A 72,089-nucleotide genomic window follows, 5' to 3' on the forward strand; every position below is an offset into this window, starting at 1 on the left:
AATGCTTTAGCATAATTGAGAAGACAGGACATTCAAATGTGACAGAAGGGCAGAATCATAACATAAAACTGCTCTGATAAAACTGAATGTTTAGTGGAGAGCATGCTCTGCATGCATGAGGCCCTGGGTTCATTCCCCAGGGCGTGCGCACGTACACACACACACGCACACACACACACACACGCATGCACACACACACACACACACACACACACACAATTCTATTTATCAAGGGAAACAAAGAATTGGAAAATTCAATAACTATCTTGAAAATGGGCATTGAATTTGTCATCTTAAGATGCAGCCTACAGAAGGAAAACAGTAGAGGTATTATGGAAGGAGTGAGGAAATTAAGAAAAAAATAGGAAATAGAAATGAATCATTTTCTTTTGTTGTCATAAGACCTCTTCCTACGGGTTTTTCCAGGCCCCTCAGGGTGGAGATTGGAACAAAATGAACACCAGAAATGCAACTTTTTATTCAGCAGTTGCCTGAAAGTCAGAGACCCTAAATAAAATCTTTTGTCAAAGCCTTCCTTTTTGCTGATTATTAATGTTACCTGTGAAATTATTCTTTTTATTCTGGGCTCAATCTTTTACAAATTCCTCTTCCAATAGTTATGTGAAATAGAAAAAGTCTGGTACCTGGAGCATTGTACCTACTTCTTTTTTGTCCTAGTCTGTCAGCATTTTTCCATATTATTTAATAATTTAAACTCTTTTATTTGCCTTCATAGGATAAATATATTTTCAAGGGTCAAAAGAGTATCTTACCCAACCTGCCTCTCTTGTGTGTTAAAGAATCACTAAAGGTTTTGGTGGAGGAATTGCAAAATCATGTTGTAGAAAGATCAACAGCAGCTTTTTTGTCCTTGAGTTTCAGTCTTTTATTAACATTTTGTTTTTACTCATTGTAACTCTCAATGATTTGCATTATTATTTCACTGTGCCAAAATAATTGCTACACTTTAAAGGTAGAGTTGGATTTTCAAGTCAAAGTTATTTTTCTTAGTGCTGTATTTTTACAAAAGAAACATTACCACCTATTCTTGCCATACTTTGGGATTTTTGAAAAGTCTTATGAAGTCAAAAGACATTTTTATAATACTAGATTCATTCCATCCTTCTTATTTCTATTCAGAACATGAATGTCTATATAAGGAACTCACCTTTTCTATCCTAAGAAAATCATGGAAAGTGTAATTAGGGATAAAAGCAGCTAATGCCAGTTTACACCCAGAAAGCCTTTTGGAAAGTGTTTAATAGACTGGCAAGTGGTGTGACCAGTCACCAAATCCTTAGTTTCTCTATGTGACCCTGAGGGGCACTGCCTGAAGTGCCTTTGAAGTAGAAGCAAACTTGACACTCACACTTCTGGGGGAGAAAGCATGATAAACAACAATTCCAGAAACCATTTGTGAAACAAAGTTGCCAGTATATTGAAAAGAAAACTCTGGGTGGGTGCTTACCCTGGAATCTTTAGATGAATTGTTCAGTCATTTAATGTGTTACTTTTCACACCTTGAAACATTTGTTGAAAACACATCTCTACCTTTCTTCCTGAAATCTTATTAAAAAAGAATTAGGTAGTGATTTACAGAGATTCAGAAATAAAGGAACTGAAATGTTGCTCTGCCTGAATGTCAGGTCATATTATCCTTAAAGGAAGGGAGGACAGCAAGACAACGGAAAACCCCCTTTCTGTTCCCAAAAGCCTAGCCAAGTCGAGGGAACGATGAGAGCAAGCTTGGGCCAGCATGTTCAGACACCTGTTACCTTGGAGGACATTGGCTTTCTCTTAGGCACACTGGGAACCAGGGCAAGATGGCATCATCTGCAGGGAGCTGCTTTCTTGCATGTACACCAGGACAGTTGCTCTGTGGGATGCTGGTCATGCAAGCTAACCAAGATAATGCCGATGATGTCACCGCATCCACAGCTGACATTTAAAACCCCTCTCTCAGGGTGACTGGTTCAGAACTGAGGGCACTGTGGAAAGGGTACCTGTCACTTGTCCAACTGATCACCACTGACAAGATGCCAAGGGGAAAGGAGGCACTCTTACTGAAGCATAGTCAGGGAGCGAGGTGCTATGTGTTCAGCCTATCGCCAGCAGATCATCCTCATAAACATTCCTCAGGAAGGCCTTATGTCTCATACACCATCTCCACGTATTTTCTTCTCTCTCTCAGCAACCTATCCCACTGCACTGGCACGACTGGACTGTGGACCTTATCTGGGCACAATCCAGTCTCCACGTGGTCAAAACTGCACGTGTCTCCCCTGGCAAGTCTGTGCCCTCATCGTGATCTTCTTGGTTGATTGAAAAAGTCATACTGCCAGTTGCTCAGGTCAAAATATTTGACATTTTTTTCTCAAACATTATATACAATTCATCACTAAATATTGTTAATTCTACCATCAAAATATTCCAACTGTGTTCATTTCTCACTACCAGCCAGGTCCAAGACATTGCATCCTCTCCTAATTTATCTCCTGCTTCTAACCTTTCATTGACTCCCAGTCCATTCTCAGCACAGCAGACAGAATAACAAGTCAGATGGTGTCACTCCTTTGCTTACAGACCTCCAGAAGCTTACGGTTTCTTTCAGAGTACCAACTTACAAAGCCAAGCAAGATGGAATGTGGGCAGGTCCGACTCCCTCAGGTCACCCCCTTTCCCCAGGGTGCCAGCCATGTAGTATTTGCATATTGTAATACAAAGCCCATCTCCCACCCCTCCCGTTGCACTGCAACCTAACTTGCCAGTCTGAAAGTTGCTCTGCCCACCCCTTACACTGCAGGAATTTCCGGCCTATGCTACAGCCATTTCCTGCTTCCCACGTTACATCCTAGCTTGTCAGTCTGAACATGCTAGCTAGCTATTGGTTCATCAGTCAGCTTGCAAGTATTCTCCTCCGCTATTCCTTCCAGCCCAGGAGATTCCAATATCTGGGAGAAGCGTCCACGCCGTCTTTCTCTTTTCCTTCTTTTCCAACCCCAGAGCAGACGCACTAGTCATCCTCATAATAAAGTCTCTTGCATGAGGTCCTGTGTCCATCGTGGATTTCTGGGAGCTATTGTTGAGCCGCAACTGAGACCGGGCATCCAGAGAACCCGTTGGAAGGGCTGGAGCCACCGCGGGTCCCGAGCTGAGCTGCATTATTCCTTACACATATAACCTACACACATCTTCTCATATACTTAAAATCATCTCTAGATTATTTATAATACCTAATGCAATGTAAATACTGTGTAAAAAGTTGCTATACAGTATTGTTTCGGAGATAAGGAAAACAAAATGTACATGCTCAGTACAGACACAATTTTTCTTTTAAATATTTTCTATCTATGATTGATTTGAATCTACAGACACAGAACCCACTGATATAGAGGACCAAACACAATTGGAATGCTATGGTGCCTAGAGACTACAATAGTGAGTCCAATGTATTAAATACATCTTAGGTTTTAACCTCCAAAAAGGAGGAAATGGTGAATGTAGTAATGAGGTTCTCTAAATGAACAATGATTTCTTATGATGACTGTGGTGACCCCTACTCTCATCCCCACTGAGACAGAAGGGCAGGAAATGGGTTTAAACTATTGCAAAAAGGATGCATTTTAATGTAGGAAAGATTTGCCAGACTATCTCAAGAGATAATCTCTTGAGTTTTCTTTTTAATCTCACTCTGCCTGGAGTATTTAATTACCAGCATTTCTCAAAATACATTCTAGTATTCATTGTATAGCACACTAAGAGAGTTTACTCAAAATAGGGGTTCTGTCATGAAATGCATCTCAGAATCATTTGAGAAGTGTTGACACAGACATAAAATAGTGGGAGGATAAATTTAACATGCACTATTTAGAATCTGTCTACCTTGCCTCATACCTACCTTCAGGGAAAAAAATCTTCATGGAATTATCCCTGCAACAATACCACCATGCAAATTAGGATTCCTTTGGAAACTTTTGATTTAAAATTATAGAAAATTTCTAACCAGTCAACATTAACAGTAAGATAAGAACCAGAAAGTCATAGAATGTTCATCTGGATTCTAGTTTCTAGAGGGTAGAAACATTGCTTATCAATACCAATGGCAGAGGCTATAATTAGAATTGTCATGTTGGGTTTTGTTCCAGTAACAACCACATCTGTGAAGACTTACATAGTAAAGCGCAGTGCAAGCCACTCACTTGGGCAAGCACTTGGAGAGGGTATTTCTCCAGCAAGACCTTATTCATATGTTAAGTAACAGTTTTCCCCATGTGAAAACCAAGTGACATCTTATATAACTCTCAACAAATTCATATTTCTTTGTTTCTCTACTCAGTTTTCAAACTCACAAGTGACTCTTTTGGGAGCAGAAATAGTGTCATTCGACAGATGTCAGGAAGTAAAAAAAAAAAATGAGGCCCAAAAGCAACTAGGAAAGGACTAAACTACAAAATGAGACATTACATAGTCTCTGCAACCCTTTGCTTTACAATGCATCAGTGCATGCATTGCATTATTGTACTTGTGTGAGGTTGATTTTAATCCATATCTCCAGGAGGTTGGTTAGCATTTAAAGGATCTTACTCTGGACTCCATGCTCCTGAGGGGCCTCCACTAGCACTTCCAATATTATTGTCAAAATTCATACCAGAGGTTATTCTTCAGCATGAGGTTTGTTAGAAAGTACTCTTAACTGGTAAAATAAATAGTGGCCAAGACAGTTGTCCAGAAAGATTGTACAGACACCATCATCCTTGACTAGAAGACAGTAAGACTCCAGCCAGTCCAGCAACCTTAGAGAACAAAAGCCCACCTCTGCTTGGGCTTCAGCTTCACAAAGACTCTGAGCCCAGCACCACTAGAGGAAGGTTGTTCTGCCTCAGGGCAGTGTTACTCTGTCCTCAGAGGGAGCCTTCCTCACCAGGTTGGGGATAAGTGTCATAGACCCAGCAGGGACTTCCCTGAACTTACAGGAACAGATGGTGTAACACTCACTTTGTACTTGACTGCTAATAAATATTTCTACTTCCAGCTGCATTTTATTCAAGACATGTTTTCAATATTACAACCCATCTGGATCTAGACACCAGGGACCACCAGTGTGTACAAAGGACATGGCAATCTTTAATGCAGCCAAATTGGCTTAGGTTAATTTCCAACATCAGGACTCCAGAATTTGGTATTAAAAAGTGACCCAATAAGAGGACAATTTTAAATTGGCCTTCCTGGAATCACTGGAAAATTTTGGTTATTCGAATTTACCACAGTCCCTTTTGACATTAGTTATTTTGGTTGGTAGACTCTAATCACCTAATGATAGATACTCTATCAAGAAAGGGAATTGACTTAATGAGGTTTTTTTTGGTAATAATTTAATGCCAAATGTTGCTGGCAAATCAGTATTACTTTTTGCTCTCAGAACACATTTGTTTCTAACATCTTGAAGGAATTTTTAAGAAAAAAATTCATTCCCAAGTAATGATGATTGTTTTGAATTCTTTACCATATTTTCAAGCATCATATGAAATTTCCGGTCTTGGTACATTTTAAAATTTAGGTTAATACCATTACATGGAAAGGATTTCCTTTACAAAGGCATCTTTCATGTCTTCATGCATGTTATGTGAATGTCTACTGCACTCATAGAAATAGAGTACATTTTAAAACCCAAGATTTCCTTTTCTATCCACTGTTAGTTTTTATTAGTCAGTTACAGTCACCCTTTTAAGGAATAAAGATAGGCTGTTTGAAAGCACATTTAATTATGGAGGAAGTAAGCTATTCTTTCAAGTGAGTAATCTATGAAAACAGCTTTTTAAAACACCTCTTAAGAAGCAAAATAATCCATCATGCTTTTATCGCCATATGTCTCAGAAGTAAGAAATTGGGTCTTGTCCAAAGAGATGCAACATATTTTGATTATAGGAGATATTTTGCTTTGCATGAAGACAATATGGATAGCAGGAATCAAATCTACTATTAATAGTAGTTTGTCCAGAGGCTGTTGTACAAATAAATCTTTTTCTTCCTCTTTAGCTGCTAAAAGAAAAACTTACTAGATTTATTGTTATTTTCATATGGCATGAAGTAGGTTGGAAATTCTCACCATATCTGTTTGATAAAGCATGATGAGCATTTGGCCACCTTCAGGAAATGTAGCTCTAAAATAATTGGAACTTCACTATGTAAGTGAAACTCAGATTATTTTTGGTTCCTTTTCTTTATTGAGTTCAAATTACAGAGCACAGGCACCATCTTCTATGTGGCAATCAACAATGAATGATATTTAAAAAAAAAGACATTATTTCTTGTGGTTTAATAAATAGTCTAATTTCAACCTGCCTTCACCTGTCATTGGTGCCTCTTGCGGGGGGAATTTTTGGTCTTTGAAAAGCAAATTTTGAATTTGCTAAAACTGGAGTGTCTATTTTTATCTCCCAGGTGTTTGGTTTCCTCATTTAAATTTTATCGGTGCATTTTAGAGCTCATGAAATGAATCACAAGTTTGAGCCAAACACAATGCTCTGCTCTTGAGACCCTGAAACAGCCATTTTCTGTCCCAGTTCAGATCTGTCCTGCTGCTTTGGGAGTAGAGGAAGATTTAGAGCATCCTCTCTTCTTGTCCACATTTGAGGTACAGGTGTGGCCTGTGCTCCTGTCAGGGGAGGATCAGAATGGCCACATCCCTGCCCCGCAGCACGGTGTTGTGGCAGTCTAGAAGTAAACCAGGGACCCAGCCGAAGACGCCAACATGTGGCAGAAATGACTCCGCTTGTTAGAATAAACTTTTAACTTTTCTTATCTGTAAAACTGGTCCATATCTCTTGCCTTTGCATAGTAGTCTGGGTCTTCTCTTTGGATGCATCCGTGACTGCTGGTATCTGTATACCTTGCTTTAGAAGCTGAGCTGAGAGGAAGAAAAGGAAGGGACAGCAAAGAGCTTCCACTTTACACTCCAGCCCTGGACCTGAACTTCATCTGGGTGACTAATAGCATGAGAAAGGCTACTGTTCTTCCGTAAGAGTCTTGGTCAGAAGTGTGGCTGTGCTGACTGCGCTCTGGTCACCTTGGAGACAGTCACGGGAGTGTCAAGAGAAGAGATTTACCTCTTTGCAGCTCAGGATGCTTTTCTGTATCTTCCCAAGCCAGAAGAGGAAACACCAAACCCCGTAATACCTGCCATAGGGAATGTATTAATATTCCAGCTCTTGTTTTCACAAGTTTGGTATGTAACAGGGTAGGTCAGATTAATACCTTTTTTCTTAAATGACCATCCAATTAAAGTACAAAAAGTAATTTTCCTGAAGTCACACAGTTGGTCATGAGTATATTAATGCATGCCATTAGTAGTTGTATTATTAGCTGCTTTAATTCTAATTTCTATTCCCACTCCTTGGGTAATTATGAATAAATCCATTTCTGTTTGACTCTTTTTCTAAAAATTAAATTAGTTTCTTTGGAATTTAGAGCATTTTCCTTTACAAAACATCCCCCCAAAGCCCTCTTTCTACTGCTTGATTGTTCCTGAGTCTCATCTAAAACTGGTTGAAATAAACTATATATTGTCATATTTGTTGTTGAAATAAACTATATTTTGTCATATCTGTGAATCCAAGATCCAAAATTATGCTGTCTTCCCAGTTTTTCTTGTGCTGGGAAATTTAGTCTTTTCCTAGTGAAAAAAATATGTATATGTTTCCCCCTAACTTCCCAATATTCTGCTTAGCAGATTGACTTACATTTTATAGGAACCTCTTTTTTTTTTTTAACAATCGCTCATTTATTTTTATTGTTATCAAGAAAACAATAAAATAAAAAATACATATGTAGCATATATATCTTTTTAAATATTTTATTTCTACCTGAGCTGATTAGAGAAGAGGGAAGAAAATTAATAGTATGGACAATTGAAGTTTCAGGTACAGATTCATTTGTGAATATTGTTTTTTTCAAAATTGGAATTTAGAGAGTTCACCATGATCATAAATGTGATCATTTTTAAACAGAGGGGAACACCAGCTGACTTCCTGTCTTTCCAGATCTGCATTCCCAAGAAGTAGAGAGTGAGGACTCCACAGGTGGAAGCTTATGGGGGTACATATGGTAAGTGGGAGGCCCCTGACAGCCTCACAGCTCAGATATAACTCAGAGTTGGAAGAATCTCAGTGGTCCCAGCCCCCCAGCTATGCTTTGAGCCAGAGCCTTACTGGTCTCCTTCTATATTTGAGAATATAGAATTCTCAATGAATGAAATGGCTAAGGTGTCTGCCCAAGACGACTCTGGGCCACATCACAAGTATGGACATCGACTCTGGATCTGAGGCTTTTCTTCCTGCACCTGTGGATCCCTCTGGTAGTTCCTTCTTGCCTCTAAGTAAAGATCAGCTCGACAGCAAGTAGAGAAGCCGCTTGTGATTGTCCAGCCTGCCATTTTTCCCTTGCACTTTGTATTCCAGATGAAGGGATGACTCTTAAATACCTTATGTGGCATTTGATACTTCCTGTCTTGTATATTCATACCTTCTGCCTACAAAACTCATCTTGCCACCTCCCTTGAGTTTTCTATTATGTAAATATTCATTTTTCAAGCCTATATTGTCACCTCCTCCAGAAACCCTCTCCGACTGGGATGATTGTTGTGATGAAAATATTGACATGCCTGGCTCCCAAAGAACCTGGTGAAGAAAAAAATGAGCCATTTGCACATCAGTCTTCTGGTGAAGGCTGGGCTCTCCTTGACTCTGTCCATTTCTGTGTCCCTGGCTTTGTGAGCACCTTGGGAAGAATTCCCACACCAGGGGCTCAGTGAGTGAGGAGGAGGCAGGCAGGTTGGCTCCCAGCCCAGTGACTGCTTATGCTCTTAAAGCTCTGTGGAAGGACCTGCAGGCCCACCAAAGTGAGGAAGGAGGCTTTGGTCAGGCAGAAGGTGTGATCCTAGGATATGAAGGTGATGCCCCTTTTCAGAACCCCTGTCAGGGCTGTCCTCAGATAACCTCAATGAGTGGCAAGGAAGTGGCTCTCTGGGGAAACACCACCCAGGAACAGGGACAATGGCCTGATTTGGGAATGTTTCTATCCACATTCTTCATTCTTATTTCTTAGGGTTAGTTAACAGAGTGTGCTATATTCCCTTAAGAAACCTCTTTGGGAAAACACACAAATGCTTTTGTAAAACATATTTTAACTTTCATGAGACAAACATCATTACCCTATGTACACGTATGATTAAGCAAATGGTGCAACTCTACTTCATGTACATGTAACTTTCACTGAGCACATGCTTGGATCCTAGCTACTTGGAAGGCTAAGGCAGGAGAATAAAAAGTTCAAGGATAGCCTGGGTAACTTAGGGAGGCCTGTCTCAAAATAAATATTTTTTAAAAAGGGACTGGGGACATACCCCAGGGGTAACATGTCCCTGGGTTCAATCCCCAGCATCACAAAAAATTTTTAAAAAGGTTGTGGTAGAGCACTTCAGTTCAATCCCCAGTACCATGCACACACACACACACATACATAAGCTTTTGAAAAGAGTCAAAAGAGATAATTAGCCATCTCTCAAAATTAAAAATGAACCTATAAAAAAGAATATCAATGAGCTACTCAATTATAGTCTCAAGGTCAAGGAGGAACACACTATAAAACACTTATTTTCTGGGATTTATTTTCAATGTTAGTAAGAAATACCTGCTCTTGATGTCTAAGAATTCTTGTGAATATGTTTATTCTTTTTTTATTTATATACTTTAAGTTCTCGAATTTAAATGTATATTTAATACTCAAAGTATAATCTAAATTACTAAATAGCTTGCAACTTTTAAATAAAATAAACTTGTTCTTTTTTCACCTTTTTTCAATTTTATTAAGTCATAAAAATACAAGTTTTTATTGTCTCCATTTGAATTGAATACTTGTATTCATGCTATTTTTTTCTTTTCTTCTTCTAATTCTGAAGGATAAAAAATGAGACAATTACTTACAGATTGTTAATTATTTTAGGGAAACTATCCAAATCATATGGAATCACTCTTAAGTTTTATTACCATTCATGCTGTAGTCAGTAAAACAAAGGTTTTAAATAAAATCCAGATGACAAATATCCCAAGATGTTTAAAATCTTTTACTTTGTATACTTAAAAGTATTTGTGTTTGTGCTAGAGTCCTATTTCTATATTTTAAATTTGTTTTTATTCTTTTATTACTATTAATAGTAATAGGCTATTTTAAATGTTTATAAGAAAATTTGAAATTGTAATATAAAAACTCATAGTATGTTTTCTTATTGAACTTTTTTAAAAAATAAAAAATAATACCATATAGCATATGTAAGTCTATTTTAAACAGACCTTCCTTCAAATCCTTTTATATTGTATACATGGAAGGAAATATAAAATACAAACTTTTTTTTTTTTTTTTTTTTTTTTTTTTTGCAGTGCTGGGGATCAAACCCAGGGCCTTGTGCTTGCAAGGCAAGCACTCTACCAACTGAGCTATCTCCCCAGCCCCAAACTATTTTTTAGTATATAACATGCTATAAGTGATAATCAGAAAATTTTGTTCTTATGTGAAAGAAAAACTTTACAGAGAAAAAGTGCTTTCTCAGTTTGATGAATTATTATAATTTTTATTCCAAAAAAAATTTTTGTCATGGAACAAATACTTGATTACTAATTTAATTTGAGAGGTACTAAGAAGCTCAGGTATAGCTCAGCTATAAAGCACTTGCCTAGTGTGCACCAGGTCCTGGGTTCAAACCCAGCACTGCCAAAAAAAAAAAAACCCAAAACCACTAAAAAGCAAGCAAGAAACTCTTATGCTCAAATGATCCTGCACATTGGCGTCCCAAATCTTACATCATTTCCTTTATGCCAAACTTTACTTCTCCTGGTGGGTGTCATTGCTCTTGTTCCTGTCACCTAAATGAATTCTGGTTTTGAGAGCAGATAATTAAACTCTCTCTGGTGCCTGTGTGCTGCAGTCTACCCAGCAGCTTTTTCCTGAGGTCCCTGCAGGGAACAGGGATCTGAAAAGGGCCAGAGCCAAGAACCAGGGTTGCTGGAGGGCCCACCCAGAGCAAAGAGCAGCGATCACCCACCACACTGTGCCAACATCAAATGTTTCTGGTGGCACCTGTGTGTCAGGCTCCTGCGGGTGATTTGACAGGCCAGCTGTCCAGCCTGGGGCTTTGTGTGATAAACTCGGCTCACTCTTCAGAAGGTTCACATGCTGGGGTTTATTCACTCCTTCACTGAGCATTGAAGTTGAAAGAGATGGTTACTGACCGAAGTGGAATTAAACCAAAATTGACTTGTCCTTCACTGTTGTGTGTTTCAGAGACTGGAGCACAAGGAAGTTTTAGTGGGCTTGTTGTTCCTGGTGTTCCCGTTCATTCCAGCCAGCAATCTCTTCTTCAGGGTGGGTTTTGTGGTGGCGGAGAGAGTCCTTTACACGCCTAGGTAATTATTGCAGCGATTTCCTCTTTACCAGCCCTGCCCTCCCACCCTCCACCAGCAACACCGATTCCAGAGAATTGGGTGATGAGAGTTATGTCCTCTTGGAGCTCAGACTTTACCACCTGAGCCTTCAGACAGCCACACAGATGACTGGGCGAGACTGTGCTGGTGACACTCACTCTAGTTCCCAGTGTCCACCCCCCATCGCAACTTCACAGTTGATTGGGAATACTGACTTCAGTATGTTCAGGACACTAGCTGCAGTTGCTTCCACACCATCTTGTCTGCATTGATGTTTGATAATTGTAGTAATTTTCAAAAAATATTTGTTGGCTTACATAAAATGATTGTTAAGTAGCATAATAGTAATTAACTTCTTCCAATCTTCCTTCTTTCTCACTTTTTTTTAATTTAAAAATGAGAACAAGGATGGATTGTATAGAGGAAAAAGAGGATGGGGGTGGGGGAAGGAAAAATAACAGAATGAGACAAACACCATTACCCTAGGTACAAGTCTGATTACACAAATGGTATGACACTACTTCCTATACAACCAGAAAAACAAGTTGTTCCCCATTTGTTTACAATGAATCAAAATAAATAAATTATTTTAAAAAGCAAAAACATCAACTACTAAAAAAAAAATGAGAACTATCTCAAGAAAAATTGTCCTTGAGAAAATAATTGGTTTAAAAATTATGAAAGACATTCAGATGTTTGTGCATACAAAATGTCACTCAGTTCTGAACATTTGAACTATGCTGAAACTACTATCTTGTCCTATTCAAATATCATGATTTCACAACCTGGAAATGATCCTAAATCAGGGACTGGAGTCTTGGTTCTGTGTATCAGTCACGTCTCCTAAAGAAACATGGTGAAGCTACTGTGGGCCAGGTTTTCTTGTATTTGATGTTGTTGTTGTTTGTTTGTTTTAGAATTAGGGTATTTAAATAAACAGTCTACAGAATTATTTCAAAAATGTCATGTAAGAATGATCATCTTCTGAAAGTCAGTTACATTTTTTATTATTTTAAAAATAAAAATGGGGGCTGGGGAGATAGCTCAGTCGGTAGAGTGCTTGCCTTATAAGCACAAGGCCCTGGGTTCGATCCCCAGCACCCAAAAAAAAAAAAAAAAAAAAAAAAATGTAAGGACTTGGGGCATGCCTTAGTGGTAGAGTACTTGCCTAGCATGTGCAAGGCCCTGGGTTTGATCCCTGGCATTGCAATATAAATAAATAAATAAATAAGAAAAATAAGTAATTTTAATGATTTCAAGAAGCTAATAATAAAAATGATCAAAACCATACATTTAATTAATTAGAATTGAATTCAAAATTGTCGCTTTCCCCCAAGAACCGAGTATTTTATAGTTTTCTTGAAACATTTCAAGGTAATGTCTTCAATGGATTAAGGGTGGGATCAGCCTATATTTAGAAGATCCAAAAGAGATTCTAGAGCTGATAAACAACTTTAATAAAGTAGCAGGATACAAATGAACATAAATAAATCAATTTCTGTCATATATTCCAATGATGAACCTGTTGAAAAAGAAATTAGGAAAACTCTCATTCACATAGCCACAAAGAAAAATATTTGGGAATTAATCTAACAAAAGATGTCAAGGACATCTACATTCAAAATTATAGAAGACTGAAGAAAAAAGTTGAAGAAGACCTTAGAAAATGTGAAGACCTATGTTCTTGTATAGGCAGGAGCAATCTTATTAAAATGGTCATATACCAAAAGCATTATACAACTTCAATGCAATCCTCAACAAATTATCAATAACATTCTTCACAGAACTAGAGAAAGCAATTCTAAATTCATTTGGAGAAATAAAAGTCTTAGAATAGCCAAAGCATTCCTGAGCAAAAAGAATGTTGCTAGAGGCATCACAATACCAGACCTCAAAATACACTACAGAGCTATAGTAACAAAAACAGCATGGTACTGGCACCAAAACAGACATGAAGACCAATGGAGGGGAGGGGTTGGAGGGGAGGGGGGGAAGGGAAAAAATGGCAGAATGAATCAAACAACATTACCCTATGTAAATTTATGATTACACAAATGGTATGCCTTTACGCCATGTACAGACAGAGAAACAACATGTATCCCATTTGTTTACAATAAAAAAAAAAAAAAAAGAAAAAAAGAAACAATACTGGGGCTGGGGTTGTGGCCCAGTGGTAGAGTGCTTGCCTAGCACATGTGAAGCATGGGTTCGATCCTCAGCACCACATAAAATTAAAAATAAAATAAAGGCATTGTGTTCATCTACAACTAAAATAAATATTTGAAGAAAAAAAAAAAAAAAAAGACCAATGGAATAGAATAGAAGACACAGAGACAAACCAACATAAATACAATTGTCTGATACTAGACAAAGGTGCCAAAAACATAGATTGGAGAAAAGATAGCCTTTTAACAAATGTTGCTAGGAAAACTGGAAATTTATATATAGAAGAATGAAACTTAACCTCTGTCTCTCACCCTGCACAAAAGTCAACTCATAATGGATCAAAGACCTTGGAATTTGACCTGAAACTCTGCAACTGTTAGGGGAAAAAAATGTAGGCCCAACACTTTAACATGTTGGCACAGAAACCAACTACCTTAACAAGACTCCTAAAGTGCAAGAAATAAAATTAAAAATCAATACATGTGATGGCATCAAATTAAAAAGTATCTGCACAGAAAAGGAAACAATTAGGAATGTAAAGAGGGAGTTAACAGAATGAGAAGATCTTTGCCATCTGCTTCTCAGGGCATTAATACCCATAATATATAAAGAAGAACTCAAAAAACTTGACACCAAATATAATAATAATAATTGTAACCCCATCAATAAATAGACAAAAGAACTAGACACTTCTCAAAAGAAGATATACAAATGGTAAACAAATACACTAATAAAGGTCCAACATCTCTAGCAATCAGGGAAGTGCAAATCATAGCTACACTGACATTTCATCTCACTCCAGTGAGAATTGCAATTATCAAGAATAAAAATAACAGTAAGTGTTGGTGAGGATGTGGGAGGAAAGGTACTCTCATACATTTCTGGAAGGTCTGCAAATTAGTGTAACCACTCTAGAGAAAGCAATATGAAAATATCTCAAAAAATTAGGAATGGAACCATCACATGACCAGCTATCCCATATATCTTTGGTATGTGTCTAAAAGATCTAAAATCAGCATATTATAGTGACACAGTCACATCAATGTTTACAGCATCACAATTCACAATAGTCAACCTATGGAACCAAAAATGGATAAAGAAAATGTGGTATATATATATACATGGAAGAATGAAATTATGGCATTTGCTATTAAATGGAAGGACTGGAGACTATCACACTAAGTGAAATAAGCCCATCCCCCAAAAAACAAAAAACAAATATTCTCTCTGATATGCAGAAGCTAGTCCAAAATAAAAAGAATAAAGAGAGAGAGAAGGAAAAAGGGGAGTCCATCAAAATAGAAAGAAGGTCTAGATGAAGGTAACTGAGAGGAAGGAAGAAGAGATGCTATAAGGAAAGAACAGAGGAATGAATCTAACCTAACTCTCCTATGTACATCATAAATTCACCACAGTGAGTCATCTCACCATCATGTATATCCAAAAGACACTGACCAAAAAAAAAAAAAAATCTAAAATTAAACAGCCAAAATATCAGTAGAATAGAGAAATAAACAGAGAGACGGAGGAGGGAGGGAAAGGGGAAATACCTCAGTATTTGAATTTGAGCAAATTATATTCCATGCTTTTTTAATTTTGTCAAAATGAATCCTAATGTTATATGTAACTAAAAAGAAATAATAATAAAAAAATTTTCAAGGGTGGAATTAGGTCACTATGTGTTGTATAAAGTTCCAGCACATCTTGAGAAGTAGTCATTTAAAAATAAGGCAACAATTCTAAGTATTCTACGTGTACCTTAAAATGCCATTTTTATGAGGTCTTGGGAGGGTATGGATCTTTGTTTTAAATGTGTAGGTCAGGTGTGATGGATTAAATTAGGTATTCATCAGACTCAAAATGTCAAGAGTTGTATGTTTTCTCTCACATGTGAAAGCTAGAGAGAAAAAACTGGGGAAAGTGGGAAATCTCATGAAAAGAGAAGGGAGACCAGGAGAGTAGAGGAAGGGAACCAAGGGAGGGAGTGAGGAAGAAGAGCGGGGAGAGGAGGAGGAAGGGAAGGAGGAGGGGAAGGAGGGGGAGGAGGAGGAGAGGGAGGAAGAGAATACATACAGCATAGGATGGCTTATAGCATGGCTTTTGTAGTTAGAGAATCTGGGATTGAATTTAAATCTACCTCAGTCATCAGCTCTGATTATCTCCACAGCTCAGTTATCACAACTGTTAAAACTGAATTAATATTAACACCCACTTCATTGAAAAGTTATAACAGTTAAGTGAGTAATCACATATAAAGAACCTACCATAGTTTCTGGTTGAGTAAATGTCCAATAAATTTCAATTAGTATTACTGGAACTATCAGCACTCCAAGAAGGAACATGTCTACATATAGAATTGCTGTCTTTTTAATAGAAATCCTTTGCTTTCTAGAAAGACTTAGAGAAACATAGATGAAAGGAGGAAAAGCTTCAGTTGGTCATTCTTCTTTCTAAGGACAGTGATCTTCTTACTCACTAAAGGTTTATTTCAAGTCACCATGAACACCATAGACATCCATCTATGAACCTCATAGAAGTTTTAATCTCCCTCCCTGAAGACTGGTTGAGTCCCCACTAATCTCAGAGGATTGATTTGGCCAACTTTGTAAGAAAAACCCAGAATGACTCCAAACAAAAGTGATACTTTATTTTCCTATATTAATACCTGTTATAGGCTGAATTATGTCCCTTCATAAATCCTATATTGAAGTCCTATCCCCTAGTACCTCAGAATGTGACTATATTTGAAATATATATAGGACCTTTAAAGAGTTAATTAAGTTACCATGACGTCAATAGAACCCTAATCCGATCTGACATTCTTACACAAAGAGAAGATTAGGATACTTAGAGACTCCAGATTGTGCATGCACGGGGGGAAAAGATCACGTGAAGAGGCAGCAAGACCTGTCTATAAGACGAATGGAAAGACCCCAGAGTAAACCAACTTGCTGGTATCTTTGCCTTGGACCTCTGGTTTCCAGAATGATGAAAAAATTAAATTCTGCTGTTTAAGCCAAACTGTCTATGGTACCATGCTATGGCAGCCCTGCCTAACAAACTAATGCACTGAATGAACTACTTAAATCTCTGGCCTTCTACTATATCTCCATCTACCTCAAAAGTACCCCCAAAGAGCCTTCTTCTCAGCTGCATTTTGATGTTAGAATAAAGGGAACAGAAATGATTATGTATCATTAGCTGCCTGCTTAGTTACCTGCTATGGCTTGAACGTGTCTTCTAAAAGTTCATGTGTTGAAAACTTAATCCCCCAAATCAAATTCACATGTCAATGGTACCTGGAGCTGAACCCCCTGAGAGGTAGTTAGGGTTTGATGAGGTCATGCAGATGGGGCTCCCAGGATGGGATTAGTGGCTTTAGAGGAAGAGTAAGAATAGCTTGAGCTCACAGACTTGCTCTCACCATGTGATGCCTTCTGCCATGTTGACACAGCAGGAAGGCCCTCATGAGAGGCTGGTATATTGGTATTGGACTTCCCAGGCTTCAGACTGTGAGAAATAAATCATTTTCTTTATAACTTATCCAGTCTTTAGTATTCTGTTATAGCAACAGAAAATGGACTAAGCTGGCACCATATAGTTTTAGGGTCAGAATTTTATCAGCAAAATGTATGAGAATAATCTTTCATTCTGGTGCCAAGCACCAGTTTTATGGGTGTCTTTTTTGAACAGGCAGGCGTGTTTGTGGCTTAAGTTGATGTATTACAATTTTTTTTGCCCTCTTATTTTTATCCAGAAGGAGACATAAAATTTAATGGCTTCTTTTCTCATGTTTTAGCCATATTTTAAATAACTGAAACCTCTTACAATTGAAGGTGAAATAGTGAGCAATGTCAAAATAAGTAATAGGTTCTGATGGGCCACTGACATATGAGAATAAGATAATTTACTCACTTCAGTACTAAATAGGAAATTTCTAAGCTAATAAGAACACATGAATAAATTAGAACAGTGTTTTGGTTAGCTTTCTCATCACTGTGACTAAAAGACCTGACCAGCACAATTATAAGGAAGAAAAGTTTATTGAAGGCTCACGGTTTCAGAACTCTTAGTCCATAGTAGCCTGCCTCCATTCCTTAGGGCTTGAGGTGAGGCTGAACATCATGGTGGAAGAGCGTGGTAGAGGGAAGCAGCTCCCATGGTCACCAGGAAGCAGCGAGCTTCACTCTCCAGATACAAAATAGATACCCCACAGCCACAGCCCCAGTGAACAATTCCTCCAGCCACACCCCACCTGCCTCCACTTACCACTCAGCTAATCCCATCAGGTATATTAAGGCTATAGCCCAAGCATTTCTCCTCTAAACCTTCTTGCCTTGTCTCATATGTGAGCTTTTGGGTGATACCACATCTAAACCATAACAGATGGGGTGAGGAGAAAACAGAATTTGCAAAAACAAAAATAATAATATGGGATACAATTTATTAAGATAACTGAGAATAGACAGAAATTGGATAAAAACTTTGGGAGAGGAAAAATGAAAAATGACTATAAACATAAAGATGTGCATTTTGTACTGTATAGTTTCTCAGCTTTGAAGGTACTTGAGATTAGGGGATTTATAAACTATCCTCTTTTATTTTCCATTGTATGTGAAATTTTCAAAATATTTAGCAACATAAAATGAAAAAATCTAAACAAAAATCTCCATAAAAATAAAGCCCCAATTTTTATTTCTTGATATATAATATAAAGAATGTTATATATGATATATAAGACCCATTCTAAGGTACTATTTACAAATCTCCAAGTTGCGGGGGGGGGGGGCGGGGGGGGGATGAAAATGGTTAATTGAGAATGAATGTGGGGGGCGATCCAAGATGGCGGCCTAGAGGGAGACTGCACCTCCGGTCGCTCCACAACCCAGGAGTTAAGAAGGGGAGGCATTGAGAGACTCAGACTGAAGTGGAGCCACGGGTGAGTCTGCCCACTGGGTAAAGCTCCGCCCGGGTGGCAGGCCCAGATAGAGGTGGCTTATCGGAGCCGGGCAGGGCAGCTAGAGTCATCCACAGGCAGTCCTGCGCTCTCCGGCGGTGGGCCCCGCCCACACAGCCAGCTTCTCCAGGTTCTCGGAACGGAACTGGCCCGCTAGTGAGAGCCTGTCTGAACAGAGCACGCTCCGAGTCCCGGAGCCCCTGCAGTGCAGTGTACTCCTGCAAAGAACCAGCGGAGAGCCTCAATCTGCAGTCAGCCTCAGGGATAAGGGCAGGGCAGCCGGAGACCTCTTCAGGCGGCACTGCCCACTCCGGCTGCGGGCTCTCTTCACGGGGCGATCCAAGATGGCGGCCTAGAGGGAGACTGCACCCCCGGTCGCTCCAGAACCCAGGAGTTAAGAAGGGGAGGCATTGAGAGACTCGGACTGAAGTGGAGCCACGGGTGAGTCTGCCCACTGGGTAAAGCTCGGCCCGGGTGGCAGGCCCAGATAGAGGTGGCTTATCGGAGCCGGGCAGGGCAGCTAGAGTCATCCACAGGCAGTCCTGCGCACTCCGGCGGTGGGCCCCGCCCACACAGCCAGCTTCTCCAGGTTCTCGGAACGGAACTGGCCCGCTAGTGAGAGCCTGTCTGAACAGAGCAGGCTCCGAGTCCCGGAGCCCCTGCAGTGCAGTGTACCCCTGCAAAGAACCAGCGGAGAGCCTCGATCTGCAATCAGCCTCAGGGATAAGGGCAGGGCAGCCGGAGACCTCTTCAGGCGGCTCTGCCCACTCCGGCTGCGGGCTCTCTTCACGGGGCGATCCAAGATGGCGGCCTAGAGGGAGACTGCACCTCCGGTCGCTCCACAACCCAGGAGTTAAGAAGGGGAGGCATTGAGAGACTCGGACTGAAGTGGAGTCACAGGTGAGTCTGCCCACTGGGTAAAGCTCGGCCCGGGTGGCAGGCCCAGATAGAGGTGGCTTATCGGAGCCGGGCAGGGCAGCTAGAGTCATCCACAGGCAGTCCTGCGCACTCCGGCGGTGGGCCCCGCCCACACAGCCAGCTTCTCCAGGTTCTCGGAACGGAACTGGCCCGCTAGTGAGAGCCTGTCTGAACAGAGCAGGCTCCGAGTCCCGGAGCCCCTGCAGTGCAGTGTACCCCTGCAAAGAACCAGCGGAGAGCCTCGATCTGCAATCAGCCTCAGGGATAAGGGCAGGGCAGCCGGAGACCTCTTCAGGCGGCTCTGCCCACTCCGGCTGCGGGCTCTCTTCACGGGGCGATCCAAGATGGCGGCCTAGAGGGAGACTGCACCCCCGGTCGCTCCAGAACCCAGGAGTTAAGAAGGGGAGGCATTGAGAGACTCGGACTGAAGTGGAGCCACGGGTGAGTCTGCCCACTGGGTAAAGCTCAGCCCAGGTGGCAGGCCCAGATAGAGGTGGCTTAGCAGAGCCGGGCAGGGCAGCTTGAGTCTTCCCAAGGTAGTCTTCCACACTCCGGCAGTGGGCTCTTCCCACACGGCCAGCTGCACGGTGCAGGCCCACAGTGAGAGCATTTCCGCACAGAGCCAGTTCCAAAACGTGGAACCAGTAGGGGGCTAGGGGCAGTATTCTTCGAATGAGCTGCTTTATCAGATTCCTCCAAGACATCAGGCTACTGAAGGCTGGGAGGTGATACACTGGAAATCTACTGGGACACTATAAGCCAATAGTGGAAAACTGCAATATCTCAGGGTCCCACTGACAACTGACGAATATGAGAAAACAAGGGAAGAAAATGTCCCAAACAAACCTAGATACTACATCAATAAAACCCAATGACAGCACAGCAGAAGAAATGTCAGAAAGGGAGTTCAGAATGTACGTAATTAAAACGATCAGGGTGTAAACGTATGATTACACAAATGGTATGCCTTTACTCTATGTACAAACAGTGAAAGAACATGTATCCCATTTGTTCACAATAAAAAATAAAAAAAATAAAAAAAATAAAAAAAATAAAAAAAAAAACGATCAGGGAAGCTAATGAGGAGATGAAAGAGCAAATGCAGGCATTGAAGGAGGAGATGAAAGAGCAAATGCAGGCATTAAATGATCGCACCAATCAACAGTTAAAAGACCAAATACGGGAAGCAAGAGATCATTTCAATAAAGAGTTAGAGATACTGAAAAAAAACCAAACTGAAATCCTTGAAATGAAGGAAACAATAAACCAAGTTAAAAACTCCATAGAAAGCATAACCAATAGGATAGAACACCTGGAAGACAGAACCTCAGACATTGAAGACAAAATATTTAACCTTGAAAACAAAGTGGAACAAACAGAGAAGATGGTAAGAAATCATGCACAGAATCTCCAAGAACTATGGGATATCATGAAAAGGCCAAATTTGAGAATTATTGGGATTGAGGAAGGCTTAGAGAGACAAACCAAAGGAATGAACAATCTATTCAATGAAATAATAACAGAAAATTTCCCAAATCTGAAGAACGAAATGGAAAACCAAGTACAAGAGGCTTATAGAACTCCAAACATACAAAATTACAACAGACCCACACCAAGGCACATTATTATGAAAATACCTAACATACAAAATAAAGACAGAATTTTAAAGGCCGCGAGAGAAAAGAATCAAATTACATTCAGAGGGAAACCAATAAGAATATCAGCAGATTTTTCAATCCAGACCCTAAAAGCTAGAAGGGCCTGGAACAACATATACCAAGCCCTGAAAGAAAATGGATGCCAACCAAGAATCTTATACCCAGCAAAACTTACCTTCAAATTTGATGATGAAATAAGATCCTTCCATGATAAACAAAAGCTAAAGGAATTTACAAAAAGAAAGCCAGCATTACAGAACATTCTCAGCAAAATATTCCATGAGGAAGAGATGAAAAACAACGATGCAAATCAGCAACAGGAGGCGCTAGCCTAAAGGAATAGCCAAATAAAGGAGAAACCGAATCATGTCAAAAACAAATATGAGTCAATTGACTGGGAATACAAATCATATCACAATAATAACCCTGAATGTTAATGGCCTGAATTCATCAATCAAAAGACACAGACTGGCAGATTGGATTAAAAAGAAAAATCCAACAATATGCTGCCTGCAAGAGACACATCTCATAGAAAGAGACACCCATAGACTAAAGGTGAAAGGATGGGGAAAAACATACCATGCACACGGACACAGCAAAAAAGCTGGAGTATCCATCCTCATCTCAGATAATGTGGACTTCAAACCAAAACTAGTCAGAAGGGATAAAGAAGGACACTACATGCTGCTTAAGGGAAGCATAAATCAGCAAGACATAACAATCATAAATATCTATGCCCCGAACATTGGCTCATCCACGTACGTCAAACAAATCCTTCTCAATTCCAGAAATCAAATAGACCACAACACAATAATACTAGGCGATTTTAACACACCTCTCTCACCACTGGATAGATCGTCCAAACAAAAATTGAATAAAGAAACTATAGATCTCAACAACACAATCAGCAATTTAGACTTAACGGATATATATAGAATATACCATCCAACAAAGAACGAATACACTTTCTTCTCAGCAGCACATGGATCCTTCTCTAAAATAGACCATATTTTATGCCACAAAGCTACTGTTAGTAAATACAAGAAGATAGAGATACTACCTTGTACTCTATCAGATCATAATGGATTGAAATTAGAAATAAATGACAGAATAAAAAACAGAAACTTCTCCAATACCTGGAGACTAAATAATACACTATTATATGATGAATGGATAACAGAAGACATCAGGAGGGAAATTAAAAAATTCTTAGAAGTAAACGAGAACAAAGACACATCATATCAAAATCTCTGGGACACTATGAAAGCAGTACTTAGAGGAAGATTTATTTCATGGGGTGCATTCAAAAAAAGAAGTAGAAATCAACAAATAAACGAGTTAACACTACAGCTCAAAGCACTAGAAAAAGAAGAGCAGACCAATACCAAAAGTAGTAGAAGACAGGAAATAGTTAAAATCAGAGCCGAAATCAATGAAATCGAAACAAAAGAAACAATCGGAAAAATTAATAAAATAAATAGTTGGTTCTTTGAAAAAATAAATAAAATTGATAAACCCTTAGCCACACTAACAAAGAGAAAAAGGGAGAAAACTCAAATTACTAAAATTCGGAATGAACAAGGAAACATCACAACAGACACGAGTGAAATACAAAACATAATTAGAAGCTATTTCGAAAATCTATACTCCAACAAAACAGAAAACCTCGAAGACATCAACAAATTTCTAGAGACATATGAACTACCTAAACTGAACGAGGAGGACATACACAACTTAAATAAACCAATTTCAAGCAATGAAATAGAAGAGGTCATCAAAAGCCTACCAACAAAGAAAAGTCCAGGACCAGATGGGTTCTCAGCCGAGTTCTATAAAACCTTTAAAGAAGAGCTCATTCCAATACTCCTCAAACTATTCCATGAAATAGAAGAGGAGGGAACCCTACCAAACTCGTTCTATGAAGCCAATATCACCCTGATACCTAAACCAGACAGAGACACATCAAGGAAAGAAAATTTCAGACCAATATCCTTAATGAACATCGATGCAAAAATTCTCAACAAAATTTTAGCAAATCGCATACAAATATATATTAAAAAGATAGTGCACCACGATCAAGTGGGTTTTATCCCAGGGATGCAAGGTTGGTTCAACATTCGGAAATCAATAAATGTCATTCACCATATCAACAGACTTAAAGTTAAGAATCACATGATTATTTCAATAGATGCAGAAAAAGCATTTGATAAAATACAGCATCCCTTCATGCTCAAAACACTAGAAAAAATTGGGGTAATGGGAACATTCCTAAACATTATAAAGGCCATCTACGCTAAGCCCATGGCTAATATCATTCTAAATGGTGAAAAACTGAAAGCGTTCCCCCTAAAAACTGGAACAAGGCAGGGATGCCCTCTTTCACCGCTTCTATTCAACATCGTCCTTGAGACTCTAGCCAGAGCAATCAGACAAACCAAAGAAATTAAAGGGATACGAATAGGAAAAGAAGAACTCAAACTATCCCTGTTCGCTGATGACATGATTATATATTTAGAGGAACCTGGAAATTCCACCAGAAAACTTTTAGAACTCATAAGTGAATTCAGTAAAGTAGCAGGTTACAAGATCAATGCTCATAAATCCAATGCATTTTTATACATAAGTGATGAATCTTCAGAAAGAGAAATTAGGAAAACTACTCCATTCACAATAGCATCGAAAAAAATAAAATACTTGGGAATCAATCTCACAAAAGAGGTGAAAGACCTCTACAATGAGAACTACAGATCACTAAAGAAAGAAATTCAAGAAAACCTTAGAAGATGGAAAGATCTCCCATGTTCCTGGATAGGCAGAATTAATATCGTCAAAATGGCTATACTACCTAAAGTTCTATACAGATTCAATGCAATTCCAATTAAAATCCCAATGATGTACCTCGCAGAAATAGAGCAAGCAATTATGAAATTCATCTGGAAGAATAAAAAACCTAGAATAGCTAAAGCAATCCTCAGTAGCAAGAGCGAAGCAGGGGGTATTGCAATACCAGATCTTCAACTCTACTACAAAGCAATAGTAACAAAAACGGCATGGTATTGGTACCAAAATAGACAGGTAGATCAATGGTACAGAATAGAGGACATGGACACAAACCCAAATAAATACAATTTTCTCATACTAGACAAAGGTTCCAACAATATGCAATGGAGAAAAGATAGCCTCTTCAACAAATGGTGCTGGGAAAACTGGAAAACTATATGCAATAGAATGAAACTAAACCCCTATCTCTCACCCTACACAAAACTCAACTCAAAATGGATCAAGGACCTCGGAATCAGACCAGAGACCCTGCATCTTATAGAAGAAAAAGTAGGTCCAAAACTTCAACTTGTTGGCTCAGGATCAGATTTCCTTAACAGGACTCCCATAGCACAAGAAATAAAAGCAAGAATCAACAACTGGGATAGATTCAAACTAAAAAGCTTTCTCTCAGCAAAGGAAACTATCAGAAATGTGAAGAGAGAGCCTACAGAGTGGGAGAATATCTTTGCCAACCATACCTCAGATAGAGCGCTAATTTCCAGAATCTATAAAGAACTCAAAAAACTCTACACGAAGAATACAAATAATCCAATCAACAAATGGGCTAAGGAAATGAACAGACACTTCACAGAAGAAGATGTACAAGTAATCACCAGATATATGAAAAAATGTTCAACATCCCTAGTAATAAGGGAAATGCAAATCAAAACTACCCTAAGATTTCATCTCACCCCAATTAGAATGGCGATTATCAAGAATACAAGCAACAATAGGTGTTGGCGAGGATGTGGTGAAAAAGGAACACTCATACATTGCTGGTGGGGTTGCAAATTAGTGCAACCACTCTGGAAAGCAGTGTGGAGATTCCTCAGAAAGCTTGGAATGGAAACACCATTTGACCCAGCTATCCCACTCCTTGGCCTATACCCAAAGGACTTAAAATCAGCATACTACAGAGATACAGCCACATCAATGTTCATTGCTGCTCAATTCACCATAGCCAGATTGTGGAACCAACCTAGATGTCCTTCAGTTGATGAATGGATAAAGAAACTGTGGCATATTTATACAATGGAATATTACTCCGCAATGAAGAATGATAAAATTATGGCATTTGTAGGCAAATGGTCGAAATTGGAGAATATCATGCTAAGTGAGATAAGCCAATCTCAAAAAACTAAAGGACGAATGATCTCGCTGATAAGCGGATGAGGACATATAATGGGGGGTGGGACGGGCTAGCATTAGGTTTAGGGTTAGGTTTAGAGTTAGGCTAAGGAGAGCAGTAAGAATGAAGGAAAGAAGGACTGTGTAGAGGGAAAAGAGGGGTGGGAGGGGTGGGAGGGGTGGGAGGGGTGGGGGGGAGGGGAAAAATATAATAAACATCATTACCCTATGTAAACGTAAAAATAAATAAATAAATAAATAAATAAATAAATAAATAAAAAAAAAAAAAAAAAGAATGAATGTGGATTTTTCCAAGGTTATCATCAACAGGGAAAGCATTTTATGTTATCCAAAACTTAATTTAGCAAATACAGTCAAAAGAACTCCAAACTGGTTACCTTGGAAAATAATTGAAATTTGCCACATTACCACTTTCTGATCTATGAAATGAGAGGGTTGGCCTTCCTCCCCAAATGCTGTTTGAAAGAACATTGTAAACTCTTGGTCCATGACAGGGTTTCTACTGATCTGTGGCCAAATGGAAATTAAAGGAAGACAGCATAATGAATTTTTCATAAAGCTAAACTTATGCAGTTTTTAAATTGTGAGATTATGTCTGTTCCAATTCCTGGCTATTAGAATGTCCTTTCTTTTATGAAATGGTAACAAAGGCAGATGGTAGTTTTATTTATTCATATCCTTACTTGGCAAAATTAAGGATATTAATTATTAATATCTTTCCTTGACAACCTTTTGATGGTCCTTCCAGTATTGTTTTATCTGAAATTCTGGTGCTAGTTATATGATTCCTAAATTTCATCTGCCTCTAACATTCCATTTCGTTGTGATTAAAAGTTGTGTTCTAGAGAATATGTTGGGGTTCCCCCCAAAGCATTCATGCAAAGTTGTTCATGTGTTGTGATCTGACTGCTTGTGTCTGCTCAGATTCAGCAGGAGGGGCCCAGCAAGGAAGGGTAGATGGCACCCTGGTAAGAACAGGAAAGGGAGGAAGTCCAGGTGCCATGACGTCAGGCTCCCTGAAGGGCCGGGTGGTGGTACAAGGAAGCACCAGGAGGTGTTGGTGTGGGTGCTGCTGTGAGGGCATGGGGAGCCTTTCTGGGCAGTAGGAGCAGGTGAAGCTTGGAAGTTCACATCGGCAAGCAGCAAAAAGGGAAGGGGGTCCTGCCACTGAGGAGGGCCATGAGCATCGCCAGCCCCCACTCTTCAAAGCATGACAACACAGGCAGCTTACAGGAGAGGATGCAGCTCAGAGAACAGGTCAGGCCTTTGCCTGCCCATCTGAAGACTGAAACTGGACTGAAGCCTAATATACAAACTGGAGCTCAAGGCTGGTGTCAGACTGCCAGCACAGAGTAGCACTGAGTCTCAATTGTTAAGACTCCTTAAATCTAAATCACAGACTTGGGCAGACAGTAGTTTCACTTAACTAATATCCTTATTTGGAAAAATGAACAATATTAATTATCATTACCCTTATTCTACAGCCTTACTTGGGGCCCCCAAGACACAGCAGCTGGTTTCTCAGAAAAGTAAGTGTTGTAGGAGAGAAAGGCAAACACTACCATGCCTTTAATAACCTAGCCATGGCAGTGGGATACAAGGATTAGTTTAAAGCAGAAGTGGGTCTCTGCACGTTTATTAGTCTACCCTTTGGTCTGAGAAATACATTAAAATTCTGGTTCAGAATGACGTGGGATAAGGATGGAAATCTTTGGCTTGAATAGGTTTGTCCCTGGATCTTATGTGCCCTTTGGAAACTTTAAGAAAGCCACATTTCAAAGCAGTTCATTCTTCCACAAACTGGACACTTTTAAAACATATGAACATACAAAGAAAACACATAAAATTATCATACCTCCTTATTCTTTCTGAAACCTTGATCTGCTTTGGTGAGAGTGGAGACCACTTTATTTTCTATGACTATCCACTTCACCCAGTATGGTGGGCTGCTCACTGTGTAACTTGATGAAAGACTGCTAAATATAATTAAAGAACACTGAACACAAATAGGTATATGCCTATGCAATCAGGTCTGTGTTAATAGAGGGGAACAGAAGACAGGACACCAACAAATAGTGGATTTTCCATTATGCCTTTGCTTTAAGAGACAAGTAACTGGCCTCTATAATAATGATGATTTGTAGCAGGAAAAAATGACATAATTCAGATCCCAGAGATGAGTATGCTATGCAATGGGAAAGATCCTTTGGCTTTGGCCATAAGGTCTCTGACATTCAGATTGAAAAGCTGAGTCTGACTACTTGAACCAGGCTGGAAGGGAAGAATTCAGGCCAATGAGAAGCAGTCTCTGAGAAGAGACAGTTCCTGGGGATGCACAATTGTGGATCTTGCCATCTTCAGATTCAAATTGGTTTGGTTCATTTTTAAGTTCACCCTTGCTTTCATACCTTCAAATATTCAACTACAATGTCAAGTCCTGTTACAAGTCAAATACTATGCTAGACACTTGAAGTAAAGAGATGAATAAAACATATCTCCATCTTTCAACAGCAAGTGCAAAACCCTCAAAAATACTCAATATTTTACTCCTGACAGGTTGAGTTAAAAAGTCTCCTCATTGACTATCCATCAATTTGTCAGAGATTATACTTTGCATAATCTTTAATTTCACAGTGATAGAATTGTGGAATTGAGTGTATATCAAATTAAGTGTAAGGGAAACTTTATAAACCCTTATGATTTCTTAGTCTAGGTATGTATATCAGCATAAACACAAGGATACATATGTATAAATTTATTTATGTATCAATAATGGAACTCTCACAATATTTTGTTGGGGAAATTATGTAAAAATCAAAACGTTTTGGAATAAATAATATCTCCTAGTGAAGTTGCTATTTTTAAGACTATTTTCAGAAAATTCTGTTACAAAGCAAATAATTACCTCTGAATGAAGTTTTCATCAATCTGGACTTTAACAGGGGTTTGCTTTAAGCATATCCACCTACCAATCTTATGTTCATTGGTAGCTTAACTAATGATGATACCTTACATGCATATGTACATGCATGGCTGGCTCCATGTTGGAAGATGCTGCTCCTTAGCATTTCCTGAGTGGTCACATGATATTTTTTCCAGTGCTCCAACTACAACTCTTTAAGATAGATGTGGCCAGAAATACTGGGACCCATTGATAAAGAAACAAAGGCTCAGAGACCTTCACTGACCTATGTGTGACCTCAGAGCTCATAAGACACAAACAAGAAGCCAGGTTACCAAACTCCCAGGTCTAAAGTGTCTTTTCTCTAATGCATTTCATTTTTTTATGTTTAGCTTGTGTTACCTCTGTCTATAAGTTTCCTTAATTTTAGCTGTGATAAAATGCACATAACAGGGCTGGGGATATAGCTCAGTTGGTAAAGTGCTTGCCTTACAAGCACAGGGCCCTGGGTTCGATCCCCAGCACCAAAAAAAAAAAAAAAAAAAAAAAAATGCACATAACATATTGTCTTAACCATTTTTAAGTGTACAATTCGGTGGAATTAAATACATTCACATTGTTTTGCTACCATCACCACCATCTATCCACAGAATTATTCTCATCTTGCAAAACCAAAACTCTGTACCCATGATAAACAATGCTCATCACTCTCTCCTCCCCACAGTTCCTGGAAACCACCATTCTACTTTTGGTCTCTAAGTTTGACTACTCCAGTTACCTCATATAAGTAGAATCATACAGTACTGACTCTTTTGTGACAGCTTATGTTACTTTGCATGTCCATGTGGCATGCAACAGAATTTCCCTCTTTTTAAGACTTAGTAATACTCCATTGCATATACATATCACCTTTTGTTTATCCATTCATCTGGCAATGGAAATTCAGGTTGCTTTTGGCCATAGCAAATAATGATGCTATGTACGTAGTTGTACAATATCTCTTCAAGATCCTGCTTCAATTCTTTGGGGTATGAACCGCAAAGTGGAAATTCTAGATCATATGGTGATTCTATTTTTAAATTTTTTGAGGAATCACTATATAGTTTTCCTTAATGGTTACCATTTTATATTCCCACCAATAGCACCAACAGTTCCCATTTCTCCTTATCATTGCCAATACTTGCTAATTTTTCAGGGTTTTGTTTGTTCATTTGTTTGATTGGTTGGTGGGTTGGCTGCGTTTTTTTGATAGTAGTCATCCTAATGGGTGAGGGGTAGTGGAAGTGTTTTTCCTAATCACTTTATTTTCATTCACATGCCATATTCACCCACTTGAAGTATAAAAAGCAATGGCTTTTAGTATATTCACAGAATTGTTCAATTGTCACCACTGTCTAATTCCAGAACATTCTCATCCCCCCCCAAAAAAAATACCACCTCTGTTAGCAATCACTCTCCACCTCAACTTCTCTTTACCCTCAACCACCCTCAGACTAAGGCAACCATTAATGTACTTCCTGTCTCTGTAGATTTGCCTATTCTAGAAATTTTAACTAAATAGAATAGACAATATAGGGTTACTTGTGACTGACTTTTTTTACTTATCATGTTTTCAAGGCGCCCTCATGTTGTAGCTTAAATCAATACTTCATTCCTTTTTATGGCTAAGTAATATTCTGATGCATGAATATAGCATATTTTGTTTATCCACACATCAGTTGATAGACATTTGGGTTCTGTCCATTTTTTTGGCAAAGGCCCCAAGAAACAAACCTGTATTTTGGGATAGCCCCGAAAAAATGTGATTGGTGAACAAAAGGGTATGTCTTAATGGCAATAAACCATGGGAAGGGGACCCAGCAAGTCCTGTTTGCTCAGATTCTTCTCTCCATCCTGCATAACATTCCTTCCCCCAAGTTACAGGGCTGGACATGTTACATGATGGTCTTCAGGGGAGAGGAGAAAGAGAAGATCAGAGAGTGACTGATTTTGGTTTTATGGCCCACTTCAGGAAAGAAGGGTAAGAAGATGAGAGGGGCCCTATTTCAGTGCAGTATATTTTGTATCCATTCACATACAGAAAAGCCACTTCAGACCACTCATCGACTTTAGAATTAAGCTCATATCACCCAATAAATCAACTTTTGTTTTTTTTAAAGATTCTTTTTAGGATATTATTTAAAATATTATTTTTCAAAGTGCAAAAGATATGTTTACCTAGTTTGAATTTTTTCAACTATAAAATGGTGAGATTGTGCCTATCTCCTACAATTCTCATTATATAGAGATACTTGTAACATGTTACTATGAACTTATTTGCATATTTAAAAGGTACAATTCATTCTTTTTAATAGAAAATAAATTCTCTTTACTACATATAATTAAAATAAGAAGCAAATCCACAGTAGATACAATAATTGTCTCAAAATTTAAAAATCGTCATCTTTGTAAGTTGATGTGAATTAAAATGTAAAACATTTTGTCAGCACTTAAAAGTAAAAGGACATATATACTTTTATTAGTGATTTACTACTTACAAGTTTTAAAAGACAATCTTGAAGCATTGCTAAACATTATTGATTTGCATTTCTTGATAAATTTCCTTTGGCCATGCATCATAAAAATGCGTGTGAGAAATGCAAGTATCTTTAGTTGTAAGCACAGCATGCTAAGCAGCTTCTGAAAATGTTATGTTCATTATTGGAGATATCATGGCCTCTGAATGAGAGATGGTCTCTGCGTGTCAGTGATTCACTCCATTCTCTGAGACAACAGTGCTACTTATCAAACATGCCTTGAAAATACATCTTAACTATGTATTCTTTGCAGTGAGCTACACCAGAGTTTGGTTTTTGGTTCTCCACTTTAGAGTGTTATCAAGTATCACAGTTTGCACTGACTCCTTTTAAGGTCTCTGGGAAGCAACATAGTTTTTTTCACAAAACCAGAGCAAGCTGTCCTCAGGTTTTCTCTCTGTGGAGGCCAGAAAAGCCCGTGGTTTCTCATCTACTTAATTTACCACTTTCAAAAGAAGACTTGCCTTACCCAGATCAGTGGAGTAAGCATACTTCTCAGATGACCCAGCACAGCCCTGGCTGTTATAGTTCACATTAAATTATATGTTGAAAATAATTTTTTGTAAGAGAAGCATATTAATTTCTGAGGTATCTGTGTAAGCTTTTTGTGATACTTGCCAAGAAATTTTCAAACTGAAGTGGGACCATTTTACTTGGGCTTTCACCTCTTTAAGTTCTTTAATCTTAATATGGTAAAAAATCTTGGTGAAAAAATCTTGATTTTATTTTATTCGGGTGCTTGGAGTAGGTGTGTTAATTGGAAGGGAATAATATTCTCCATCTTCTGAATTTTAAAGCATCACGCTAGCGCAAAGCTCTGAGTCAGACTACCTTCGCCAAATGTCATTAGGGGGCAGGTGTGTAACCCCTCATCTGAAAAAGGGAATGACTATAATACATACTTCACAGGGTTTTGATGAGGACTTAAATTAAATAATATGTGTATTTCCTGAGTCCTGACAGCTGAGGCTCTGGCCCTCCTCCATCAGTACTTTTCCCAGTGGGATGAGGAATCTGAGAGAGAGGAGGAGCAGAGGAGTTGGCTGCTTGAAACCCACATCTCTACTTCTGAGGACAAATTTGTAAACTCAGCATCCAGAACCCTACCCTATGTGATCCAGGGCCTACCTCCAGAATCTAAGCAGGTCTTCCTCCTGAGGGTTGACCATGCCATTGGTGTAAATGTTCCCATGCCCGTGGGAGAGCCAAGAGTGGCCAGTGGCAAGCATTGAAAAGAAATTGGACATGTGGCAAAAAAAAAAAAAAAAAAAAAAAAACTAGATTGTTTCCAAACTACACACAGTAATATGTATAAAAACCACCACTCTTGGGTTGAGGATATAGCTCAGTTGGTAGAGTGCTTGCCTTGTGAGCACAAGGCCCTGGTTCAATCCCCAGAACCACAAAAAAAAAAAAAACAACTGCTCTTACAGGAAGTGCTATTCATAATATGTGAACTCTTCGTGCCTTTCAGGAAAACTGGGCCACAGTCAGCAAGAGAATCCTATCATGCAACTTTTTCTGTGATGAGTTCCAAATTGTGTAGCTCAGAAGTAGGCCTGTGGTTGGGTGATCCTTCAGTATAAGGGTTTTAGCTGGCCAAGGAGGGAGTGCCAGAGTTGGAAAACAATGCTCCTGGTGACCAGAATCTCTCCCAGCACAAGCAAGGGAACTATCAGAGACAGTCTCTCATAAAACCTGTTGTGACCTGCTACAATATAGAAACCAAATTTGGTCCCTAGGTAACAGTGGGGTTTCTACTTTTTTTCTTTTGTGGTCCTAGGGATTGAACCCAGGACCCCAGGACCTTGCACACACTGGGCAAGTGCTCTCCCATCGGGGCTACAGTCCTGCCCGGATGACAGTAGTGTTATATAATACCAGTAATGTGTAGGAGTAAGGGTCAGAGGCTCAGTCAGGATCCAAAACATAATAGTGTTACAATGCCTGAGTTGTTGAAATCTAGGGCAGTTAGATGGCATGGGATGAACCTTTTATGCTGTCTGTAATAATAAAGAACTAGCCCTTTAGAGAACTAACATGTAAATGTTTCTCAAGGAAAGGAAGAGCTCTTTTGAAAGTTATATAGAATAAGATGCTCAGGGAATCCATTACACCCCAAGTAAAACTATTCTTTCTGTCCCATTTTCCAGCACAAGCTACTGCATCTTTCAGTGCATGGATTGAGCAAGCTCTGTACTTGACTAAGGCAGTGTAGGACCACCACCCTGATTGTGTCCATGGTATTGCTGCTGTTGCTTTTCTCTTAGAAAACTGAAATGGAATGAAATTTGGCTGTAAAGAGAGTCCTTATTCAGGTCCAATCATACAGATAAAAGTGAATCTCTTAATGTTCTCACCATCAAAAAATAAGTACATGAGGTGATAGACATTAGCTTGACCTAATCATTCCACAATGTATACATATATTAAAACATCATATTGTACCCCACAAATATACACAATTATTACTTCTCAATTTAAAATAAGTAAATAAAATAATTTTAAAAATTTAAAACATTATAATTAATAAATCTCAATTCAAAAATCTTAAAAATGAGTTTCTTCCCATTTATTTATTTACTTGTATATGACTTTATAAACAAATGAGGCAATATGGGTCTGGTAATATCTATTAATCAAGGAAATTGGGGGGGTTTAAAGATGGCAGAATAGAGGAGGTTGCTTTCCTAGCTGCTCTGTGGCATGAAACCAAGAAAGTAGATAGGAAGCTTCTCAACAATGTGGGTAAACAAAAAAAAAAAGGTAGGGGACTTTACTGAATTTAAAACTGTGATTCAAAGCAGATCAGGGACTCAGGAGGTTGGATGTAATGAAATAAGAAAGAAATCCCCAGTGGCACAACTGCTACTGCAGCTGGGTCAGAAGCACCAGCCAGAGTAGTACCACCGCAAGCAAAGTGGAGGGATAAGGGAATTAAAGAAACCTGCATTTTTAGGAGGATTGAGGCATGTCTGGGTATGAAGTATTTAGAGATCAAGGATGTTGCCCATCTAAACTGAAAGGTGCACTGCACAATATCCTTGTGCAGGAAAGAAGCTTCCATCTCTCCAGACAGCATATGGACAAAGGAAAGAACCATTTTGCAGCCTGTGGCAGGGACCAGTCTAAGGGAGCCAATTCCTGGCAAACCCAAGTCTACCCCTCTGCCTGTCCACCATTTGAAACTGTAAACCCTTTTGCAAACTTGCTGTTTTTATTGTAAGCAATAACTGATTATGTCATTTCTGTTTATTGATAATTAACATTGTGGACATCATATTAGGAACTATTTGCTTATTATTATTTGTCTTCCCCTAAACAGTGAGGTAATAGAAACCTTCAGAGACACTATAAGAAACTCTACTACCTCAGATCCATACTGTTAGATGAGTAGAAACACAAACAACATGAAAAATCAAGGGAACAAATTACCCCAAACAAAGCAAGATACTTCAGTAACAAAATCCATTGACACCACAGTGGAAGAAACTTTAGAGAAGGAATTTAGAATGTACATAGTTAAACTAATCTGCAAAGTAAAAGATAGTATAAAGAGTAAAATTGGAGAGAAAATACAAGAAGTGGAAGACCACTTCAATAAAGAGATACAGTTTCTGGGGGGGAAAAAAGCCACAAAATGAAGGAATCAATAAACCAAATTAAAAATTCAGTTGAAAGCATCACCAACAGACTCAATCACTTGGAAGAGAGAGTTTCAGGCAAAGACAAAATACATAATCTTGAAAACAAAGTTGACCATGGAGAGAAGATGTTAAGAGACCATGAACAGAATTTTCAAGAAATATGGGATATCCTGAAAAGACCAAATTTAATATTTATTGGGATAGTGAAGGAGAGATACAAACCAAAGGAATGCACAATCTTTTCAATGAAATAATATCAGAAAATTTCCCAAACCTAAAGAATGAAGTGGAAAATCAAATACAAGAGGATTAAAAGACCCCAAATGTACAAAATTACAACACACCCATCCCATTATTTTGAAAATACCTAACACAGAATAAGGATAGAATTGGAAAGGCTGCTGGAGAAAACCTACAGGTAACATTTAGAGGGAATCAATCTGGATCTCAGTTGATCTCTCAACCCAGACATTCAAAGCTAGGAGGTCTTGGAATAATATCATACCAGGCTCTGAAAGAAAATGTATGCCAGCCAAGCATACTCTATCCAGCAAAATTAAGCTTCAGAAATGACAATAAAATAAAAATCTTCCATGATGAACAAAAGTTAAAAGAATTCACAACTAGAAAGCCTACACTACAGAACATTCTCAACAAAATATTCCATGAGGATGAAATGAAAAACAAAAGTGAAAACCAGCAATTGGAGGAACTACATTAAAAGAACAGTGAATCAAAGAAGAAACTAATTCAAATTAAAAACCAGAAATAAATCAAAATGACTGGAAATACAAATCATATCTCAATAATAACTTTGAATGCAAATGGCCTAAACTCATCAACCAAAAGACATAGACTGGCAGACCACATTACAAAATAAGACCCAACAATATGCTGTCTCCAAGAGACTCACCTCATAGGCAAAGACATCCACAGACAAAAGGTAAAAGGATGGGAAAAAACATATCATTCACATGGATTGTATAAATAAGCAGGGGTTTCTACCCTCTTATCAGATAAAATGGTCTTCTATCCAAAGTTAATCAGAAGGGACAAAGAAGGACATTTCATACTGGTTAAAGGAATTATACATCAACAAGACATAACAATCCTAAATAAGTATGCCCCCAAACAATGGAGCATTTATGTAAACCAATTTCAGGGAATCAAATAGACCACAACACAATAATACTGGGTGACTTTAACAAACCTCTCTCACTACTGGATACATCCTCCAAACAAACACTACATAAAGAAGCTATAAAACTAAAACATACAAAAAAAAAAAAGAGCTGGGGATGTGGCACAGGGGTTAAGTGCCCCTGGATTCAACTTCCGGTTCCAAAAAAACCCAACTTTCAAACCGAATACTTTTTATCTTCACAGGTGACATACTAATCCAGGCAACTATCATCCCTCCTTTTCTGTCTTCAATTTTTACTCAGTTTTCACCTTCCCTGTCCATCCTGTCTAACCTAAGTCTCCTTGTCAGGTGTGGTGGCGCACATCTGTAATCCCAGCGGCTTGGGAAGCTGAGGCAGGAGAATCGTGAGCTCATAAGCCAGCCTCAGCAATTTATCAAGGCCCTAAGCAACTCAGTGAGACCCTGTCTCAAAATAAAAAATTAAAAGGACTGAGGACTTAGCTTAATGGTAAAGCACTCTTGGGTTCAATCCCCAGGATAATAAATAAATAAAAAAGAACTAAAAAATACAATTAATAGTTTAGATTTAACAGACATATATAGAATATTTCATCCATCAATGACCGAATGCACTTTCTTCTCAGCAGCATATGGAGCCTTCTCTAAAATAGACCACATCTTAGGTCACAAAGCATCTCTTAACAAATATAAAACATATAGAGATAATAACTTGCCTCATGTCAGATCATAGTGAAATGGAATTAGAAATCAACAATAAAATAAAAAATAAAAACTAACACCTGGAAACTAAATAATATGCTATTGAATGATGATTGGATAATAGAAGAAATGAGGGATGAAACAAAAAAATATTTAAAAGTAAATTAGAACACCAATAAAACATATTAAAATCTCTGGGACACTATGAAAGCAGAGCTAAGAGGAAAGTTCATTGCATTGAGCTCATTCATTAGCAGAATAAAAAGTCAACAAATAAATAACCTAATATTAGAACTCAAAGTCCTGGAAAAAGGACCCAAAACAGTAGAAGATAGGAAATCAATGACATTGATGAAATTGAAACAAAAGAAATAATTCAAAAAATTAACAAGACAAAAAATTGGTTCTTTGAAAAAAATAAATGAAATTGATAAACCCTTAGTCAAGCTAACAAATAGAAAAAGAGAAAATTCAAATTACTAAAATTCATGATGAAAAAGGAGATATCACAATGAACACTACTGATATACAGAAGATTATCAGTCACTATTTTGAAAATCTATACTCATATAAGATGAAAATCTCAAAGACATCAACAAATTTCTACAGACATATGACCTACCCAAACTGAATCAGGAAGACACAGAAAATTTAAACAGATCAACTTCAAGCAACAAAACATAAGATGCCATCAAAAACCTACCAACTAAAAAAACCCCCAGGACCAGACAGATTCTCAGTCGAGTTCCACAAGACCTTCAAAGAATTAACACCAATCCTCCTCATATTATTTCATGAAATAGAAAAGGAGGAAACCCTTCCAAACTCATTCTATGAAGCTTGTATCACCCTGATACCAAAAACATACAAAGACACATCAAGGAAAGAAAAGTTTAGACCAGTATTCCTGATCAACATAAATGCAAAAAATCTTAATAAAATACTGACAAAACATACAAAAACATATTTAAAAGATAGTGTACCATGAGCAAGTAGGGTTCATCCCAGGGATGCAAGGTTGGTTCAACATATGGAAATCAATAAATGTAATTCATCACATCAATAGACTTAAAGACAAGAATCACGTGATCATCTCAATAGTTGCCGAAAAAGCATTTGACAAAATGCAACATCCATTCATGTTCAAAACCCTAGAAAAAATAGAGATAGTAGGAACATACCTCAACATTGTAAAAGCTATCTGTGCTAAACCCAAGGCCAACATCATTCTAAATGGAGAAACACTGAAAGCATTCCCTCTAAAAACTGGAACAAGACAAGGATGCCCTCTTTTACCACTTCTATTGAACATAGTCCTGGAAATCCTATCCAGAGCAATTAGGCAGAATAACAAAATTAAAGGGATATGAATAGGAAAAGAAGAACTCAAACTATCAGTATTTGCTGATGACATGATTCTATATTTACAAGATCCAAAAACTTCCACCAGAAAACATCTAGAACTAATAAATGAATTCAGCAAAGTATCAGGATATAAAACCAATACCAATAAATCAAACACATTCTAATACATTAGTGATAAATCTACCAAAAGAGAAATTAGGAAAACTTCCCCATTCATAATTGCTTCAAAAAAAATAAAATACTTGGGAATCAATCTAACAAAAGAGGTGATAGACTTCTACAATGAAAACTACAGAACACCAAAAGAAATAGAAGAAAACCTTAAAAGATGGAAAGATCTCCCATACTCCTGGATAGGCAAAATTAATATTGTCAAAATGGCCATACTACCAAAAGCATTATACAAAATTTAATGCAATTCCTATTCAAATCCTGATGACATTCTTCATAGAAATAGAAAAAGCAACCATGAAATTCATTTGGAAAAATGAGAGACCCAGAATAGCCAAAGCAATCCTTAGCAAGAAAAGTGAAGCAGGAGGCATCACAATACCAGAACTTAAACTATGCTACAATGTCATAGTAACAAACACAGCATAGTATTGGCACCAAAACAGATACATAGACCAGTAGTACAGAATAGAAGGCACAGAGACAAACCTCCATAAATACAGTTATCTCTTACCAAACAAAGGTGCCAGAAACTTTCACTGGAGAAATGATAGCCTCTTCAACAAATGGTGCTGGGAAACTTGGATATAACAAAACTATATATAACAAAATGAAATTAAACCTCTATCTCTCACCCTGTACAAAACTCAACTCAAAGTGGATCAAAGACTTAGGCACTAGAACAGAGACCCTGAACCTAATAGAAGAAAATATAGGCTGAAATCTGGATCACGAAAGCTTAGGAATGAAACTCCTCAATGAGACTCCTAAAGCACAAGAAGTCAAACCAAGAATCAATAAATGGGATGGATTCAAACTAAAAAGCTTCTTCTCAGTGAAGGAAACAATCAATAATGTGAAGAGGACACCTACATACAGAATGGGAGAAAATCTTTCCCACCTGCACCTCAGATAGAGCATTAATGTCCAGGATTTATAAAGAACTCAAAAAACTAAAATAATAATAATAATAATAATAATAATAATAATAATAATAATCCAATCAATAAATGGGCTAAGATAGAAGAACTATAATAAATGGGCTAAGAAGAAGAACTACAATCAGTCAATAAATATATGAAAATTGTTCAACATCTCTAGCAATTAGAGAAATGCAAATCAAAACTACTCTAAGATTTCATCTCAGTCTAGTCAGAATGGCAATTATCAAGAATACAAGCAATAATAAGTGTTGGCAAGGATGTGGGGAAAAGGGAACACTCATACATTGCTGGTGGGACCACATATTGGTGCAACCACTATGGAAAGCAGTATGGAGATTCCTCAGAAAACTTGGAATAGGACCACAGTTTGACCCAGCTATCCCATTCCTCAGTTTGTACCCAAAGGACTTTAAACCAGCATACTACAGTGACAGCCACATCAATGGTAACAGCAGCTCAATTCACAATAGCTAAACTATGGAACCAACCTAGATGCCCTTCAACAGATAAATGGATAAAGAAAATGTGGTACATATACACGATGGAATATTACTCAGCCTTAAAGAAGAATGAAATTATGGCATTTGCCAGTAAATGGATGGAACTGGAGACTATCATGCTATGTGAAATAAGCCAAACCCAAAACACCAAAGGCTAAGTGTTCTCTCTGATATGAAGATGCTGACTCACAATATGCAGGGTCAAGGGAGGAGTGGAGGTTCACAGGATTAGACAGTGGGGAATGTGGGGAAGTAAGGGGCGATGGGAATGGGAACAACATTAGAATGCATTGAACATACATTTCCTATGCTCATATATGAATATGCGACTAGCATAACTCCATGTCATGACAACTACAAGAATAGGAAGTTATACTCCATGTATGTATGATATGTCAAAATACACTCTACCATCATGTATAATGAAAAAGAACAAATTTAAAAAGAATAGTTTAAAAAAGGAAACTTACTCTAGTAGTGCTGTGAATAGAAGATATAATTTACTTGAGGTCTTAGTTTTAATTTAATTTTTCTCAAATTGTATTACATGAAACCTAACATGAGTTGGTTCTAAAGTAAATTTATGAAGAAATGTCTCATGAGAAGATTTTCACATCTATGAATTCAGATGGAAACAGTATTAATGATGAGCTGGGCTGTAAAATCAGCTATAAACAAAATGAAACTGATACACCTAATTTCATTGTTCAGTCAAGCAACTGGTAAAGGTGCTCATACAGAGACAGAAAAGAAAAATGTGATACATTTTCTCCAGAGTATTTCAGGATGCTAACTTGTGCTCTGCAGCGGAATTGCTAAATGAGGAAATGAAAGACTTTGACATTCTGGTGGGTTTTTATGTAGTAGAAGGTGTTTCCAAATGTAACAATGCTATTTGTTCTCCTATACATTTTTAACCATTGTATTTAGGTATGGTTGACATAAAAACTTATAGATATCCAATGTATACATCTTGATAAGATAGGGAACAGGTATACACTTGTGAAACTACTGTCACCTTCAAGGTAATAAACATGTCTATCACTTACCCAGGTTTCCACCTGCCCCCTGTATTCTTGTTGGTGGTGGTATTTGTGCATGCATATAATAAAAAAACTTAACATAAGATCCAATCTCAGTGAATTTTAAGAATACATTGCAGTTTTATTAGCTGTAGGCACTATGTTGTGTAATATGTAATAGGTCTACAGAACATATTTATCTTGCAAAATTGAAACTTTATACCTATGAAAAAGCCACAAGTTCTGCTGACTAATGTCTTAAATATGGGCTCCTCCTCGACAAAGTTGCTCTCTTTGTCCTCGGCTGTGCTGTGGATGAAACATTCATCCCGACTTGATGACTCATAATGTGTCCCTGTCTCTCTGTGCTCACTGTAAAGTTTTGCCTCATTCCCCACCACCTTATTCTGCGGGTTATTTTGATTCCTCCTATAGCTTGGTTGTGAGAATTAAATGCAATAAGGTGTGTGAGGCGCCTGTGGAGTTCAGAGGTGCCACTTTCACTCTGCTAAGAAAATAGAGGTCATGTGGAATGAGTGCCCTCAACTCTCCTTTTCACAAGTTCTATTTTCACCTGCATTTTCTTCCTTCCTTCTCATCATACAGAAAGAATTTATTATCCATTACAAAGTATAAAATGTCACTTGATAATTTCTGAAAAGGCAGCTGTTATCATTCATGCAGAGAAAGGACAAAATTAATTCATAAGTGGAAATGATGAAGAATAAAGTTTTTATCAGTACTTCCAGTCACAGGTGTCTCATCAACTCATCCCCATCATTTTGGTCTGTCAATGACTCTCTTACCAGCTGCAATTGGAAGGAGATTTTGATTCAACAAACTTCAAATAAGAAACATGTCCTTAACCAATGAACTTTTCTATGTCAAAATGCTGCACCATGTCAGAATTCCCCAGGAACTCTTGCTGGTCTATGTTACACTGGGTATGCATTAGTGGCTAGTAACAGAAACTGCCTTTAGATAATGTAAACAGAAAGGTGAACATACTGCAGGGTTGAGAAGGCCCTCCAAACCAAAATGGATGCTGAGGAAGCTGGCTTGTGGTAAAGAAGAAATGGGGGATGTTATAGGCTGAACTATGTCCATCAAAATTTACATGTTGAAGCCCTAAGCCCTCAAAATGTGACTATATGTGAAAATGCAGCCTTTAAAGATGTGATTAAGGGGCAATCCAAGATGGCAGACTAGAGGGTGACTGCATCTCCTGTCACTCCAGAACCCAGAATTCAAGAAGGAGAGGCATTGAGAGACTCAGACCAACATAGAGCCACGGGGCGAGTCTCCCCCACCGGGTGAAGCTCCACCCAGGCGGCAGGCCCGGACAGGGGCGGCTTCTCAGAGAAGGGCACGGCAGCTAGAGTCTTCTCCAGGTAGCCCTGCTCCCTCTGACGGCAGGCAACTTCCACAGCCAGCTTCACAGAGCAAGACACCCAGTGAGAGCCTTTCCGCACAGAGCCAGCTCCAAGCCCTGGAACCAGTAGTGGGCTAGGGGCAGCTTCTTCGGAAGCACTGCATTATCAAGTTCCTCCAAGACTTCTGGCTACTGAAGGCTGGGAGTTGATATACTGGAAATCTACAGGGACACTATAAGCCAAAGAGGAAATCTGCAATATCTCAGAGTCCCACTGACATCTGACCAATATGAGAAAACAAGGGAAGAAAATGTCCCAAACAAACCTAGATACTACATCAATAAAACCCAATGACAGCACAGCAGAAGAAATGTCAGAAAGGGAGTTCAGAATGTACATAATTAAAACAATCACGGAAGTAAACGAGGAGATGAAAAAGCAAATGCAGGCATTGAAGGAGGAGATGAAAGAGCAAATGCAGGCATTAAATGATCACACCAATCAACAGTTAAAAGAGCAAATACGGGAAGCAAGAGATCATTTCAATAAAGACTTAGAGATACTGAAAAAAAAACAAACAGAAATCCTTGAAATAAAGGAAACAATAAACCAAGTTAAAAACTCCATAGAAAGCATAACCAATAGGATAGAACACCTGGGAGACAGAACCTCAGACAGTGAAGACAAAATATTTAATCTTGAAAAAAAAGTTGACCAAACAGAGAAGATGGTAAGAAATCATGAACAGAATCTACAAGAACTATGGGATATCATGAAAAGGTCAAATTTAAGAATTATTGGGATTGAGGAAGGCTTAGAGAAACAAACCAAAGGAATGAACAATCTATTCAATGAAATAATATCAGAAAATTTCCCAATCTGAAGAATGAAATGGAAAATCAAGTCCAAGAGGCTTATAGGACTCCAAATATACAAAATTACAACAGACCCACACCAAGGCACATTATTATCAAAATACCTAACATACAAAATAAAGACAGGACGCGGGCCAAGATGGCGGACTAGAGGGCGGCTGCATTTCACGTTGCTCCAGGACGCAAGATTCAAAAGAGGAGATAGTGAGAGACTTGGGACCAACTCAAAGCCGCCGGGTGAGTCTCTCCCATTGGGGAGGCGTCCCGGATGGGGCAGTAGCCCCGGAACCCAGGGAACTTTGTGAAGTAGAGTTGCTCGGCGAGACGCTCCTCCCCCCGCTGGAGCGGTAAACACGGACAACTGGGATCATCGTAGAGGAGGCGGATCAGCACAGCGCTTGGACTCGGACAACCACTGGGGCTCCGGGCGGCTGCCTGAGGAGGAGCTGCGTACCGAGCTGTTTAGACCCAGAACGACCAATTCTGAACACCAGGGGGTTGCCCGGAGGAAGAGGAGGAGCACGGCGGGTCGCTTGACCTAGGAGTGACTGCATCAGAGCCACAGGCAGTTGCCAGAGGAGGAGCTGCGTGGCGAGCTGTTTGAACTCAGAACGACTGCTCCACAACACTGGTGGCCTGCCTGGAGGAGGAGAGCGGTGGGACGCTTGGTCTAGGAGTGACTGCATCAGAGCCACAGGTGGTTGCCAGAGGAGGAGGCGAGTGGTGAGTTGATTGGACTAAAAGCGACCACTCCTGAACACCGGTGGCCTGCCTGGAGGAGGAGCGTGGTGGGTCACTTGGTCTCAGAGCCACCGCTCCTGAACACCCGGGGGGCTACCCCAAGGAGGAGGAGGAGGAACAGGGCGGGTCACTTGGACTTGGAGTGACTGCCTAGGGCTACGGGTGGTTGGCGGGAGGAGGAGACCCGAAGTGAGTTGTTTGGACTCCTAGTGACTGCGTCAGAAACCGGGCGGCTGTCCGGAGGAGGAGGTGTGTGGCGGGTCTCTGGGTCTCGGAGCTATTGAACGGGGCTCCAGGTGGTGGCTCAGAGGAGGGGCTGCATAGCCAGGCGATTGGTGCAGAGCAGGGTCCCAGGAGCTAGGTGGCTTCTTGCTGGAAGAGCCGCACAGAGACACGCCTAGGGGCAGAGCGAAGTTTCCAGGGCTGCGGGCAGATTCTCTGGGAGAGGCAGCCTAAGGAGACTCGCCTGCGAAGGGTGAGGCTCCCAGGCCCAGGACGTAGGTCCGGACCCCTGGGATCGTTGCAGAGGGAGACAGCCCAGCCCAGGTGGTAGCTGTAGATTGAGGGGAACCTCTAGGAGGGCAACTGACCAGCAAGACGTCCCCACCGAGTGAGTCTTCCCGGCCGGGGGAGGTTTTCCCACAGGGACAGTAAAACCAGAGACACAGGCACAAACAGGCCTTGCCTCAGCCTGCAGTCTAGTTCCCCACTGGATGACCATTGGTCAACAAGTGGAGGCACCTCTGCCCACTAGCAGGGAATATACGCCACCTGAGGGTCACCACCCTTAGAGAGGCAGCTTCTTCGTGGAGCTCTGCATTATCAACCTCCTCCAAGACTTCAGGCTACTGAAGGATAAGACGGGATATACTAGCAATCTTCAGGGACATTATAAGTTGATAGAGGAAATCTGCAATATCTTAATGACCCACTGATTTCTGAACAATATGAGAAAACAAGGGAAGAAAATGCCCCAAACAAATCTAGATGTTACATCAATAAAATCTAATGACAGCATGGCAGAAGAAATGACAGAAAGGGAGTTCAGAATGTACATAATTAAAATGAAGCAAATGATGAGATGAAAGAGCAAATGCAGGCATTGAACGATCGCACCAATCGACAGTTAACAGAGCAAATTCAGGAAGCAAAAGATCATTTCAATAAAGAGTTAGAGATATTGAAAAAAAACCAATCAGAAATCCTTGAAATGAAGGAAACAATAAACCAAATTAAGAACTCCATAGACAGCATAACCAATAGGATAGAACAGCTGGAAGACAGAACTTCAGATATTGAAGACAAAATATTTAACCTCGAAAACAAAGTTGAACAAACAGAGAAGATGGTGAGAAATCATGAACAGAATCTCCAAGAACTATGGGATATCATAAAAAGTCCAAATTTGAGAATTATTGGGATTGAGGAAGGCTTAGAGAAACAAACCAAAGGAATGAACAATCTATTTGAAGAAATAATATCAGAAAATTTCCCAAAAATGAAGAATGAAATGGAAAATCAACTCCAAGAGGCTTATAGGACTCCAAATACACAAAATTACAACAGACCCACACCAAGGCACATTATAATGAAAATACCTAACATACAAAATGAAGACAGAATTTTAAAGGCTGTGAGAGAAAAGAACCAAATTACATTCAGGGGGAAGCCAATACGGATATCAGCAGATTTTTCAATCCAGACCCTAAAAGCGAGAAAGGCCTGGAACAACATTTTTCAAGCTCTGAAAGAAAATGGATGCCAACCAAGAATCTTATACCCAGCAAAACTTACCTTCAAATTTGACGATGAAATAAAATCATTCCATGATAAACAAAAGCTAAAAGAATTTACAAAAAGAAAGCCAGCATTACAGAACATTCTCAGCAAAATATTTCATGAGGAAGAGATAAAAAACAAAGAAGCAAATCAGCAAGGGAGGAATTATCCTAAAGGAACTGTCAAATAAAGAGGAACCAAGATGTGTCAAAAATTTTAAATATGAACCAAATGACCAGGAATACAAATCATATCTCAATAATAACCCTGAATGTTAATGCCCTGAATTCATCAATCAAAAGACATAGACTGGCAGATTGGATTAAAAAGAAAGATCCAACAATATGTTGCCTGCAAGAGACTCATCTCATAGAAAGAGATACCCATAGACTAAAGGTGAAAGGATGGGGAAAAACATACCATGCACATGGACTCAGCAAAAAAATGGAGTATCCATCCTCATATCAGATAATGTGGACTTCAAGCCGAAGTTAGTCAGAAGGGATAAAGAAGGACATTTCATACTGCTTAAGGGAAGCATAAATCAGCAAGATATAACAATCATAAACATCTATGCCCCAAACAGTGGCTCATCCATGTGTGTTAAACAAATCCTTCTCAATTTTAGAAACCAAATAGACCATAACACAATAATACTAGGTGATTTTAACACGCCTCTCTCACCACTGGACAGATCTTCCAAACAAAAATTGAACAAAGAAATCATAGATCTCAATAACACAATCAATAATTTAGACTTAACAGACATTTATAGAATATACCATCCAACCAAGAGCGAATACACTTTCTTCTCAGGAGCACATGGATCCTTCTCTAAAATAGACCATATATTATGCCACAAAGCTAATGTCAGCAAATACAAGAAGATAGAGACACTACCTTGTATTCTATCAGATCATAATGGATTGAAGTTACAAATTAATGAAAGAGTAAAAAACAGAAACTACTCCAACAACTGGAGATTAAACAATATGCTACTATATGATGAATGGATAACAGAAGATATTAGGAAGGAAATTAAAAAATTCTTAGAGGTAAACGAGAACAAAGAAACATCATATCAAAATCTCTGGGACACTATGAAAGCAGTACTTAGAGGAAGATTTATTTCATGGAGCGTATTTAATAAAAGAAGTAAAACTCAAAAAATAAATGACCTAACACTACAGCTCAAAGCCCTAGAAAAAGAAGAACAGACCAACACCAAAAGTAGTAGAAGACAGGAAATAGTTAAACTGAGAGCTGAAATCAACGAAATTGAAACAAAAGAAACAATACAAAAAAAATTGACAAAATAAATACTTGGTTCTTCGAAAAAATAAACAAAATTGATAAACCTTTAGCCACACTAACAAAGAGAAGACGAGAGAAAACCCAAATCACTAAAATTTGGAATGAACAAGGAAATATCACAACAGACACGACTGAAATACAAAACATAATTAGAAGCTATTTTGAAAATCTATACTCCAACAAAATAGAAAATTTCGAAGACATCAACAGGTTTCTAGAGACATATGAATTGCCTAAACTGAACGAGGAGGACATACACAATTTAAATAGACCAATTTCAAGTAATGAAATAGAAGAAGTCATCAAAAGCCTTCCAACAAAGAAAAGTCCAGGACCAGATGGGTTCTCAGCCGAGTTCTACAAAACTTTTAAAGAAGAGCTCATTCCACTACTTCTCAAAGTATTCCAGAAAATAGAAGAGGAGGAAACCCTCCCAAACTCATTCTATGAAGCCAATATTACCCTGATTCCTAAACCAGACAGAGACACATCAAGGAAAGAAAATTTCAGACCAATATCCTTAATGAACATTGACGCAAAAATTTTCAACAAAATTTTAGCAAATCGCATACAAAAACATATTAAAAAGATAGTGCACCATGATCAAGTGGATTTCATCCCAGGGATGCAAGGTTGGTTCAACATCAGGAAATCAATAAATGTAATTCACCATATCAATAGACTTAAAGTCAAGAATCACATGATTATTTCAATAGATGCAGAAAAAGCATTTGATAAAATACAGCACCCCTTCATGCTCAAAACACTAGAAAAAATAGGGAGAGTGGGAACATTCCTTAACATTGTAAAGGCCATCTACGCTAAGCCCATGGCTAATATCATTCTGAATGGTGAAAAACTGAAAGCATTCCCTCTAAAAACTGGAACAAGGCAGGAATGTCCTCTTTCACCACTTCTATTCAATATCGTCCTTGAAACTCTAGCCAGAGAAATTAGACAGACCAAAGAAATTAAAGGGATACGAATAGGCAAAGAAGAACTCAAACTATCCCTATTTGCTGATGATATGATTGTATACTTAGAGGAACCAGGAAATTCCACCAGAAAACTTTAGATCTCATAAGTGAATTCAGTAAAGTAGCGGGATATAAGATCAATGCACATAAATCTAAGGCATTTTTATACATAAGCGATGAATCTTCAGAAAGAGAAATTAGGAAAACTACCCCATTCACAATAGTTTCGAAAAAAATAAAGTATTTGGGAATCAATCTCACAAAAGAGGTGAAAGACCTCTACAATGAGAACTACAGAACACTAAAGAAAGAAATTAAAGAAAACCTCAGAAGATGGAAAGATCTCCCATGTTCTTGGATAGGAAGAATTAATATTGTCCAAATGGCCATACTACCAAAAGTGCTATAGAGATTCAATGCAATTCCAATTAAAATCCCAATGAGGTACCTTACAGAAATAGAGCAAGAAATTATGAAATTCATCTGGAAGAATAAAAAACCCAGAATAGCTAAAGCAATCCTTGGCAGAAAGAGTGAAGCAGGGGGTATCGCAATACCAGCTCTTCAACTCTACTACAAAGCAATAGTAACAAAAACGGCATGGTATTGGTACCAAAATAGAAAGGTGGATCAATGGTACAGAATAGAGGACACGGACACAAACCCAAATAAATACAATTTTCTCATACTAGACAAAGGGGCCAAAAATATGCAATGGAGAAAAGATAGCCTCTTCAACAAATGGTGCTGGGAGAATTGGAAATCCATATGCAACAGAATGAAACTAAACCCATATCTCTCACCATGCACGAACTAAACTCAAAATGGATTAAGGATCTTGGAATCAGACCAGAGACCTTGCATCTTATACAAGAAAAAGTAGGTCCAGAGCTTCAACATGTCGGCTTAGGACCAGACTTCCTCAACAGGACTCCCATAGCACAAGAAATAAAAGCAAGAATTAATAAATGGGATAGATTCAAACTAAAAAGCTTTCTCTCAGCAAAGGAAACTATCAGCAATGCGAAGAAAGAGCCTACAGAGTGGGAGAAAATCTTTGCCAATCATACTTCAGATAGAGCACTAATCTCCAGAATCTATAAAGAACTCAAAAAACTCTACACCAAGAATGTAAATAATCCAATTGACAATTGAGCTAAAGAAATGAATAGACACTTCACAGAAGAAGATATACAAGCAATCAACAAACATATGGAAAAATGTTCAACATCTCTAGTAATAAGAGAAATGCAAATCAAAACCACCCTAAGATTCCATCTCACCCCAATTAGAATGGCGATTATCAAGAATACAAGCAACAACAGGTGTTGCCGAGGATGTGGGGAGAAAGGTACACCCATGCATTGCTGGTGGGGCTGCAAATTAGTGCAGCCACTCTGGAAAGCAGTGTGGAGATTCCTTAGAAAACTTGGAATGGAAACACCATTTGACCCAGCTATCCCACTCCTTGGCCTATACCCAAAGGACATAAAATCAGCATATTACAGAGATACAGCCACATCAATGTTCATAGCTGCTCAGTTCACAATAGCCAGATTGTGGAACCAACCTATATGTCCTACAACTGATGAATGGATAAAGAAAATGTGGTATATATATACAATGGAATATTACTCAGCCATAAAGAATGATAAAATTATGGTATTTGCAGGCAAATGGATGAAACTGGAGAATATCATGCTAAGTGAGTTAAGCCAATCTCAAAAAACCAAAGGAAGAATGATATCGCTAATAAGTGGATGATGACACATAATGGGGGGTGGGAAGGTTTAGTGTTGGGGTTGGAGTTGGGTTTAGGGAGGGGGGCAGGAATGGAGGAAGAAAGGACTGTATAGAGGGAGGGGAGGGGTGGGGAGGAAGGGAAAAAATGGCAGAATGAATCAAACAACATTACCCTATGTAAATTTATGATTACACAATGGTATGCCTTTACGCCATGTACAGACAGAGAAACAACATGTATCCCATTTGTGTACAATAAAAAAAAAAAATTAAAAAAAAGAAAAATAGAAGGTACTTCTCAAAGAGATTATGAGACTTGCCCAAGTTCAACGAGGTAGTGACCTGGTCGATAGCTATATACAAATCTATATTCCCTGGGCCAGTAGAATAGATCATTTGAAAACTAAATATTTTTCTAAGCATATTAATTAGCTTCCAGAGATTTTTCATTCACGTATGCATGCAACTCAAATAAAGCACAGCAAATTGAAAAAAAAAAAACAAAAAAAAAAGAAAAACAAAAAAAAAATAAAGACAGAATTTTAAAGGCCGCAAGAGAAAAGAATCAAATTACCATCAGGGGGAAACCAATAAGAATATCAGCAGATTTTCAATCCAGACCCTAAAAGCTAGAAGGGCCTGGAACAACATTTACCAAGCCCTGAAAGAAAACAGATGCCAACCAAGAATCTTATACCCAGCAAAACTTACTTTCAGACTTGACGACGAAATAAGATCCTTCCATGATAAACAAAAGCTAAAGGAATTTACAAAAAGAAAGCCGGCATTACAGAACATTCTCAGCAAAATATTCCATGAGGAAGAGATGAAAAACAACGATGCAAATCAGCAATGGGAGGAACTAGCCTAAAGGAATAGCTAAATAAAGGAGAAACCAAATCATGTCAAAAAACAAAAATGAGTCAAATGACTGGGAATACAAATCATATCACAATAATAACCCTGAATGTTAATGGCCTGAATTCATCAATCAAAAGACATAGACTGGCAGATTGGATTAAAAAGAAAGATCCAACAATATGTTGCCTGCAAGAGACTCATCTCATAGAAAGAGATACCCATAGACTAAAGGTGAAAGGATGGGAAAAAACATACCATGTACATGGACACAGCAAAAAAGCTGGAGTATCCATCCTCATTTCAGATAATGTGGATTTCAAGCCAAAACTAGTCAGAAGGGATAAAGAAGGACATTTCATACTGCTTCAGGGAAGCATAAATCAGCAAGACATAACAATCATAAATATCTATGCCCCGAACATTGGCTCATCCATGTACGTCAAACAAATCCTTCTCAATTCCAGAAATCAAATAGACCACATCACAATAGTACTAGGTGATTTTAACACACCTCTCTCACCACTGGATAGATCTTCCAAATAAAAATTGAATAAAGAAACCATAGATCTCAATAACACAATCAACAATTTAGACTTAACGGACATATATAGAATATACCATCCAACAAAGAACGAATACACTTTTTTCTCAGCAGCACATGGATCCTTCTCTAAAATAGACCATATTTTATGCCACAAAGTTACTGTTAGCAAATACAAGAAGATAGAGATACTACCTTGTATTCTATCAGATCATAATGGATTGAAATTAGAAATAAATGACAGAATAAAATACAGAAACTTCTCCAATATCTGGAGATTAAATAATACACTATTATATGATGAATGAATAACAGAAGACATCAGGAGGGAAATAAAAAAAATTATTAGAAGTAAAAGACAACAAAGACACATCATATCAAAATCTCTGGGACACTATGAAAGTCTACTTAGAGGAAGATTTATTTCATGGGGCGCATTCAACAAAAGAAGTAGAAATCAACAAATAAACAACTTAACACTACAGCTCAAAGCCCTAGAAAAAGAAGAGCAGACCAACACCAAAAGTAGTAGAAGACAGGAAATAGTTAAAATCAGAGCCGAAATCAACCAAATTGAAACAAAAGAAACAATTCAAAAAATTGACAAAATAAATAGTTGGTTCTTTGAAAAAATAAACAAAGTTGATAAACCCTTAGCCACACTAACAAAGAGCAAGAGGGAGAAAACTCAAATTACTAAAATTCAGAATGAACAAGGAAATATCACAACAGACACAAGTGAAATACAAAACATAATTAGAAGCTATTTGAAAATCTATACTCCAACAAAACAGAAAACCTCGAAGACATCAACAAGTTTCTAGAGACATATGAATTACCTAAACTGAACGAGGAGGATATACACAACTTAAATAAATCAATTTCAAGCAATGAAATAGAAGAGGTCATCAAAAGCCTACCAACAAAGAAAGTCCAGGACCAGATGGGTTCTCAGCTGAGTTCTACAAAACCTTTAAAGAAGAGCTCATTCCAATACTCCTCAAACTATTCCATGAAATAGAAGAGGAGGGAACCCTCCCAAACTCATTCTATGAAGCCAATATCACCCTGATACCTAAACCAGACAGAGACACATCGAGGAAAGAAAATTTCAGACCAATATCCTTAATGAACATTGACGCAAAAATTTTCAACAAAATTTTAGCAAATCGCATACAAAAATATATTAAAAAGATAGTGCACCATGATCAAGTGGATTTCATCCCAGGGATGCAAGGTTGGTTCAACATCCAGAAATCAATAAATGTCATTCACCATATCAACAGATTGAAAGTTAAGAATCACATGATTATTTTGATAGATGTAGAAAAAGCATTTGATAAAATACAGCATCCCTTCATGCTCAAAACACTAGAAATAATTGGGGTAGTGGGAACATTCCTTAACATTGTAAAGGCCATCTACGCTAAACCCATGGCCAATATCATTGTAAATGGTGAAAAACTGAAAGCATTCCCACTAAAAACTGGAACAATGCAGGGATGCCCTCTTTCACCACTTCTATTCAACATCATCCTTGAAACTCTAGCCAGAGCAATTAGACAAACCAAAGAAATTAAAGGGATACAAATTGGAAAAGAAGAACTCAAACTATTCCTGTTCGCTGATGACATGATTATATATTTAGAAGAACCTGGAAATTCCACCAGAAAACTTTTAGAACTCATAAGTGAATTCAGTAAAGTAGCAGGTTACAAGATCAATGCTCATAAATCTAATGCATTTTTATACATAAGTGATGAATCTTCAGAAAGAGAAGTTAGGAAAACTACCCCATTCACAATAGCATCGAAAAAAATAAAATACTTGGGAATCAATCTCACAAAAGAGGTGAAAGACCTCTACAATGAGAACTACAGAACACTAAAGAAAGAAATTAAAGAAAACCTCAGAAGATGGAAAGATCTCCCATGTTCTTGGATCGGCAGAATTAATATTGTCAAAATGACCATACTACCAAAAGTGCTATAGAGATTCAATGCAATTCCAATTAAAACCCCAATGATGTACCTTACAGAAATAGAGCAAGCAATCATGAAATTCATCTGGAAGAACAAGAAACCCAGAATAACTAAAGCAATCCTTAGCAGGAAGAGCGAAGCAGAGGGTGTCGCAATACCAGAACTTCAACTATACTACAAAGGAATAGTAACAAAAATGGCATGGTATTGGTACCAAAATAGACAGGTAGATCAATGGTACAGAATAGAGGACACGGAAACAAACCCAAATAAATACAATTTTCTCATACTAGACAAAGATGCCAAAAATATGCAATGGCGTGAAGATAGCCTCTTCAACAAATGGTGCTGGGAAAACTGGAAAACCATATGCAACAGAATGAAATTAAACCCCTATCTCTCATCCTGCACAAAACTCAACTCAAAATGGATCAAGGACCTCGAAATCAGACCAGAGACTCTGCATCTCATAGAAGAAAAAGTAGGTCCAAATCTTCAACATGTCGGCTTAGGATCAGACTTCCTTAACAGGACTCCCATTGCACAAGAAATAAAAGCAAGAATCAATAACTGGGATAGATACAAACTAAAAAGCTTTCTCTCAGCAACGGAAACTATCAGCAATGCAAAGAAAGAGCCTACAGAGTGGGAGAATATCTTTTCCACTCATACTTCAGATAGAGCACTAATTTCCAGAATATATAAAGAACTCAAAAAACTCTACACCAAGAATACAAGTAACCCAATCAACAAATGGGCTAAGGAAATGAACAGACACTTCACAGAAGAAGATGTACAAGCAATCAACAGATATATGAAAACATGTTCAATATCTCTAGTAATAAGAGAAATGCAAATCAAAACCACCCTAAGATTTCATCTCACCCCAATTAGAATGGCGATTATCAAGAACACAAGCAACAATAGGTGTTGGCGAGGATGTGGGGAAAAAGGTACACTCATACATTGCTGGTGGGGCTGCAAATTAGTGCAGCCACTCTGGAAAGCAGTGTGGAGACTCCTTAGAAAACTTGGTATGGAACCACCATTTGACCCAGCTATCCCACTCCTTGGCCTATACCCAAAGGACTTAAAATCAGCATACTACAGAGATACAGCCACATCAATGTTCATAGCTGCTCAGTTCACAATAGCCAGATTGTGGAACCAACCTATATGTCCTTCAATTGATGAATGGATAAAGAAAATGTGGTATATATATATATACAATGGAATATTACTCAGCCATAAAGAATGATAAAATTATGGTATTTGCAGGCAAATGGATGAAATTGGAGAATATCACACTAAGTGAGATAAGCCAATCTCAAAAAACCAAAGGACGAATGATCTCGCTGATAAGCAGATGATGACATAAAATGGGGTGTGGGAGGGGTTAGCGTTAGGGTTAGGGTTAGGTTTAGGGTTAGGGTTAAGGAGGGGGGCAAGAATGGAGGAAGGAAGGACTGTATAGAGGGAAAAGAGGGGTGGGAGTGGTGGGGGGGAAGGAAAAAAATAACAGAATGAATCAAACAACATTACCCTATGTAAATTTATGATTACATAAATGGTATGCCTTGACTCCTTGTACAAATAGAGAAACAACATGTATCCCAGACGGGGCGATCCAAGATGACGGCCTAGAGGGAGACTGCACCCCCGGTCGCTCCAGAACCCAGGAGTTAAGAAGGGGAGGCATTGAGAGACTCGGACTGAAGTGGAGCCACGGGTGAGTCTGCCCACTGGGTAAAGCTCGGCCCGGGTGGCAGGCCCAGATAGAGGTGGCTTATCGGAGCCGGGCAGGGCAGCTAGAGTCATCCACAGGCAGTCCTGCGCACTCCGGCGGTGGGCCCCGCCCACACAGCCAGCTTCTCCAGGTTCTCGGAACGGAACTGGCCCGCTAGTGAGAGCCTGTCTGAACAGAGCAGGCTCCGAGTCCCGGAGCCCCTGCAGTGCAGTGTACTCCTGCAAAGAACCAGCGGAGAGCCTCGATCTGCAATCAGCCTCAGGGATAAGGGCAGGGCAGCCGGAGACCTCTTCAGGCGGCTCTGCCCACTCCGGCTGCGGGCTCTCTTCACGGGGCGATCCAAGATGGCGGCCTAGAGGGAGACTGCACCTCCGGTCGCTCCACAACCCAGGAGTTAAGAAGGGGAGGCATTGAGAGACTCGGACTGAAGTGGAGTCACAGGTGAGTCTGCCCACTGGGTAAAGCTCGGCCCGGGTGGCAGGCCCAGATAGAGGTGGCTTATCGGAGCCGGGCAGGGCAGCTAGAGTCATCCACAGGCAGTCCTGCGCACTCCGGCGGTGGGCCCCGCCCACACAGCCAGCTTCTCCAGGTTCTCGGAACGGAACTGGCCCGCTAGTGAGAGCCTGTCTGAACAGAGCAGGCTCCGAGTCCCGGAGCCCCTGCAGTGCAGTGTACCCCTGCAAAGAACCAGCGGAGAGCCTCGATCTGCAATCAGCCTCAGGGATAAGGGCAGGGCAGCCGGAGACCTCTTCAGGCGGCTCTGCCCACTCCGGCTGCGGGCTCTCTTCACGGGGCGATCCAAGATGGCGGCCTAGAGGGAGACTGCACCCCCGGTCGCTCCAGAACCCAGGAGTTAAGAAGGGGAGGCATTGAGAGACTCGGACTGAAGTGGAGCCACGGGTGAGTCTGCCCACTGGGTAAAGCTCAGCCCAGGTGGCAGGCCCAGATAGAGGTGGCTTAGCAGAGCCGGGCAGGGCAGCTTGAGTCTTCCCAAGGTAGTCTTCCACACTCCGGCAGTGGGCTCTTCCCACACGGCCAGCTGCACGGTGCAGGCCCACAGTGAGAGCATTTCCGCACAGAGCCAGTTCCAAAACGTGGAACCAGTAGGGGGCTAGGGGCAGTATTCTTCGAATGAGCTGCTTTATCAGATTCCTCCAAGACATCAGGCTACTGAAGGCTGGGAGGTGATACACTGGAAATCTACTGGGACACTATAAGCCAATAGTGGAAAACTGCAATATCTCAGGGTCCCACTGACAACTGACGAATATGAGAAAACAAGGGAAGAAAATGTCCCAAACAAACCTAGATACTACATCAATAAAACCCAATGACAGCACAGCAGAAGAAATGTCAGAAAGGGAGTTCAGAATGTACGTAATTAAAACGATCAGGGTGTAAACGTATGATTACACAAATGGTATGCCTTTACTCTATGTACAAACAGTGAAAGAACATGTATCCCATTTGTTCACAATAAAAAATAAAAAAAATAAAAAAAAAAAAAAAAAAAAAAAAAAAAAACGATCAGGGAAGCTAATGAGGAGATGAAAGAGCAAATGCAGGCATTGAAGGAGGAGATGAAAGAGCAAATGCAGGCATTAAATGATCGCACCAATCAACAGTTAAAAGACCAAATACGGGAAGCAAGAGATCATTTCAATAAAGAGTTAGAGATACTGAAAAAAAACCAAACTGAAATCCTTGAAATGAAGGAAACAATAAACCAAGTTAAAAACTCCATAGAAAGCATAACCAATAGGATAGAACACCTGGAAGACAGAACCTCAGACATTGAAGACAAAATATTTAACCTTGAAAACAAAGTTGAACAAACAGAGAAGATGGTAAGAAATCATGAACAGAATCTCCAAGAACTATGGGATATCATGAAAAGGCCAAATTTGAGAATTATTGGGATTGAGGAAGGCTTAGAGAAACAAACCAAAGGAATGAACAATCTATTCAATGAAATAATAACAGAAAATTTCCCAAATCTGAAGAACGAAATGGAAAACCAAGTACAAGAGGCTTATAGAACTCCAAACATACAAAATTACAACAGACCCACACCAAGGCACATTATTATGAAAATACCTAACATACAAAATAAAGACAGAATTTTAAAGGCCGCGAGAGAAAAGAATCAAATTACATTCAGAGGGAAACCAATAAGAATATCAGCAGATTTTTCAATCCAGACCCTAAAAGCTAGAAGGGCCTGGAACAACATATACCAAGCCCTGAAAGAAAATGGATGCCAACCAAGAATCTTATACCCAGCAAAACTTACCTTCAAATTTGACGATGAAATAAGATCCTTCCATGATAAACAAAAGCTAAAGGAATTTACAAAAAGAAAGCCAGCATTACAGAACATTCTCAGCAAAATATTCCATGAGGAAGAGATGAAAAACAACGATGCAAATCAGCAACAGGAGGCGCTAGCCTAAAGGAATAGCCAAATAAAGGAGAAACCAAATCATGTCAAAAACAAATATGAGTCAATTGACTGGGAATACAAATCATATCACAATAATAACCCTGAATGTTAATGGCCTGAATTCATCAATCAAAAGACACAGACTGGCAGATTGGATTAAAAGAAAAATCCAACAATATGCTGCCTGCAAGAGACTCATCTCATAGAAAGAGACACCCATAGACTAAATGTGAAAGGATGGGGAAAAACATACCATGCACACGGACACAGCAAAAAAGCTGGAGTATCCATCCTCATCTCAGATAATGTGGACTTCAAACCAAAACTAGTCAGAAGGGATAAAGAAGGACATTACATGCTGCTTAAGGGAAGCATAAATCAGCAAGACATAACAATCATAAATATCTATGCCCCGAACATTGGCTCATCCACGTACGTCAAACAAATCCTTCTCAATTCCAGAAACCAAATAGACCACAACACAATAATACTAGGCGATTTTAACACACCTCTCTCACCACTGGATAGATCGTCCAAACAAAAATTGAATAAAGAAACTATAGATCTCAACAACACAATCAGCAATTTAGACTTAACGGACATATATAGAATATACCATCCAACACAGAATGAATACACTTTCTTCTCAGCAGCACATGGATCCTTCTCTAAAATAGACCATATTTTATGCCACAAAGCTACTGTTAGTAAATACAAGAAGATAGAGATACTACCTTGTACTCTATCAGATCATAATGGATTGAAATTAGAAATAAATGACAGAATAAAAAACAGAAACTTCTCCAATATCTGGAGACTAAATAATACACTATTATATGATGAATGGATAACAGAAGACATCAGGAGGGAAATAAAAAAATTCTTAGAAGTAAACGAGAACAAAGACACATCATATCAAAATCTCTGGGACACTATGAAAGCAGTACTTAGAGGAAGATTTATTTCATGAGGTGCATTCAAAAAAGAAGTAGAAATCAACAAATAAACGAGTTAACACTACAGCTCAAAGCACTAGAAAAAGAAGAGCAGACCAATACCAAAAGTAGTAGAAGACAGGAAATAGTTAAAATCAGAGCCGAAATCAACGAAATCGAAACAAAAGAAACAATCGGAAAAATTAATAAAATAAATAGTTGGTTCTTTGAAAAAATAAATAAAATTGATAAACCCTTAGCCACACTAACAAAGAGAAAGAGGGAGAAAACTCAAATTACTAAAATTCGGAATGAACAAGGAAACATCACAACAGACACGAGTGAAATACAAAACATAATTAGAAGCTATTTTGAAAATCTATACTCCAACAAAACAGAAAACCTCGAAGACATCAACAAATTTCTAGAGACATATGAACTACCTAAACTGAACGAGGAGGACATACACAACTTAAATAAACCAATTTCAAGCAATGAAATAGAAGAGGTCATCAAAAGCCTACCAACAAAGAAAAGTCCAGGACCAGATGGGTTCTCAGCCGAGTTCTACAAAACCTTTAAAGAAGAGCTCATTCCAATACTCCTCAAACTATTCCATGAAATAGAAGAGGAGGGAACCCTACCAAACTCGTTCTATGAAGCCAATATCACCCTGATACCTAAACCAGACAGAGACACATCAAGGAAAGAAAATTTCAGACCAATATCCTTAATGAACATCGATGCAAAAATTCTCAACAAAATTTTAGCAAATCGCATACAAATATATATTAAAAAGATAGTGCACCACGATCAAGTGGGTTTTATCCCAGGGATGCAAGGTTGGTTCAACATTCGGAAATCAATAAATGTCATTCACCATATCAACAGACTTAAAGTTAAGAATCACATGATTATTTCAATAGATGCAGAAAAAGCATTTGATAAAATACAGCATCCCTTCATGCTCAAAACACTAGAAAAAATTGGGGTAATGGGAACATTCCTAAACATTATAAAGGCCATCTACGCTAAGCCCATGGCTAATATCATTCTAAATGGTGAAAAACTGAAAGCGTTCCCCCTAAAAACTGGAACAAGGCAGGGATGCCCTCTTTCACCGCTTCTATTCAACATCGTCCTTGAGACTCTAGCCAGAGCAATCAGACAAACCAAAGAAATTAAAGGGATACGAATAGGAAAAGAAGAACTCAAACTATCCCTGTTCGCTGATGACATGATTATATATTTAGAGGAACCTGGAAATTCCACCAGAAAACTTTTAGAACTCATAAGTGAATTCAGTAAAGTAGCAGGTTACAAGATCAATGCTCATAAATCCAATGCATTTTTATACATAAGTGATGAATCTTCAGAAAGAGAAATTAGGAAAACTACCCCATTCACAATAGCATCGAAGAAAATAAAATACTTGGGAATCAATCTCACAAAAGAGGTGAAAGACCTCTACAATGAGAACTACAGAACACTAAAGAAAGAAATTCAAGAAAACCTTAGAAGATGGAAAGATCTCCCATGTTCCTGGATAGGCAGAATTAATATCGTCAAAATGGCTATACTACCTAAAGTTCTATACAGATTCAATGCAATTCCAATGAAAATCCCAATGATGTACCTCGCAGAAATAGAGCAAGCAATTATGAAATTCATCTGGAAGAATAAAAAACCTAGAATAGCTAAAGCAATCCTCAGTAGCAAGAGCGAAGCAGGGGGTATTGCAATACCAGATCTTCAACTCTACTACAAAGCAATAGTAACAAAAACGGCATGGTATTGGTACCAAAATAGACAGGTAGATCAATGGTACAGAATAGAGGACATGGACACAAACCCAAATAAATACAATTTTCTCATACTAGACAAAGGTTCCAACAATATGCAATGGAGAAAAGATAGCCTCTTCAACAAATGATGCTGGGAAAACTGGAAAACTATATGCAATAGAATGAAACTAAACCCCTATCTCTCACCCTACACAAAACTCAACTCAAAATGGATCAAGGACCTCGGAATCAGACCAGAGACCCTGCATCTTATAGAAGAAAAAGTAGGCCCAAATCTTCAACTTGTTGGCTCAGGATCAGATTTCCTTAACAGGACTCCCATAGCACAAGAAATAAAAGCAAGAATAAACAACTGGGATAGATTCAAACTAAAAAGCTTTCTCTCAGCAAAGGAAACTATCAGAAATGTGAAGAGAGAGCCTACAGAGTGGGAGAATATCTTTGCCAACCATACCTCAGATAGAGCGCTAATTTCCAGAATCTATAAAGAACTCAAAAAACTCTACACGAAGAATACAAATAATCCAATCAACAAATGGGCTAAGGAAATGAACAGACACTTCACAGAAGAAGATGTACAAGTAATCACCAGATATATGAAAAAATGTTCAACATCCCTAGTAATAAGGGAAATGCAAATCAAAACTACCCTAAGATTTCATCTCACCCCAATTAGAATGGCGATTATCAAGAATACAAGCAACAATAGGTGTTGGCGAGGATGTGGTGAAAAAGGAACACTCATACATTGCTGGTGGGGTTGCAAATTAGTGCAGGCACTCTGGAAAGCAGTGTGGAGATTCCTCAGAAAGCTTGGAATGGAACCACCATTTGACCCAGCTATCCCACTCCTTGGCCTATACCCAAAGGACTTAAAATCAGCATACTACAGAGATACAGCCACATCAATGTTCATTGCTGCTCAATTCACCATAGCCAGATTGTGGAACCAACCTAGATGCCCTTCAGTTGATGAATGGATAAAGAAACTGTGGCATATTTATACAATGGAATATTACTCCGCAATGAAGAATGATAAAATTATGGCATTTGTAGGCAAATGGTCGAAATTGGAGAATATCATGCTAAGTGAGATAAGCCAATCTCAAAAAACTAAAGGACGAATGATCTCGCTGATAAGCGGATGAGGACATATAATGGGGGGTGGGACGGGCTAGCATTAGGTTTAGGGTTAGGTTTAGAGTTAGGCTAAGGAGAGCAGTAAGAATGAAGGAAAGAAGGACTGTGTAGAGGGAAAAGAGGGGTGGGAGGGGTGGGGGGGGGAGGGGAAAAATATAATAAACATCATTACCCTATGTAAACGTAAAAAAAAATAAATAAATAAATTAAAAAAAAAAAAACATGTATCCCATTTGTTTACAATTAAAAAAAAAAAAAAAGCTGTGATTAAGTTAAAATAAAGCTGGGAATCCCAAATCTGATGTGACTAGTGTTGTCACAAGAAGAAGAAATTTGAAACACAGAGAGATGACATCAAGAGTGAGGGTACTCAGAGGAAAACCCCTGAGGACACCACAAGAAGGAGGCCATCAGCCAACCAAGGAGAGTAGCCTGGGGAGCAGCCACTGATGGCCACACCCTGATCTTGGACTTCCGGTCTCCAGATTGGGACAAAGTCAGTGTCTGTAGTTTAAGTCATCCAGCCTGTGGTGCTGTCTCATGGCTTCGTATGAGTCTGTTATGGTTTTGTTACAATGACCTTTGCAAACGCCACGAGGAGCTGATTATGACAGGCACTGAGCTCGGAGAACCACCACCGGGGCAAACGAGTATGCACTCACCATTTTTGTCTGTTCTCATATCAAAGTCCTAGAAGAGAGAATCCTGGGAGCTGAGGTTCATTGAAGTTAGGCTACCTGCCCTCACCCCTACCAGGTCAGAGTCCATGACGGACCCAGCAGGGAACCTTCGGGCTCAGGGAGACTGCAGGCAGTAGGCAGAGGTGACCTTCCGGCAGGGGTCCAGGAGTGGCTAGCGCGGAGGATGCCAGAACAATGGTAAACAGTCTCTATATTCTGCTCTCATAGATCATGTTTAAATAAATTTATCTGATTTAAACCTTAATTTTATTTTTGATAGAAAATTAAAATCCACTTTGGCATGTATGCCTTTCATTTTTTAACACCGTGGGTACTAAATAGGGACCTTTGAAATTAACCTTTGCTTTTGAATTTCATTCATTCTCACCACACCAATCCACCTTCTATACTGCAGCATCCAGTAAGGCGACTCCCACTACTTTATCTCTGAGATAGATAGTCTGAAATATGACAAAAACACGTACACTACCAGTGCATGGTAAAGCAATGTGAGCTGTCAGGTCATTACTCTGACCTAAACGCTGAGGTACAATGACCATGAGACCTGGTCCCTGCTCTAGAGGTGCTGGCAGCATGGGACAGACCCTGAACACATTGAAGTTGGCACAGGAGCTGTACAGGCCGAGTACAAAGCCAGGAGTTCAAAGATTTTTCTCTCTAGAGCCTGTATGAAGCTTTAAAAAATGAGAAATTTCCAAATTAGCCATAATGAGCAAAATCCAAGGACGGCCTCTAATGAGATATGTTAGTAATTTCATTCCCTTGCATGTTAAAGGCCTTATTGCCAATTTCTTCATGATTCTCTTCAAAAAAGTAACAGAAACATCAACAGTTTGGGTGAAGATAATGCTTGGCAGAGGTCTGCTTCAGTTGTTTCCTCTGTTTCAAACTGAAAACCTACTCAGTCGTTCCTGGGACATAAGGCTCCACCAAGGTCCTTCTAATTATGTGGGTGGGATTGCTTGACAATACAAGAAGCAATCTTACAGAACACCTTAGCATAGTCTTGGAGAAAACCCAAATTTTGGTCAAGTTCCAGCCTCTTACAAATGAGCTTCTTTGCACAAAAGAGATTCCTCTGTCTGATGCACTTTTAGGAAAGACAGCTGACAGGCCCCCACGGGTTCCACTGGCAAGAATCTCACACACAAGAAGCACAAGCATTCATGTCTCATCAGGTTTCATAATACTGCTAATGAGGGCTCCCATTTATGGGGATGCTGTGCTCAATGGTCTACACACTTTAATTTAATCTTTATAATCCCATTTTACACATGAGGAAGCAGAGGCTCAGCAAGAGTTGAGCTCACCAAATTGCCATTGCTAGTAAGAAGAGGAGCTTCAATTTGAGCATACATCACATTTAAAAGCCAAAGGATACATAAACTTTTGCTTTTACGTTTGCCAGCCTAAGCTAAATCCAGCATAAACAAAGAGGAATGTTCATAATCAGGATCAGCTGTAAGGAGTCTCCTTTAATTTTTATTTACAAGAGAGTCTCTTATGTTCCAATCTGGGATGATGATGACTACACAAACTCACCTGGGTATAGTTATGACCCGTGCTCCCTTAAATTTGTTTGGATAAAGACAGTTGCTGAAATGACATAATTTGGTCAGTTTTCCCTCCACTATCTTCAAAATACCAAGAAGGTAAACTACCTTTTTAAAAATATCCAGTTCATGAACTTTCTGAAACTTGCTGAAGAATGTCCATGGACTACAGGATAAGAACCGGCGGCCTCCATCTAGGGTAGAGGCTAGGTTTGAAAGAGATATCCCCTGACACCAAGGATGCACAGTTAGTTATTCGTTCACTGGGGAAAATCTGATGTCCTCCTGCAGGAACTGACCTCATTATAATTTAAGCAAAAATAAATAAATAATGCTTCAGACCAGGAGTTGGCAAGCTACAGCCTTTGGGCCAAATCCAGCCCTCGGTCTATTTTTGCAGGTAAAGTTTTATGGGAATACAGTCGAACCCATTCACTCATGTGTTTTCTATGGCTGCTTTCATGCTACAATGGCAGAGGGGAGCAACAGAGTGTATATGGCCTGCAGAGGCAAAAACATTTATTGTCTGGCCCTTGGAGAAAGTTTTCCACCCTATGACCCGAGTTATCCTCCAGCTCTGCGAAAAGCACTTTCCTTTCTGCTCTTCTCCTCTGAATTGCAGAACCAGAGCAAGAGGCAGACCTCCTTCCGCAAGATGAAGATAAACTCCATGATAGCAAAACCCTAGTGCTGCTGGTTTCCCTGGGGTGCTCTTTGCTTTTACATCACACACGTTGTCTCAGACTCCGGACTGATTTTGATCATGTATAGGATATAGTTAAATATAAAGGATCAGAGCTTGAAGCTTTGTTCAAATTCCTGCTCTGCTACTTTCTAGTTTTGTGACCTTGGAAAAAATACTTCACCTTTCTGTGCTTCTGATTCTTCATCTTTAAAATAGAGATGACAACAATACTATGGACCTGATAGAGTCATTAGTAGGATTAAATGAGTGAATTCATGGGATGTTGTATTTAGCTCGGAGGTTGATTAGAACTAGCTCTTATAGGTTAGCCATCGTCAAAACTAGGGAATAAGTCAAAAAAGTCCAAAATTAGAGGAAAACAAATTTTCTTTTTCCACTCTTATCAACTTCTGGCTGAATGCTACTTTTATTGTTTTTTCATTTAATTTCTGATTGTTTCCTCAACTGGAATTTGAAGATGTCATCTTGACCCACTGTCCAGTAATGTCAAAAGAATAATTTAATATTTTTGATGCTTGAGGGTACAATTGATAAGATTTGATTTTTTATCCCTTTTACAGTTCTATAACAAAGTGATGTAAAAAATGGAAATTAAAATTCTAAGTTGAAAGGAATGTTTTAATTATAATCTTGACTTGCTGTAATTATAGTAATGACTTTAGATCTACCAAAATAATTTTTGACCTTTACATTTTCTTGTGGAGAAAACATGTCAATAATTGCATTTTTCAATTAAAACTCTTAGAAGTACTAACCCAGGGTATTATGAAAGCAAACACAGAGCCAACTCTGAGAGATGTAACCTTGGAAGTTACAGATGAATGGAATGTTTTCCTTTTATTCCCCTTTTAGTTTCCTTATTCAAAAAGTACTCATTGTTCAGTGAAACACATGAAGTGCATAGAGGAAAAATGCATTTCTACTTACAGTAGAATATAATGGGGGCAAGCAGTGTGATCCTGGGATGTGGTTCCTCCCCCAGTTCTGCCTGGCTATTATAATTCTGATTACCCTCTTTGCCTTCACAGAAAGGGGCACTCTGATCTTTTCACATTTCCACAGGATCATCCATTTGCCTAGCCCTCATCTGTAAGATAAATTAGAGTATCTGCTAACCAAGCAAGAAGGATCATGCCAATAAAAAAAAGCATATTAGTGCAGGAATAGAAAGGCTTTTAAATACATTAAGAAGAAGATGAGTTTTGGACCTACATTGTTTTTACAAACTACATCTCAGCTACTGAGATACAAGTTTTTATGGATAAAAAATAAAAAACTTTAAAAAAACTCATTTCTACCACCATAAAGCAGATCTCTTGTTCCTGTGAGTAAATTCTTAATTCATCCCAGGAAGTATTATTGTCAAGCCATATTAACAATGGTAGCTAACGTGTGTGCACAGAAACACTTGCGTTGATCTCTCACTTCCCACACTCCTTGCCAGCTTTCACTCCTTTCACTCCTTGAGATTTTGTCAAGCTCCTAATTAATAACTGGCTGGGTCCTAAGATGCTGACAATCCCTTACATGCAAATATTTCAACCAAATCTCAATAAAAGTTTGCATTGTTTAAATATATTTCCCCAACAGATTCCAACACTTGTGTGCAAGTTAATAATGAAACCAAAATTATAGGTAATAAGGTCGAATGGAAGGATGAAGGTCATCTGGGTCTGGGAAGTTCGAGACTGCCTCTGGGAAATTGGAATGTCAGTGTCTCCAGAGCCCTTTTGATCACCAAGGTTACCTGCCTGTACTACCCCTCCTAGAAAGCTGCAGGCAGGGAATTGCTAATTAATGCCCCCTGGTCCCCTACTGCCTGAATCACTCCTTTTGGTTCTTCCCCCTGCCCAGCTGCTTCTCACCTTTTTGCCATCTCACCAGCATTTCCTGGGCCTAGTCACTTAGGCAGGAAGGAGAGAGATAACGTGGGGGTGGGGGGAGCAGGAGACTCTAATCTATAAAAAGGGCAGGGCATGCTCACTTCTTGGGATTCTAGAACATCAACCATGACCTCTTTCTCCCTCCTGGGAGAAGTCTGTGTAACTACCTTTAAATAAAACCTGCTTCTTGCTTGCCTCAGCGTGCTTCTCTGCTGTTATACTTCAACATCTGAGGAAGCAGAACTTGTCGCCGATAAACAGAGGTATCAATAAGACCAAAATGAAATTGCTCTTGTCAGACCCAGACAAACCCAGAGCAGCAAGTTAGTCAATCAAATGTATTTATTGCCAGATATTACTTTTTGGCTGGCTTATATTTCTCAAACTAGCTCAATATACTCCTTCTGTTAAATTTTTATTTTATTTTTACAATATTACCAAATTACCTCTGCTGCCTTCCTTTTGGTCAGCACTCATTTAAATATATTTGCATAGTGTGGGAAAACTTGCCCTGGAAGAATACTGCATTTAAAGTTATAGTTTTAGTTAAAATATGAATCCTAAAAGTGGAAAAAAAAAAAATACTTTCCCTAAGTCTTCAACAAACACTAGTGGTAGTTCTACTTTGTAGATCTCATGTTTATATCTGTCCCAGGTTCAATATAATTTGGGATTATAAATGATGGAGAATCAGAACACCACTGGCATAACTGCCATCTGCCTCCAGGGCTTTCTGACCCTTCCGTTACCTCAAGGAAGGTTCCTGCCATTCCACTTCATATGATGGTAGGAGAAATTCCAGAAATCACCCAGTAATTCAGCTCTTCAGGGCTAGGATAGAAATGTCCTTATCCATGAAGCCCAGAAGTTGACATGGTGACCCTGCTTAGATCAAGTGCAGAAAATGCCACTTAGTGAACTTCTAGTAGGCCAATAGTCAGTGGATTAATTAAAAAGTTAAAGTGGAAAATCATAAAGTAAATTATATATAACCTTGAACATTTTACTTTAACCTAAAGCATACAAATGTACATTTATTCATCCATTATTTTAAAGTCTGGTCAATGCCTTTTAAAGTCTATCCAGTGCATTTGAATAGAACACCTAATCATCATTTTCACATAAGCCATATCCAAAAATTCAATTGGTACTATCTAATGGATATGGAGAATAAGAAATTCCCAAAATAATGAGGCCTGAGAAAAAGAAAAGGAAGTCAAAATGAAGGCCAGGCCTTGACAGCCTTCATCTCCCAGGACGAATGTTTTCCAGATGGTGGTTGGAGGCAAAGAGGATGTTTTATCATCCTCAAGAGAAACAGTCTCTAGAAGGCATTATCTCCCCCAAAGCATATCCTCTTCAGGCCCTTCCCACAGAACTTGACCAAAAAAACTCACATTTCTGACTGTCCAAGCAAACTGATATATGTTCACTAGACCACCCCTCAAAATGACCTATATAAATCCAGTCTCTTTCTTTGTTCATTTTCCACCAGGAGAGTGGGTCCACGGGCACCATTTCATCCCCCTGAATAAAGAGCTGAGGTGACGCATGAGTTTGCATCCTGCCCGGTATTTTTGTGCTAACACTATCAGTGAACCCGCCGTTTACCGGTGACAAGTTCTGCTCCCTCTAATGTTGAAGATTGAACACTAGAGAAGCACGCCAAGGCAAGCATATTAAGCAGGTTTTATTTAAAGGTAATAATACAGACTTCTCCCAGCAGGAAGAAGGGGGCCATGGCTGATGTTCTAAAATCCCCAGAAGTGAGCATACCCTACATCTTATATAGGTTAGGGTTTCTTTTGTTCTCCAGTTCTCTCCCCGCTTATCTCTCCTTCCTGCCTATGTGACTAGGCCTGGTTTTGCATTAAGTGAGAAGCCATGGGCAGGGGGAGGGCCAAGGTGATTCAGGCAGGCAAGGGCCCAGGGGGCATTAATTAGCAGCTCCATGCTTGCAGTCCTTGATAAAGGCAGGTAAATTTGGTAATCAACGGCTCTGGAGATCCTTGACATTCCATTCTTCCAGGGGCAGTTTCCAACTTCCAGAGGCAGATGACTTCATGGCTTCATTTCCTCAATTTGACCCGATCCCCTATTTCTACACTAACTACCTGTCCTTAATTCTGGCTTCATCAGTTTGGATATTTTTAAAGTGGAGCAAAAATTTAAAGATATTTTCAAAGCAAGGTAGGTAGTAAATTTATGATTTTTATGATTTTCCCCCTCTGGTCTTTTAGTGTCTCAATATCTAATCGAATAGCAGTTTTATATAGTTTTTTAGCAATTTTAGTATTTTAGCCATTGTAAAGTATTTGGTTTTCATGGAAATGACAACTATTATCACATACAGATTTTAATCATTTATAAAATGTTTTACTAAATTTTGCAACAATTCAAAATTTACTAAAATTGGGAAGAAATACAACTGATTCTTTTTGATCAAACAACCCAACAGTGGGAGCACAGGTACACAGGTTTACCAAAGGCTGCTCGCTTCCTCAGGTGTTCATGGGAGTATAACTCAGTAACTTCCACAGAGGGATTGGAGAATATCTAGTACTTGGTGACTCTTAAGTAGATATTATATTTTTAAACTTTCTATTAAAGGTGAAATATATCTACTATAGGTAAAATAGTAAAATCTACTATAATCAACCTACTATAAAAGTATCTACTATTATTCAGACTTCCTGTATGACAATTTTTGGTTATTTTCAGTTGGTTGATAACCCTGCATCCAGGACTGGGGATGTAGCTCAGTGGAGTGCTTGCCTAGCATGCTTAAGCCCTGGGTTCAATCCCAAACACCCTGCATTCAGGAACATTGTATGAAATTTGTTACTGCCCAGTCAGGCTGGTCTTTTCAATGTCATCAGAATATGATCCCATCAGTCACTGAACGTTGATCTAGATGTCCTTCCTACCTCTCCACTCCCACAATGCCCTATTGCATGAAGTACTAAAAGATTTGCTAACATGCCCCTGGTGTTTGGAAGTCAGACACGTGCAGAATTCCATCCTAATAAAAGGGCTGAGACCCTCAGTCACCCAGGCAGCTATTTTCTTCTTCACATGCACAGTTTCAGCACAAAATATATGGTAAGTCAATTATAATTGATTTTCTTCCCCCACACCAATATTGCACTCAAACAGGAGATACATTACACTGCTCTGTGGGAGACATGGGTGCACCTAAGCCCCTGTGGGACCTTAAGAATGGCCTGCGAACTCCTGAAATGTCTGTTATTGATATTTTAAACAGAAAATCTGAAGGGAAAGAAAACTGCTCAAACAGGATTGAAGTTCCTGATCATATTACTTTCTCTACCAGTACAACTAAAAATGAAATGGCAATGCTCTTAGTGATTCTATACAAATGAGACCCTATCCCACTTTTAAATTTGCTAAAATGTGGTAAAGGAAGGGACTGACACTGTTGTTATTAAAATTCATTGTGTTAGCTTTTCATCACTGTGACAATACACCTAAGAAAAACAAAGAAGGAAAGATTTATTTTGGCTCACAGTTTCAGTCCATGGTTGCTTGGCTTTGTTGTTTCTGGGCCTCTGGTAGGCAGAACATCACAGCAGGAAGGCAGGGTGGAGCAAAGTTGCTCACTTCATGACAGCCAGGAAGCAGAGAGAGAAAGCTGAAGGACCAAACACCCTTCAAAGACATGCCCCCAGTAACCAACCTCTTCCCAGTAGACTCCAGCTTCTAAAGGTTCCACCACCTCCCAGGAGTACCACTAGTTGAAGACCAAGGTTTCAACATGAGCCTAAGAGGGACAATCCAGATCCCAAACTGTAACATTAATTTATAGACATGTTATGATAATAATGCTCATTGATCTAGTACGTAATTATACTTATGTATAGACAACAGAAACTCACAAAGGAAATTCCATAAGACTTAGATTTTTTATTTTTTTAGTAACAAAAAACTTTATTTCAAAAAAGAAATGGCAGTAAGACACATCTAGGTGCAGAGCTAGCCAGCCCACTGTCCCCCAAACCGAGGTAGGACGCCATTGCTGAGCCTGCCTGCCTGCCCCCCTACTGCTAAGGGACACTGCAATTGCCTCTGTGCTGACTCAGCGCACCCTCGCTGGGGCTCCCCAGCTTCTTTGGAGGCTTGTGCAGGCATTTTGAATTATTCCTGAGGGCATGGCCACCATCATTGGAAGGGTGGCTCCCTTCCTGAGACACCTACAGGAGCCTGGAGGCCCTTTGACAGGACTCAAGATTCAAGAAGAGGAGGTATTGAGAGACGTTGCTGCCCGCAGCAACAATCCCACAGGAAAGAATCGGAGGTGGACTGGGAATGAACTACTTCTATTATCTTTCTCTTTAGTGGGCTGCTTTCTTGCTTGTTTGCTTGTTCACTAGTTTATAGAGAAAGAGAGGCTTGCTTGCTTTTAGAGGTCCTACGCTTTCAGAGAGGCTACGCTTATCAGAGAGGCTAGGCTTTCAGAGGAGCTATTTCTTAGAGTTCTGCTGTTTCTTCTTAGAGGTGCATCCTGCATCCTGTGTCCTAGAGGTGCATGCTAGAAGTGCGTGCTATCAGAGGTGCTTTCTATCAGAGGTTCTTCTTAGTGGTGCGTCCCATGTACTGCGTCCTTCATTCTGCAATCTAGAGGTGTGTTCTTAGTCCCCTGTTCTGCGATCTCCTCCCAGGTGAAGAGAATGTCTTATATACAATAAGGCAGCCAATCAGCTTAGGATTAAGTAGCATGATTGGAGCACACACCATGGTACCAATCAAGAAAGAATGAGGAACATCTGTTGACCACTAGCGCAGAAGAGACATTAACCAATCAGGCAAAAGGTCATGAGAGATCACACCATGTTAACACTAATTATGCGCCACCTCTTGGCCCAATGCCAGCTGCCATCTTAGAGCTACTTAAACATGTCTCTACAGAGAGACTCGGGACCAACTCAGAGCAGCTGGGTGAGTCTCTCCCACTGGGCGAGGCTTCCTGGATGGGTCAGTCATCCCAGAATGCAGGGAACTTTGTGGAGTAGAGTTGCCCAGTGAGACACCCCTGCTGGAGCCATGAACCTGGAAAACCAGGAGCATTGTAGAGGAGAACGCCCAACAAGAGGCTTCGGCACAGAGAGAGGGTCCCAGGCCTGGGTAGTAGGTCCAGTCCCCAGGGAATGTTGTAGAGGGGGGCCACTAAGAGAGAGAGTCCCTCACAGAACCAGGCCCCTCAGCCCAGGTGGTAGTTCTGGACTGAAAGGAACTTCTCAGAGGAGAGCTGCCCAGCGAGACATCCCCTCTGGGTGATTCTTTCCCACGGGGCAAGGCTTTCCCACCAGGGTGGTAGAACCAGAGACACAGGCCCAGACCAGCCATACCCCAGTCCACAGTCTAGTCCCCCCTTTGACTTACCATTGGTCAACAAGTGGGAGCACCTCTGCCACCAGCAGGAAATATCCCCACCTGAAGACCATCACCCCTAGAGGGGCAGCTTCCTTGTGTATCACTGCATTATCAAATTCCTCCAAGACTTCAGGCTACTGAAGGCTAGGAAGTGAGTTATTGGAAATCTACAGGGAAACTATAAGTCAATAGAGGAAATCTGCAATATCTCAGAGTTTCACTACTAGAGGGATAGATACCTGCCCAATATGAGAAAACAAGGGAAGAAAATGTCCCAAACAAACCTGGATGCTACAGCAATAAAATTCAATGACAACATGGCAGAAAAATGTCAGAAAGGGAGTTCAGAATGTACATAATTAAAATGATCAGAGAAGCAAACGATGAGATGAAGAGCAAATGTAGGCTTCAAATGATCGCATCACTCAACACTTAAAAGAGCAAGTGTAGGAAAGCAAAATATTATTTCAATAAAGGGTAAGAGATACTGAAAAAAAAAAAAAACCAGAAATCCTTGAAATGAAGGAAACAATAAACCAAATTAAAAACTTCATAGAAAGCATAACCAATAGGATACAACACCTGGAAGACAGAACCTCAGACATTGAAGAAAAAATATTTAATCTTGAAAACAAAGTTGACCAAACAGAGAAGATGGTAAGAAATCATGAACAGAATCTACAAGAATTATGGGATGTCATGTAAAGGCCAAATTTAAGAACTATTGGGATTGAGGAAGACTTGGAGAAACAAACCAAAGGAATGAACAATCTATTCAATGAAATAATATCAGAAAATTTCCCAAATCTGAAGAATGAAATGGAAAATCAAGTACAAGAGGCTTATAGGACTCCAAATATACAAAATTACAACAGACCCACACCAAGGCACATTATTATCAAAATACCTAACATACAAAATAAAGACAGAATTTTAAAGGCCGCAAGAGAAAAGAATCAAATTACATTCAGGGGGAAATCAATAAGAATATCAACAGACTTTTCAATCCAGACCCTAAAAGCTAGAAGGGCCTGGAACAACTTTTACCAAGCCCTGAAAGAAAACGGATGCCAACCAAGAATCTTATACCCAGCAAAACTTACTTTCAGATTTGATGACGAAATAAGATCCTTCCATGATAAACAAAAGCTAAAGGAATTTACAAAAAGAGAGCCGGCATTACAGAACATTCTCAGCAAAATATTCCATGAGAAAGAGATGAAAAACATGATGTAAATCAGCAA

This window comes from Sciurus carolinensis, chromosome 4 (genome assembly GCF_902686445.1).
Source record: "Sciurus carolinensis chromosome 4, mSciCar1.2, whole genome shotgun sequence".
Classification (NCBI taxonomy): domain Eukaryota; kingdom Metazoa; phylum Chordata; class Mammalia; order Rodentia; family Sciuridae; genus Sciurus; species Sciurus carolinensis.